The 72,089-nt window shown below is 32.5% G+C and overlaps 3 protein-coding genes, 2 long non-coding RNA genes and 1 pseudogene across 6 annotated transcripts; 3 read left to right on the top strand and 3 right to left on the bottom strand.

The window, feature by feature from the left end:
* Nucleotides 1–8,175: 8,175 nt before the first annotated feature.
* Nucleotides 8,176–9,264, bottom strand: LOC120092811 (uncharacterized). The gene is made up of 2 exons (XM_090307806.1): nucleotides 9,174–9,264; nucleotides 8,176–8,934 (listed from the first exon to the last, which is right to left on the bottom strand). The coding sequence occupies exon 2, from the start codon at nucleotides 8,843–8,845 to the stop codon at nucleotides 8,462–8,464; it is 384 nt and encodes a 127-aa protein (XP_090163932.1). The 5' UTR covers nucleotides 8,846–8,934; nucleotides 9,174–9,264; the 3' UTR covers nucleotides 8,176–8,461.
* A 5,228-nt stretch (nucleotides 9,265–14,492) lies between these two features.
* Nucleotides 14,493–20,744, bottom strand: LOC120092810 (uncharacterized). 2 transcript variants are annotated; one of them, XM_039051016.2, is made up of 2 exons: nucleotides 20,018–20,743; nucleotides 14,493–14,951 (listed from the first exon to the last, which is right to left on the bottom strand). In XM_039051016.2, exon 1 carries the CDS (start codon nucleotides 20,590–20,592, stop codon nucleotides 20,029–20,031), a length of 564 nt encoding a protein of 187 aa, XP_038906944.1. In that variant the 5' UTR covers nucleotides 20,593–20,743; the 3' UTR covers nucleotides 14,493–14,951; nucleotides 20,018–20,028. The 2 variants fall into 2 exon arrangements, with proteins under 2 accessions (XP_038906944.1, XP_090163931.1); XM_090307805.1 differs by lacking the exon at nucleotides 14,493–14,951 and adding an exon at nucleotides 18,681–18,760 and having other exon boundaries at nucleotides 20,018–20,744.
* Nucleotides 20,745–36,420: 15,676 nt separating this feature from the next.
* Nucleotides 36,421–42,763, bottom strand: LOC120068527 (glutamine synthetase cytosolic isozyme-like). The gene is made up of 12 exons (XM_039020331.2): nucleotides 42,488–42,763; nucleotides 42,357–42,396; nucleotides 42,149–42,252; nucleotides 42,005–42,053; nucleotides 41,805–41,911; nucleotides 41,641–41,728; nucleotides 40,680–40,808; nucleotides 38,597–38,671; nucleotides 38,457–38,510; nucleotides 38,299–38,336; nucleotides 36,923–37,082; nucleotides 36,421–36,807 (listed from the first exon to the last, which is right to left on the bottom strand). Exons 1-12 carry the CDS (start codon nucleotides 42,559–42,561, stop codon nucleotides 36,655–36,657), a joined length of 1,071 nt encoding a protein of 356 aa, XP_038876259.1. The 5' UTR covers nucleotides 42,562–42,763; the 3' UTR covers nucleotides 36,421–36,654.
* Nucleotides 42,764–45,639: 2,876 nt separating this feature from the next.
* Nucleotides 45,640–51,932, top strand: LOC150031999 (uncharacterized). Its single transcript, XR_016525434.1, has 3 exons — nucleotides 45,640–45,871; nucleotides 45,975–46,030; nucleotides 51,808–51,932. It is a non-coding gene; the product is annotated as an uncharacterized LOC150031999 (long non-coding RNA).
* LOC150032000 (RING-H2 finger protein ATL2-like) lies at nucleotides 46,051–51,164 on the top strand (annotated as a pseudogene).
* Nucleotides 51,933–67,863: 15,931 nt separating the features above from the next.
* LOC150031998 (uncharacterized) lies at nucleotides 67,864–69,198 on the top strand. The gene is made up of 3 exons (XR_016524966.1): nucleotides 67,864–68,272; nucleotides 68,378–68,606; nucleotides 68,916–69,198. It is a non-coding gene; the product is annotated as an uncharacterized LOC150031998 (long non-coding RNA).
* Nucleotides 69,199–72,089: the final 2,891 nt, after the last annotated feature.

Genomic DNA, 72,089 nt, shown 5'->3' with positions numbered 1-72,089 from the left:
CACTCGCTTAATTCTTCCTCTTTGCCCAGGGGATTAAGAACATATCATGGAGAAAATGGATGATAAATGTATGGAAAGAGACAGAGAGATGATAATGATGACGATAATGGCATTTAATTCTAAAGATCAGCGTTTGATACATGATTTGTGAATGAAAGATTTAAGAAGATGAACACAGAAGATGAATTAAAGAATGAAAACAAATACGAAAAGAGTGTCAACGTCTTGGCATAGATCCCGATCGGAGACTTGTGCTTGCCGGCATATGGATGAAGTGGAGAGGAAAGCTTCCCTCTCAGGCTTGCTTCCCCGGTAGAAGTTGACCTTTCGCACAAAGCTTCAGCTTCGAGAATCAGAAGAATTCCTTGCTCGGAGACTCACTTTTCAGACTTGTCTCGTCGATCTCCCGGATCTTCTCTGTAAATTCTCTTCAGACTAGCCTCCTTTGCAATGAATTCAAGCAAGCTATTTATAGACAAGACCTTGGCTCTTTGAATTGGTGATCCCACTGTATAATTCTGATAATTCCTGCCATGACGTAATGGGAAATTCCTTTCTGCTCCACGATCAATCTGTCAAAATCGTACAACAGAAAGCTGTACATTTGTCAGAATCATTCGCGAATGCGTTGCTTTTCACATCTTCGATTGATCGCCGCATACAGTGTTGTTGTTTTGATTATCACATGCGGTTGAAATGCATTAATCGCTAGAGTCCATGATGGATCGTTGCATGCGCCATCATTGCGTTGATCATTTCTTCGTTCTTGATCGATTGGCGCATGCGATGTAGATGCATTGTATATTTTATCTTCGAGCCATTAACGCATGCGGTGACCTATTTCCTTCAAAACAGAGACTAGAACATTCTATTTCGCCATCGCAATGGGGTTAGTGGATGCGTTTACGACATTTTATAATTTTCGTATTTCTCAGCCAATTTTTATACTATCAACACAACTTTCCCTTCTTTTTGCCGCAATATCTAAATAAAACAGCATAAATAACTGGTATTTCTACAAGTTATCAACTTACTCCTCTAAATATAGCAAGGGAAGTCTAGAGTGAATCCACAAAGAGCCGATTTGGATTTCTCAAATTGAAACTTATAGGATGTAACCGAGTGAGGGTGTTGTAAAAATCGTAAGTTGTGCGAAAATTAAAATGCACGGCGTCAATTGGGAGAATTTTGTGTAAAAGTATCGATTGAAACAAAACACTTAGCTTGAGTTGTTATAGTTTATACCATTCCTTTTCATTTCGATCATAGAATTATTCAAAGATTAATGCGAGAATATTCCAATTAAAACTTAGCCTACTCGTTTAGAATCCTAACCGTTAGTCCATAAAATCAAGTTAAAATAAAAAAAAGCAAGAATCCTTCACTAATCTATAAATCAACAAGCATTAAAATTAAGGGAAAAGCTAACCCGAACAATTGATTTCAATCATCTAATCAATTATTTAAGCGAGAGTTACCTAGGTTATAAAGTAATGCTTATTAAATGGAATCCCAATTTAACTTCACAAACTTTATTTAACTCTTTTTAGGTGATTACTACCTAACGATTACAAATTAGGGCCAATCAAAGCAATCAATCATACGAACATAGCTAATTTATCAGATTATCCCATGTAGGACAATTGAAGATAAATTCAAGATAAATCTCATAAAATTCAGAATAATCTCAACCAATTACAACAAAAGTCTCAAGAATGAAACGGAATGGAGATAAACTACGAAAGTCAAGCTATGTACTTAACTTTTAGCCACAAATCATCTTCTAAATTTGATCCTCAATTTCAATGGTGCTCAAAAGGGCAAGAAAAATCAATAATTTGGTCAAATGAGCAGAAGAAATCGAGTAAAAACAGAGTGGCGACTGACTGCTTTGGTGTGTGTGACCTAAACTCGGACTGACGGGGTATTTATAGAATTTTTCGTAGTGGTGCAACGATACAAGTAGCGTTGCAACACTGCTTTACTTTCGCGCGTCCGCCTCCATGTTAGTAGCTTTGCAACACTACATGTAGCATTGCAAGGCTACCCACGAATGGGTAGCTACTACCTTATAGCATTGTGCAATGCTCAAATCGAGCGTTGTAGTGCTCTGGCTGGAAGAATTCTTCAATTTCTTAGCCTTATTTCTCCATTTATGCAATTTAGCTCCTACCTTGGCCATTTTAAACCAATCAAAGAAAATCTTAAGATAGCCCGAGACAGGCAAAAGAGTTATATTGGCAAACGAAGAAGAAAATTAGAGTTTGAAGTTATCTCCATGGAGGAATCCTTAGATTTGGCAAGAAAGGGAAGTTGAGTCCGAGGTATATTAAACCTTATGAGATAGTGGAGCGAGTTGGGCTAGCAGCTTACAAGTTAGATTTACCTCCGAAACTATCTTGCACACATGATGTTTTCCATGTATCAATGTTAAGGAAGTATGTTCCAGATCCCGCACATATGTTACTAGAGCAACCAGTGTAGTTAAAGGAAAATCCGACTTATGAAGAGGAACCAGTAGGAATTCTTGACAAGAAAAAGCAGGTGTTAAGAAACAAGACAATACCTTTAGTAAAGATGCTATGGAGGAATAATAGAATTGAAGAAGCCACTTAAGAGATTGAAGAGCAAATAAGGAGTATATATCATCAATTATTCAGTTGATGGACTTGAAGAAAATTTCGAGGACGAAATTTCACTAGGTAGAGGTAATCCTGAACCCTATATTCCCTACTTAGGTAAGTTAATTAACATGTTAATCAAGATTAAGTATAAGTTAATAATATTTTTGTAGAGAAAATCTTGAAGAAGAAGAAGAAGGAAAAATTTTCTAAGTGTTGAGCATTAAGGCACTCGGGTAATAAGACAATGAGGCACTTTGTAAGGAAAATTTTGGCTAAGTGTAGTAGTCTTGCATTGGAAGCCCTGATGTGTTGCTTAGGTGTACGACAGCCATGTTTCATTGATTGGGCACGTGATGGATGTGAGGCCATGCTATATGGCTAAGTGATGGCCATATGAGATACCATGCGTTGAGCAAGGGCATGCGTTGGTCAAGCCCATGGGAGGTTAGATGGGCAAGGATGCACGCATAAGAGCATGGAGGCCTTCGGCGATGGGGGTTGTGCATGTGCATTGGTATAGGACGCATGAAGCATACATTACCTAGTTGAGGTATGCGTCGAGGCTGGGCATACGTGTGATGACCAGATGCGTGGTATAGGCAGGCAAGTCCATGCGATTGCATTAAGCAAGGTGATGGACGTAAGAAGCGTCAAAGTATACACTGGCTGGTGGGCTATGCAATGAGGTATTTTGATGTGTTAGTAAGGTGATGTTGAACCATGCATTGGTTTAAGGGATGGTTGAGTCTATGTGATGCATAAAGCAAAGGCCATGATAAGGGAAGTCAGACGCTGGCACTAGACCAAGTGATGGGCTAGATGCGTTGAGGCTATACGTGGGCCAAGGGTTATGCGTTGATTGTGGCATGCGATGGTGAGTTGATGGTGAAACTTTGTATTGATCAAATGGTGATTACAGCTTAGTCGCCCACTCTACTGGGCCAGCTGTCGAAATTAAGGCAACTAATCCCACTTAGTAGGCTTGCTAGCTGGTAAGACTGTCCTCCCTATAAAAGGAATACCTTAGTTCAGAGAGTTGGTTTAAGCATTTTACTCGTGCTAATGAAGTGTTTTCAAAGCCATTCAAAATTTTGATGAGTGTAGTTGAAGTTCTATGGCTGCTGGAAGGAATCTCCAAGGAATTCAAGTCAAAAACTGAAGAATATTGCAAGAAGGTCAAGCTCTCGAATGAATCTGGGCCAGTGATGAATATTTTAAGGTTTTCAGAAAAATCAAGCTCAAATTTTATGGTAAGCAAGTTAAGATATTTTTAAACAAGTCTGTAGAAGGAAATTTTCCAAAAAAAGGTCTGGAAAATTAGTTATTTAAGCTCAAAGATGAATCTAGAATTTTGGTTTGAATAAGTAGACAATTGCTTAGGTTGAGCAAGCAAATAGCTGGAAGGCTGGATGGTGGCACTGTTGAAATGCGCACGCGCAGGACAAGGTCGCGTGTAACGGATGCGCTATGGGATGCATTGGGTTGTGCGACGCATACTGAAGCCATGAGTGCGAGGGTTGTTTAGAAGGCGCTGGGTTGTGCGGAGAGGCGCGTGAAGCGCTTGGTGCAGGGTAGTGCTGGAGCATGCGTTGACGCATGGCTGGATGAGCACATAAGGAATGCGATGGGTGCATGAGTTGTCTTGTTGGTCGTATAGCTAAAGCTTAGTTACACAAAATTTTCTTAAATGTTGGACGCATAAGAAGGTATTCGTTGAAAGGGAAATTGATGTTTTAAGCTGAATGCTAAGTTCATTTAGGTGAGTTAGTCTCAGAAGAAGATTAAAGGCACTAGCTAAACATGATTATTCATTTCCACAAGCTTAACGCCAATAGGAAGGACTTATCAACCCTAGGAGGAACGCCCAAGGCAATGAGTGACAAGTTGATGTTTTTCAAATATTTTAGTAACACATGCTTTACTTAAATGTTTATGCTTATGCATGTTTATGTTAAAAGAATGTTTAAGATGATTTCCAAGCAAACTATATTTCATAAAATCGTCAACGCATGCTAGTTTAAAGAAGTTTATAAAGCATGACTTAAGTATTCCTATACTTATTTTACATGAAGCATGCATTGGAAGTTGATGCTTTATAGTAAAGATGTTTAAGCAGATGATTTATGATGCTATGATTTCAAAGTATGTTTTATTTCAAAGTATGAGTTTTATGATGACTATTACAACCCGATGCTAAAGGACAATGAGAAGGTATCTAGGTAATAGTACCTAAGGTACAACGGTACATAGTTATAACCACGTACACGTAGGTAGAATCGATGTTGGTTGTGTTGAGAATACTCCAAACCAACTAAGGTTTGTGTTGAGGGATTGAGAAAAGGGATTCTCTCTCAACTAAGGATTATGTAAGCTATGTTTTAAGCTATGCTATATTTGAAAGTTTTAAATATGAGTTTGCTTGGCAGTTTTCCACTTTAAAAGAATGAAGTTTATGATTTATTAGTCACTCACTAGACTAGTAGCTCACTTGTTTTAAATGTTTTCTTCCTCAGGTAGTGGTCAATTCCCCAAAAGTTAACTACACTGCTGCTCTACCACTCAAAGATCCAATTTTCAGAAAAGTTTAGGTGTCTACTTGTAAATGCTTGTACATATGTGTTGAACATGTTAGGGACATGGGCTAGCTATCGAAATCCACTGAACTTTGTATTTGCTAACAATGTAATTATGTTGTATGTTTGGTTGAGTTATCTAAGATTAAGTTTCTTAAACTGTAATATTCCAGGGTCTTCTGAGCAGGCTTAGGATAATGGTTAGACACTGAGTGTAGGGTTCGCAATAGGGTCGAGGTCAGCGTGGGGCGGGGCAGACTCCTCATCCTCATCCCCACGGGGGGTATTTCCTCCCATCCCCACTGGGGAAACAGGTCCCTGCGGGAACCCATGCCCGTTTATATATATATAATTATATAAATATTTCTAATTAATTAATATATATAATTATATATAATTATATATAAATATATTTATTTGTAATATATATATATATATATATAGATATATTAAAAAATAAAAAGTTAATCAGGGATAGGGACGAGGAGAGGGATGGGGTGGGGATACCCTCCCCGTCCCCAACCACGGACCTGGTAATCCCCGGTTTGATCCCCATCCCCGATCAAACTGAGGATTCCTCGCCCCGGTCGGGGTGAGGACCCGTGGGGGCTTGACCCCACAGGAATTTTTGTCAACCCTAAATAAGTGCAACAAAAGGGTTAGTAACTATTGTCGTCACATTCTCTTCTAGTTTAAGATGGTAATTTTGGAGGGGGTGTGATAGTAGACCTCTCTCTGACGATCAAATAACATTTATAATACCAATCTCTCCTACTATTACTACTAAAGCGTATCATTAGTGGTAAGACCAAGTCGATCTGCGGGGAAGCACGAGATGAGTTTCGTTAAAGTCAATTTCCTAGTTCTAGCGATAAATAAGGGGTTTTAAGTGAAACTGAGGTAAAATAAGATTAATACATTCGCATTAAGATTAAGGATTCCATTGTTTGGTTAAGTCGACTATGTAGCCTAATTAACTAACCAAATTATCCTTGAACCTAGGAGCATGCAATTAAGGTGTATAGATAGCATATTTTCCTTGGCATACATGGAGTCCACCTTTACTACTTGTTTATTTAAGCTAGACAAACTAGAAGAAAAACGTACAAGGCTTAATCTGTAGCTAAAATATACATTCATGGGTAAGAGAGCCAATCCATTCATAAATATAAATCTAGATAAAAACAAGACTCAAAGAAGATGAAATCAAATTGTTCATTCAATAAAAAATATTCTCACAAAATAAAGATTTCATACTCTAAGAAAAACTAGAAAATTACTGACCTTGATTACCCATAGAAATGTACAAGAAGTTAAGAATCATCCAAATTAAGTTTACCACCCAAAATAAAATGAATCTAAGCTAAAGAAAATGAAAGGTAGAAAGAAAATAGGTTAGGCGGTTGATCTCTCTCGCTTCTCCGTTATTTTAAGCATAATTTTACCCTAAAATCGAAGGTAGCTATTTATGGAATCGTTGAAGCATTGTAACACTACAGGATAGAGTCGCGGTGCTGTAACCTCTCTCACGCTGTGTTGTGTTGCAATGTCTTGAAGGACTGCCGCACCGATGCTTCTATCGCGTGCACTTGACGTTGAGGGCTACAATGCCACAGGACAGCGCCACAGTGCTTGACTTGTGATGATGTTTTTGTGAATGGCGTCGTGCCTCCTTTGTGCATTTTTGGCCCTCGTTGATTTCTAAGTGCTCCATTTTGGTTCATTTTGCACTCAAAATGTCCTAATGGCTTCATTTGCTCAATTACTTGTCTAAGAACTCAATTAAACATTAAATTCCTAAGAACTAGCATGATTTAGGCTAAGAAAGATAGCTCTTTTATGGAACTATCAATTGTGGTTTACCTTGCGAAGAATTGAGACAGTGTCGCGACGCTACTGCTATTTTAGAAAGAAAAAAAATCTGCCAAATTTGGAAATTTTCTCCCTATTTATCCTAGACTTTTTGGAAACCGAAGGAAGGTTGCACACCATGAAATTAAAGAGACTTAGAGAGTGTTTTAGCCTAAAAATAGAGGGAAGGATTTAGAGATTTGATTGGAGGCTATTCGAGATCCTGAAGTGCAAATTAAGATTTTTTTCGACATATTCTATGGACAAGAGTCATCAGATAGTAGTGTTTCCCTCTTTTATTTATTCTCTTCACTATTTTCATGGTTGTAATGTATGAGAGTGCCTTTACATCATTAGCTAAACATTATAGTTCTAAGGTATTGATGAACTTCTTTATGGATTTTAGTTAATGTGTACTCTTTATGAATGTTGTATTCTCAAATATTTTTCAATATTGTTGTGCTTATTGCATTGATTGATCTTCAATACATGTTAAATTAAATATTCAATTGTACATTTAATTGGACGTATAATATTGAATCATTATCTAATCTGTTATAAAAATAATTAGGTTGATAATAAAAGTTGATCATGACTATTTTTAATATCATGCTTCTTAATTTGGTTTCAAGCAATTAGAAATCAATTACATTTATATGAAAAAAGATTGTTACTGAAAGATAATGAATCGAATAATAGTTTCTAGACCTAAACATATTATTAACACTGAAATAAAATATATCATTTAACACAATAATCCATAGAACCTTTATGTGACTGAATGAAAAAATAAATAATCCATAGATCCTTTGCATGACTGCAGAATGAAAAAATAATATTTGAGGAATCTAAAACTTTTTGACATCTGTGTCTCTTGAATTTCAAATCTTGCCTTTACTTTCTTTTCTTTAAATTAAGAATCACAACATTCATCATAAGTCTAATCCTTAGATAAAATCAACACAATTCTAGAATGGCTATGCATGATCTGAAAAGACGATACTCAATCTCTTAGACCATTTTACTATACTAACTTAATACGTACGTTTATATTACACCAAGTATTTAATATCAGAGAATAACCTACAAATGCGTCAATACAAATTTACTTTTTGAGAGAAAGTATTAAAGGATCAAATATCAAACATTGTACATACTATACTTAATTCAATACAAATACAAGTTCATTCAACGAATTAAATTTCTCTAAAAATCTCGTTGAAAAGAGTCTTAACTCAAAAGTGTCAAATTTTGTATTTTCTTAATAAAAGCCTCTCTCTTCTTTTTTTTTCAATCTCTTCAACACTCCTGAAGATTGAAAAAACCTTTATATTATAGCAAACATACATATCAAACGAAATTCAACATAATTTTCACTTAACCCTTGGAGAAAAAGAAGGCCATATTTTACAACTAGTTGTTTGACAAACGACGATTATGTGCTTGATCCCAATTTCTACCATCAAACTTTTTAATCTCAACATGGGTCAACGTGCCAGGATCAACACATCTGAAACTAACTGAAACCCCATCTGGGGTTGAGCGTGAATGGTAAAAGGAAGTGATCCCACAAACTTTGCAAAAGGTGTGCTTTGCAGTATGAGTCCCAAAAGTGTATGTTGATATAAACTTGTCTGAATTTCCCAAAAGCTTAAAATGCTGAGAAGGCACAGTGAAATGCGTATTGCCTCTCATGGAGCAGTTTGAACAATTGCAATCCCAAGCTGTGACACTGCTTGCTGCTTCCACTTCCCATCTTATTCTCTTGCAATGGCACCCACCACTGTGCACTACCATCTTATAATGAGAACCTATTCTTGCACAAGACCAATAATGATCTCCTCGGTTCCCTCTCTTCAACCCTCTTAGCTTGGTGGAATGAATATCTTGAATTTAAGAAAAACAAACAAACAATTCATACAAAATAATGCATCACTGGAGATGTATACAAACTTTCAATGGTATAAGTTGAATCTCAAACTTAAACAATGGTTAAAATTGGTTAATTTGCAAACAGTGACATATATTTATACAAACAAACCCATTGATTAATTTGCAAGTAAGAATGAGGTCATTAAATTCCATGATTTATAAGAAGAAACTCTTCCAGAAAAGTTGAACTTACCAGCAAATTTGGAATGGAAGAAAATAGAGCTGAGAAAATTTGTGTGGTTTTCTTGAAATTAATTGTAAAGGAGATAAGGAATTGAACAATAGAAGTGTAAGGTGATGACTGTGATGGGATAATTAAGTGAGGTGGCATTCAACGGTGGAAGAAGACAAATTTGAAATTACTACGAAGAGGTGTTCTTTTTGAAGTCTTTGGTCTTATCTTTTTTTTAAAAAAAAAATAATGATAAATAAATAAGTAAAATTATTTAAATAAAGTAGTAAAATTTTAATATTCTTTGATAGAGACTATCAGAAGTCTATTAATATCTATTAATAGAAACCAATAGAAATTTATCATTAATAGATACAGATAGAAGTCTATCAATTTCTATCAATATTTTTTTATTAATAGTTTACATTTTTTCTATCTATGAAAATTTTCCAAAGAAATATTAAAAACTTTAACTCTTCGCTAAAAGCGAAAACAACTTGAAATGTTTGATAAGTCAAACTCTCAATTTTATATCGATTAGATTCATTTTATTTTCAATTCACATAGATTTTTGGTACATTCGAAAATGGTAAAATTAAATGAGTTATTAGTTATAAAAGTGAATATGATTTATAATAAATAAGACGTTAAATAGCTTTCAATGTTGTGTTGACAATGTTCGTAAATTTTATAAAATATTGAACAAATTAAGAACATATTAGAGACAAAATTAAGAATTCAAGATATATTGAAAAAAAAAAAATTGAAATGTTAAAAATTTGACATTAGCCCTTTTTTATAGTTGAATGAGATATTTGACAATTCTACAAATAAAGTGACTAAAAAAAACACTAATCTAAAAGATTTAAGATATTTAAGATAACTTGTAAGCTACTACATTTATAATTTAATGTATAAAAAAAAATCTTAAGACTTTAATTCATGAAACTATACTTCATATTCACACCAATTGTATTTCTAACCGTCATTGCAACAATTTGAATTTTATTTTCATGTATAATTGAATAATTTTTAGACCTTAACATCAAATAATTTGTTTCTAACTAATCTAAACCATTGGGGGTTTAATTATACATTCAATAACATACCTATAAATTATTGTGCTTTGAGCTCTTGGTATACATGATGTGTATGTACTCAGCCTCCCTATAGAATCATATTCATGAACTACAGTAATGTGAGAAAAAAAATTAGGGAAAAATATCTTTTTAGTCTTTGAATTTTGAAGAATAGTTACATTTACTCCCTAATAATTCAAATTAGCCAATTTGATTCTTGAGTTCTTAAGAATAGGTTTAAAAAGTTCTAAATTAAACCTTTAAATTTAATATAAAAAATTTATAGATGCTTACTAGGATTGACAATGGATCCGGGGCGGGGCGTGGAGACTCCCCATCTCCGTCTCCATGAGGGTATTTTTCCCATCCCGTCAATTGAAGGCGGGAACGGCGATTCCCCACAGGGATCCATCCCCTTTTTGTTTATATATATATAAATATATTTATTTGTAATATATATATACACACATATATATTAAAAAAAATTAAAAATTAATCGGGGACGGGGCGGGGATACCCTCTTTGTCCACGCCCTATCTTCGATCGAGATCCTATTAGAATTCACGATTTGATCTCATCCCCGATCAAATCGGAAATTCCTCGTCCCAATCGAGATAAGGACTCGTGGGACCCGAATATTATCCATTATATCAAATAAAAATAAAAGAATTTGAGACAATAAAAGGAATGGAAAATATTAAAAGAATTTTTTTTTTTTTCATGTCATCTTGCGGTGTAAGTATTTATAAATTTTTTTAATATTAAATTTAAAGATTTCATTTAGAGAGGATGTTTTAAACCTATTCTTGAAAACCTAGATCAAATAGACCAATTTAAAATCGGGATCGATAAGGTATTTTTTTAAAAAAAAAAAAAATTATATAATAGGGAATAAATTCCATTATATGAAATAAAAACAAAGGAATTTGAGACAATAATTACAAATAGTAGACACATGTATAAAAAAACAAAAGTGCATTTCCTTGTAATGATTCAATATAGGAGGAGGAGCTGTACCTTTCCTTGGATTCCTTAAATTTCAGAAAGTAGAGAAAATAATTGTGGAACTCTTAAATTTGGAAACATTGCCTACTACTTTTTCTGTTCCATCTAATTTTGGCCATTTCATTATTTGTTATGATTTTCAACATATGGACCCACCTCTACTTGCTATAATGAGTTTTATATCATTTTTAAGACTTCTTTGCAAAATTAACTTAAAATTAAATTCTTTCAAAAAATTAAAATTAAATTAAACTAAAATTTATGTTTGAGGAGATTCAATGCAATTTCACTTTTTTTAATTCAAAATAACTAAAATTTTCTTCAAATTATATTTTTTTTAAAAAAAAAGCACATGCATTTCAATTTCTATTTAATAAAAAGAAAAATAATTAAAAGAGAAACAGAAACGAAATAAAGAATTTTTTCTTAAATAATGTTATTTTAATATATATTGACAAAAATAGGGTAGGATTGAAAGTATTGTCAAAAATAGGTTTTTAGTATCTAGTACACGAGTGCCTGTTGATCTGGCACTCGCAGTCTACCATGGCAGTCATGCAACATTGATTGAGGTAATCGTGTACCCGGTACACGATTACCTTAAGTCGTATATCGGGTACACGACTCCCTTCTCCATTAAATCGTCACTATCCTTCTTCTTCCTCCATCCGAAAGCCTTCTGCCTCCTCTTTTCTTCCGTCTTCCTCGTCCGAAAATCTCCTCTGTTCGTCCATCCGAACAAATTGTCCGAAAATCTCCTACCTTAAGTTGTGTGCCTCCATTTAACCATTCATCCAACCGTTCGTCCAAAAGCTTCTCCTCTCTTTGATTGTGGTAAAAAAATTTCCCTACATTGTTTTCGAATGTATAATTTTCATAAATATATATATATATATATATTATGGTACTTATATTGTTTGCATTTGGGTTGAACTTAATGTGTAGTTTATGGATCCATGATTTATTTGTTGGGTTAAATCTAGGAATATATATATATATATATATATATATATATATATATGTTTGACTATTTGTTGAGCTGATTTTGTCTAATGTAGTTTATGAACTTAGAAATTAGATTTTGGTTGGGCTGATTTTGTTGTGCTATTTTTTTGATTTTATATAATGTAGTTTATGAACTTAATGTGTAGTTCTAATGTAGTTTATGAACTTAGAAATTAGATTATGTTTATTAACTTAAAAATGAAGATTAGTTCATATATATATTATTTTGTTTGCATTTAGGCTGAATTAAATGTATGATTCATGGATATATTATTTTGTTTTTATTTGGGCTGATTTAAATGTATAGTTTATGGATCTTAGATTTGGGCTGATTTAAATGTATTGTTTATAAATCTTAGATTTTATAGTTTAAGGATCTTAGATTTTGGCTGATTTAAATGTATAGTTTATAAATCTTAGATTTTGGCTGATTTAAATATATAATATTTAGATCTTATATGTCGAACATGATCTTGAGTTGTACTGTCGGATATGTTCACCCAAATAGGTGGGAAAAACGAGCATCTGCGCATACGGTGACATCTATTGACAGGGAAAGTCAAACTTTTGAAGTACAAACTGGCATAAGTATAATTTCTCCCTATAAAGGACAACACACCCATGTTTTGAGCTTGAAAGAAGGAACATGTTCTTGTAATAAGTGGCAGTCATTCAAGATTCCATGCTCTCATATAATTGCAGTTTGTAATTATTGTGTATGACATACATACCACTTATTGATGAATGCTACAAATTGTCCAATTTCAAGCGATGTTATGAAGGTCGCTTCCATCCAATAGAACACCCAGATTATTGGCGAGAATTATCATTTACAGAAGTTCGTCCAAATGCGGACTTACTAAGAGAACAGGGTCGGCCAAAAAGTATGCGCATTCATAATAAAATGGATTGGAGAGAGGCAAGCCAAAAAGTGTGATGTACAATTTGTAAGAGAGAAGGACATAACAAACGTACTTGTCCACAACGTACATTAGGTGTTTCGTCTTCGGGTCATTAGGTGTATCTTTTTTGTACTTATATTTTTCATGTAATTGTATCTTTTATGTACTTATATTTTTTATGTAATTGTTTCACGTTATGTAATTGTACTTTTTATGTAATGAATTTATTTTTTTATGTATTTGTAATGTAATTGTACTTATATTTTTTATGTAATTATTTCATTTTATGTAATTGTTTCATTTTATGTAATTGTATCTTTTTATGTACTTTTTATGTAACTTCTATGTAATGAATTTTATTATGTAATGTAATTTGAACTTCTTAGGTAATGGAGCCTGGTCCTTCTAATATTATACAATTATACCAACTAAATACACATCGTTCACAATCAGTATGTGATAGTTCTTCCACAGTAGTGTTGAGTTGTCGGAGAAAGGAGGCGTCTGCACAACATACTATCCCATTTGATCACCACATTATTTCCTACGTTGAGCAGGCAGGTTTTCTTAGGGTTGTACAAATCGGTTTTATCCAGCTTGATTGGCACCTTATTACTACTCTAGTTGAGCGTTGGAGACCAGAAACCCACACATTTCACCTGCCTTGTGGGGAATGTATAATCATGTTGCAGGATGTTGCCATACAGTTTGGGTTATAAGTGGACGAGCAACCATTGACAGGTTCACTACAGTATGACTGGAAGAACGTTTGTGAAGAGCTCTTAGGCATTCTACCAAATGATCTGAAAGGATTGAGTATCCCCTAATTGGCATCCCAGTTTCTAGAATTACCTCCCAATGCCAACGACATCAGTGTACGTAGGTATGCACGAGCATACATCATGCAGCTTATTAGAGGATTTTTGTTTGCTAACAAGTCAAATACTCTAGTGCATCTCATGTTCCTCCCGCTACTGTCTGATTTCGAGCACGCTGGTACGCACTCGTGGAGTGGTGCATGTCTTGCATGGTTGTATAAAGAACTTTGTCGGCTACCAATGCACAACGTTGGAAATAGCGGGGCCACTAATACTACTACAAGTATGGGCTTATGACAGATTTCTAATTATAGCACCACAAGTCTAGTTACAGGCCCTAGATCATCGTCCACTTAGTGCCAGAGTATTATTTCATTTATATATTTATTCTGTTACCATTTTATGTAAGAATATAAATTAATTGTATTTTTTATAATTTTAGATGGAGTGGTGTATTAGCTGCCTCTGAACATTAAGCAAATATGTTGTTCGTGTACCGAAAAATATTTGACAGACTGATGCACAATTGGGTAACAAATGTATATATAAATGAATATTTAAAACATTTTAGATATATATATATATATATATTTGTCAAATTATTTTGATGGCATACACACAACAAATCTGGTCATCCTTACCTGATTATTGTCGTGATGGTGAAGACATCTGATTGACCATTAGCCCTCTTATATGCTTTCATATAGTAGAGTGGCATCATCCAGATCGTGTGTTGAGATAGTTCGATCTGCCTCAAATGATACCTTCGTTGTTCAATACACTCCCAGTAATACACCAGATCGATTTGAGAGGTAAGTACGACCAAGACTGGCGTCGAATCCATGCGGAATATATATCCTACTGGCATGGATGACATGATCGTTGTGCATAGGGAGAATTAACAAATGGGCCAGCTGTATCAGATGACTACTTTTCCTGGTACAATTCAATCACGAGGCGATTTATCACACCTGACGGCACTTACTATTACTGCATGGTAAGAGATTTAAAATTAGACATTTTTCATATATATGATATGAATATTATTTAATATTTTTTTTTATTGTACAGAATAATTTTATCGGAGATGTACAATAATATTCAGTGCAAAACAACTTATGGGCTCAATGTGTCAGCAAACATTGGTCAACATAGAAGGTATTATTCAACAAACATGATGACTCAATGTTGCTGGCACCGATCAAAGGCGTATTCGTCGTAGACGACAACGAAAACAGGGTAAACCTAATTTAGAGGGACACGAAGACAACCCCATAAGGGGTAAGGGCCAGGGAAGTCATTTTTAAATTTTAAACTTTCATTTTCAAATTGTAAATTAAAAAACTAATTGTAAATCTTCTTTAATATCATGACATTTTTTTTAATATGAGTGCAAGATAATTATATTTTCATTGTAGATTAATTATATAATTAATTTTAATAATGAGGAATTTGTGGACTCGTTTCTAAAGTGTTAATATTGTTGTACATCTCCAATTAAAAAAAAAGTAATGAATCAATCTATTTTTAAAAAAAAAAAAAGAAAAAAAATAAATCGTGGACCGGGTCCACGAGTTTTCATGCAACCGGTCAACTAGTCAGCCAACGTGATGCTGACTAGATTAAACGGTAATCGTGTATCCCGTACACGATTTTGCCACATGGCAATCGTGTACCCTGTACACGATTTCACTAACCTAGTTTTGTCAATGGTTTCAGCAAACACCTATTTTTAAAAATACTTTCAATCCTACCCTATTTTTGTCAATATATATTAAAATAATATTATTTTTAAAAAAATCCAAAATAAATAAATGATAAATGGTGTTGACAAATTAAAATTTTTATTTTCTACATTTTTGTTGCTATTTAGATAAACTCAAATTTATCCAAGAAAATATTGTCAAAAACTAATTTCATAAGAATTATATATATATATATTTGAAAAAGGAAACTTTATATTTATTTAGAAAAATGAACTAACACTCTCTTAAAAGTAAATAAAAAATGAAAAGCTAACCGCAGTATCTACTCCCTTTGTTTACACTACGACGTTTTGCTTCATAAAAAATTATTTAATGCTTCTAGAGTTACATAATTATTATAAAAGGTTGACATTACTACAATTAAGGGAATTAGTATTCATACTGGTACATTATAAAATTAAAAAATTCCTAGATGAGAAAAATTCTAGTTAAATGATTGGTAATGTTGGATAGCTCAAATAAATAAGATATTAATTATCATCTCAAATGTTGATAGTTCGATCTAAAAAAAAGCCGCATCAGATGACCTTACACTAGAAACAAATGTTTGACTTTACGTCTCACATTTGTAATACTAAAACAATGTTGAGGTATTTAGGCCTTAATTTATGTATTATGCATATATTTAGGCTATAATTAGGAAGTTTTGTTATCGTCCTTTTTATAAATTCCCTATGTGAATCTCAAGTTAATACAAAGAACTTATTCAGACAAATATTGTTTCCACATGGTATCAAAGCCGCTGTCATTTTTTTGGATTTCATCTCATTGAATTCTAGCCGCTGCCACTTGACCTCTGCCTCTGTCAATTGGTTGTTGACAGAGGTAGATCCACGAGATTCGCTCGTTACCATAAGTCGCAATTCGCCAGCACTCGCTCAGACATACCATGGGTTCAGATAGGTTTTTCTCTACCCAGATTTATCGTCATGGTTCTGTCCGAGATCCGTCAAAATACGTGCAACGAGACCCCTATTTGTTCGCATGCACCCAACCTTTTCCCATTTGCGCCTCATCCCCAGCCTAGATTCATCATCATTGTCGCCGCTCAACTTCATTTCACCTTTACTATTCAAATCTGTCACAGATCTGCCTTTTTCCTCTATCTCATTAAGCATCCACCATCAATTTCGTCTTATAACCAGTTTGCATAGCCCTGCCTATCTGTGTGTTCGTAACCCCCAAATCTGATCTAGACCTTCCCCTCAGATGTTGTAGATCCACCCCTCAGATTGCCACACATCGCCACCTCCACTTCCTTTGTCGTGCATTTCGTTGTTCAGTTCAGACTCATATTTAATCCGCTTTGTTACCCATTGCCGTCGAAGATCTGCCCAGACCTGTTGTAGCCCAGCCGTTTCCAGCCAACTCGATGCTCAATGTTTGCCCAAACCCGTCCACTACACCCTCGATGCTCGCCCAGATCTGCTGCAAAACAAACCCTCACCCCACTTAATGCTCGCCCAGGTTTGCCGCAAAGCAAAACCCTCTCCCCCACTCGATGCTCGCCCATCCAAGCCATGCCGCCTCACTCAGATTTGCCACTATCCCTGCCTCGATCTGTGTCATCCCGCCCAGACCCGTCCACTATACCCTCTAGTGTCCTCCATCATGAGCCTCATACGAGGAAGAAGAAGGAAACCACGCCTAGATTTTGTATGGCTAAACCAAACCTGTTCGGTTTAATGTAAGCGGATCAATGTTGGTTCAGTTTAGTTCCTTAGTTTACTTGGGTTCATTTGATTTGGTTTGGTTCAGTCAAGTCAGATTTGGTTTTGGTTCTTTTCATGGGTTCCAACCTCTGTCTTTTAGTTTTTCATCCCTATTTTAGGAAGCTCTATTTCGTTTTAGTTTCTAATATTTACGTAGATCTCTGTTTTCAGTTAAGAAATTCGTAGGTTTTGTTTTAGATCTTTATGAAGGTCTCTGTTTCCAACCTAGAAGTTCATGAGTTCTTGTTTCCAGCCTAGAAGTTCTTTGTGTTTTAGTTCTTCATGGGTTTATGCTTCCCACCCAAATCTACCGTGTTTTGATTCAAAATTGCTTCTTCAGTTTCTGCCATCCAATTGTTTCAGTTTATCCACTTACAAACTCAAGTTGTTTCTATCACCTTGAGTTTGAGGGAGGGTGTTGAGATACTTAGGCCTTAATTAATGTATTATGCATATATTTAGGCTATTAGGAAGTTTGGTTATCGTACTTTCTATAAATTCCCTATATAAATCTCAAACTAATACAAAGAAATTATTTAGTCAAATATCATTTCCACGAACAAAATTATATTTTCTTTCATTAGGAAAAAGTAACTTAAGAAAAAAAACATGAATTTTTTTATAATTGTAAAAAACAAAGTTTGCGCTATGATGACGTAGAGTTCACACAACTAATTAGAAAAATATAAACTTGGATTACAACATTAAATATTATTTTGATTATTATTGTTGTTGTTATTGTTATTATTATTATTATTTTTAAAAAAAGTTTTGATTAGTTTTATTTAAATGATAAGTCATCAATTACAATTACATTTAAATTTTTTTAAAAAAAACATATACTATATTATATCAATTTAAAAGTAGAAATTAGAAGCTCACAATTTGTTCTTTGTTTTGCAATCAATAATGACCACGAAAATTTCTAAAGCTCAACTTAATTATGGCCACAAATAACTTGTGAACTTTGTTATTCATCATATTAAATGTAATGTTTGGCCACGTATTAACTTTTCTATGACCAATACATGTGAAAGGCAAAAAATTTTACAACTTATTTATAACCAAAATAATTCACTTTTTAAATATAATTCAACTTAAATTTGTACTATCAACTTCAAAATTAATACGTAAGTCTGATTTTTTATTCCATATATTATTAAAAAATATAAATAAATAAATACTTATTTTTTATTAGAGAAATAATATTCATAATTACATTGCATATTATGTGGTAAAATTATTAAATACAAAATTGAATGGCTATACCAACTTCTCCTTACGCCCATTAACTCCCTTGGCACCACAGCCTCTCCTCTCCCTTCCGCCCAAAAAAAAAAAAAAAAGAAAAAGATGCAAAGTTTTTCACAAAACAAAGCCCAACAAAATTTTAGGATAACTATTAATTTTTTTATTAAATATAATAAATATGTAAATGTGTCGTTAAACTTTCAGTTTTATATCTAGTCAATTTTTTTTATAGATATAACAAATGTGAGGTAGAAAAATGAAGCTCCATCCTTAATGGCTAAGTTATGCTCATGTCGGTATTTAGATATCTAAATTTTTAATGTTAGTATCTAATAAATTTTTCGACCATTTTAGTCACTCTACCTAATTACAATCTTTTTGTTCATTTTCATTTCATTCTCTCCCTTTTAAAAAGTAATTAATTTTGGTCCATTTTTTTCCAGTTTTATTTATTCTTTTCTCTTAAAATTTTAGCGTGACATTTCATTTATATTTATGTTTATAAATTTTGTTTTACAAATTCTGCAAAATATAATTATAGAAAAAATATCAAAATAGTATTTAATATCAATAAAATTGTATTTTTTTTTACAGATAACCCTTTTACGGGCATCTTTATAATGAATGACCCGCCCCCACAAACGTGTGAAATGTAATCTTATGCTTACGCTAGAGAGCACTAACAATGTTTTATAGCATATCGCGTTAAGAATGACCATATTTATCTTAGCTTTAATGTGATGTTCATGTTTATCACAATCTTCATTTTTCTCACACTTTGTTGTATTTTCATTATGAATATTGCGGTGGAGTGGAGAAAAATGAAGATCGTAATATACATGATCATTACGTCATGGCTACAATAAACATTACCATTTCTAACGTGATACACTATAAAATGGTGTGTTTTGATGTAAGTATAAGGTTAGATTTTATTTTTCTATGAAGGGCAGGTCATTAGTCATTTAGGATTTAAGAAAAGGTCATCCGTACAAAAGTGTCAATAAAATTTAAGGACATGCAGTTACAAATATAGCACAATATAAAATAATTTACAAATATAACAAAATTTATATCCAACTCTCAAAATCTATTAGTGATAAATTATACAGAGAGTTTATTAATAGGTCTATCAGAGATATATTTGCTATATTTATAATTCTTTTAAAATATTTTTATACATCCATTACAATAATCCTTTAAAATATAAGGATTAGGACTAAAGTATTAGGATAATGCAAGAGAATTTAAAATTTATATCTAACTCGCAACTATTGAAGTCGCAAATTTTAACGTGAACTCAAGTACGGATGAGTGAAGAACTAACCTTAAGGCGGCCTAGGTCCGCCGTGGCATGGGGCGGCGGGGTTGTTTTTGGAGTGGGGAGACGAGAGTGCCAAGAACCACATCGTCCGTTTTACCGCACATCAGCGACGGTTTTCGCCTCCGCCACCGCCATAGGGCTGTGAATTTGTTGGGCTTCGTGGTCTTCCCCTCAATTTGTCGTCCTAGATCCATAATTTCAGATTCGAAGCTACTGAATCTAAAATTATTGATATCACTGGGATCTAAAAGGTCAGATAAGCGTCTAGAAATGCTCGCAATTTCGTAGCTATCGAGGAGAGAGTTATTATGCAGCTTAGGTGTTTGTGAATTGTCCTCAATCAATAAACTTTGACTTCGGCTGGCTTCGAGCTTGTAGCGAGACGGCTTGGGGACAGTGATGGGTCTTGTCAGCCCGAATTCCCGCACCGGCTTCGATTCCGACCCAGACCCATGCTGGTACCAGGCCCATGCCGCCGCCTTCACCGCCGCTAATCCGTCGTCCGTGGCGGTGGATTCCGTCGGGGTTGGCTTTTTCCGGTCCGGGAAACGGTTGAGGGAGAATGATGAAAATGGCATGGGAAAAAACAAAGAATGGTGTGGGCTCTAGGGGAAATTGGTTGGAATTTATGGGAATATGATGTTCCACGCCATTGGCTTTCAATCTTTCTTTCTTTCTTTCTCTCACGTTTGACCCTTGAAAAATGAAAATTATTCCATCAACCTCTAATGAAATGGCCGATATAATGTCAATATTTTGATTGATATTTTTGCATTTCTATTAATACTTATATGTGTGATGAATCTATAGTTCTATTATTTTATAAAAAACTATAAAACATACCAAACCAACAACAAAATATTACTAATATAAATATAATATAAATAATAAACATATTAACTTATTTAAAAATGTGAAATGTTAATTTATTAATAACATTTTTTTATGCTTTTTATAATTTTATAAGAAATATTCACGTCCATCAAGATCATACGTTTTTATTCATATGTCAATCGATATTTTCAAAAAATTTAAACATTTTATCTTTATGTAGACATCGACATTTCAAACATTTGAGGGGCAATTTTTATTTGAGAAAAGTATTTCAAGTCCATATCAAGCACTATAGCACAATTTTGTCAAACAAATATTTAAATCTACTAGTGTTGGAAATCTATACTTAGATATAAATAAAATACAAAAAACTAAATTATATCTAAAAGTTCCACTTCCACAGTCTTCTATAATGAAGTTTTTGGATTCGGGATTCCAAGACTATTTGATAGAATATGGAATCGTTTTCCAACTCTCAGCGCCGGGTACACCTCAGCAAAATGGTGTAGCGGAGAGGAGAAATAGAACCTTGTTGGACATGGTTCATTCCACGATAAGTTACGCTTCCTTATCGGACTCGTTTTGGGGTTTCGCAGTGGAGACTGTTGTATACATACTCAACTGTGTTCTCTCCAAGAGTGTTGCAAGAACACCTCTGGAGTTGTGGAACGAGTGTAAAGCTAGTTTACGTCACTTTCGCATTTGGGGTTTCCCTACACACGTACTTCAGGAAAATCCTAAGAAGTTGGAACCACGGTCGAGGTTATGCCTCTTTATAGGCTACCCCAAAGGTACACGAGGGGGTTATTTTTATGATCCGTCGAAAAATAAGGTGTTTATTTCCACGAACACTACTTTCTTGGAGGAAAATCATATAAGGGAGCATAGTCCACAAAGTAAAGTCGTGTTGAGTGAGCATTCCAATGAAACTATTGAAACTTCAACAAGAATTGTTGAAGAGCCTGCTACATCAACGAGAGTTGTTGATGGGAGTTCATCTAGTAGGTTGGTTCCACCTCAAGGATTGAGGGAGGTTGCAAACCCACTCGTTCGCTATCTGGGTTTCACGGAAATCCTTACTATGGTAGCAGATGTCGACGTTGAGGATCCTTTGTCTTATCAAAAGGAAATGGAAGATGTTGACCGGGATGAATGGGTCAAGACCATGGATCTCGAGATGGAGTCGATGTACTTCAACTCAGTATGGGATCTTGTAGATCAGCCTGATGGGATAAGACCTATAGGTTGTAAATAGATCTACAAGCGCAAACAGGGTGCTGATGGGAATGTACAAACCTTCAAGGCTTGACTTGTGGCAAAGGGGTACACCCAGGTAGAAGGAGTCGACTATGAGGAGATTTTCTCGCCTGTTACCATACTAAAATTGATCTGCATCCTTCTATCCATTGCAGCTTATTATAATTATGAGATCTGGCAAATGGACGTCAAGACGGCCTTTCTGAATGGCAATCTTGAGGAGACTATTTATATGGTATAACCCAAGAGATTCATAGCCCAAGGTCAAGAGCAAAAGGTTTGCAAACTGAATCGGTCCATTTACAGGCTGAAACAAGCGTCTTTGGAACATACGGTTTGATACTGCGATCAAGTCGTATGGATTTGACCAGAACATTGATGAATCTTGTGTCTACAAGAAGATCAACAACTCTTCAGTAGTCTTCTTAGTGTTGTATGTAGACGATATACTGCTCATTGGGAATGATGTAGGTTTACTGACTGCAGTTAAGAATTGTCTAGCGATCCAATTCCAAATGAAAGATTTGGGAGAGGCTCAGTTTGTTCTGGGTATACAGATTTTTCGAGATCGTAAGAACAAAGTGCTAGTACTGTTTCAGGCATCATGCATTGACAAAATGTTCCTAAAGTACTCGATGCAGGACTCCAATAGGAGCCTACTGCCATTCAGGCATGGAGTCACTTTGTCTAAGGACATGTGACCTAAGACGCCTCAAGAGGTTGAGGAGATGAGACGGGTCCCATATGCGTCTGCTGTTGTTAGTTTGATGTACGCGATGCTCTGTACTCGTCCAGACATCTCCTACGTTGTGGGCATAGTCAGTAGGTATCAGTCTAACCTAAGTTAGGGTCACTGAACCGCAGTGAACATCCTCAAGTATCTTCGGAGAACAAGGGACTACATGCTCGTGTATGGATCTAGGGATTTGATCCTTACTGGATATATGGATTCTGACTTTCAGACTGATAAGGACTCTCGCAAGTCCACGTCAGGGTCAGTCTTTACTCTTAATGGAAGAGTTGTAGTGTGGCAAAGCACTAAGCAAGGTTGCATCACCAACTCCACTATGGAGGCGGAGTACGTAGCGGCTTGCGAAGTTGCTAAGGAAGTCGTCTGGCTCAATAAGTTCTTGACAGAGCTGGAAGTGTTCCAGATATGTCTAGACCCATTATCCTCTATTGTGATAATAGTGGGGTAGTGGCGAACTCCAAGAAGCCGAGGAGTCACAGGCGCGACAACCACATAGAGCGGAAGTAACATCTGATCCGCGAGATAGTGATCGTCACGAAGATCACTTCAGAGCACAATGTTGCTGACCCATTTACAAAGGCTCTCACAGCTATAGTGTTTGAGGGTCACCTTCGGAGCAAGAGTCTACAGGATCGCTCGCGGCTGAACTAAGGCAAGTGGGATATTTTCTTGTACTGGGCATTTATGCTCTAGTTTATTGTTTTGTACTAGTTTTATGTACACCCCACTTCGCTTTAAAATAAGTGGGAGATTGTTAGGATTGATGCCCTAAAATCTTGTGTCCTATATTTTGTAAACAGTTTGTACGAACGCTTTTGCTGTATAATATATGATATTTACTTCACATCTTGATTTTGCTCAGTTCTATATTTTATTTGCTTTACCACAAACCAATAAACATAAAATCTCTAGTTATCTGTATGTAACTTAAGCATGTATGTGGTGACATACAAGTGGATCATCACTTGAGTGATAACCAAAATGGTCTGTAGTATATGGATATAGGAGGGAAACCTTATCCTGGTAACGCTATGGATGCAGTCCCCTTTGTGGAATGATCACAAGTGTTGTGACTGAAAGATGGTCTGATCTTGTTCATTCGTGTAGGGGACATGAGAGCGGGGGCATCCTATACAAAGAGTTTGTATAAGACCTGACAACGAAGTGTTAACATCTCGTTATATAACACCGTTCATGACAGAGACTTCACTTCACTAGGATGACCGTAGGTAACATGACCTCAATCCTAAGTGAGTTGGGAACTCCTGCCATTGAGGGCAGTTCTTTGATGTATGGATGCGAGTGGCCAAATCGCCGATTCACACCTACCATTTTGGGGATTTGTCTAATTTGGGAGCTAGGAGCTCAGCTATACAAGATAGAATTCGCTCCTTCCCCGAAGCAAGGGCAAGTAGATAGATAGCTCCCTTAAGGGCTGATTCCAGGGCTTCAACGATGTGGTATCACACGCCTTCTCTTGGCCCGAGAGGTGTTCATACATAGTTCACTAGAAGAAATTCGGGCTTTAATGTCGGTTGACAACCGACATTAAAGATAGTGTTATTAAAGCCCTTTAATGTCGGTTGCCTTTAATGTTGGTTTTAAACCGACATTAAAGGGCTTCAATAACACAGCCTTCAATGTCGGTTGCAACTGACATTAAAGACCTTCAGTGAAATTTCCAACCGACATTAAAGACCTTCAATGAAATTTCCAACCGACATTAAAGCCTCTGTTTTTTTAATTATTAACCGACATTGAAGCCCGAATTTGTCCGTTTTTTTTTTAAATTTCGTTGTCGAATCCATTTTTTGTCAAAAAGTATAACATGACACATCATCATTAAATGTTGTGGCTATGACATATTATTCATGTATGAATTGTAAATCTATTACATTTAATCCACAAATTCTACTATAAAATTATAATTTAAAAGATTGTACAATAATTCGGGCCTTGAAAACACAAGTTACAAGTAATACAAACATTATGATTTTATAAACATTATGAGATTACTGTCTCTCTCCACTTGGTAAGTATGGATCCCTTCATTATTCTTCTTGAACAAACCCTCTAGCTTCAGCAATGTTTGGTTATAGGCATCTTTGTCTGACTACTGTTGTTCAAAGGATCACAAACAAAAAAGGTTTAAGACAAAGGATTGAAAGTGAAAATGTGATAAGAATTCATATTCAACTAACCGTGTTTATTGGGAATGTGCATAAATGGTATATTCAAGACAAAATTCTTGTAGTGAATATGTTGGATCTAAAGTTCCCCAAGAAAAAGCATAAAGAGGTTGCGATACCAAATATTTACTCCTTTGTTGCATCTGCAAAACAAGAAAATTAATAGTTGAATAAATGAGAGAATCTTATTTTTCAAGATCTTGAAGAAGAGAAGCTTGGTTATCTAGATATGAGATACGAAGACAATGAAAAATTTTTGGCAGCATAAGGATGCTACCACAACAAAACCAAAAATTTACCTTGAACCTGTTCAAAGAAACACACTCCCAAAAAGATTTCACAACCACTTATTCTCAACAGAACTATCAGAATTCCCAAAAAATGAATATTCAAGAACACATACATCAATAAGCAAATTTAGCTCACAATATACTTCAAACCTCAAAAGTTGTTACAAAGACTACCATAGTGCATGAATAACTCACAAACTACCATAGTGCGACCTACAAACTCAAGCACCTTGAATCAAATCTAAACTACAAATAAATAGTACCCATGAGTCATAAACGGGTGTTACATTCTAATCCAATATGGTCCAAAGAGAAATAAGCACACTATAACTTCTCAAACAGGAATTTTCATATCATTAGAGTCACTTGAAAACACTTAGAAACTGTGCTTAAAACTGCAAGCATTCAAAAATGCACTTACCAGGAACAATTTTCACCTGAATCCCTTGCTGTTGCAAGAAATCCATATCCTCCCCACCCCTTCCAAACACCTAAAAAATACACAAACAAAAAAGGTTTAAGACAAAGGATTGAAAGTGAAAATGTTATCAGAATTCATATTCAACTAACCGTGTTAAACAATTACAACGTTGTATATATAAAAGTCAAACAGTTACAACGTTGTACTTATTTGTAAATAATGCACACGTAGAGCCTAACTTAGCTAATCGCCTAGGCTCCCCCTAGATGTGAGACTCCATCACTCGAACTTAGGTTCCCCTAAGTATGTGAATACTAGTGATGCAACACTCGAGCTCTCCCTAAGTGTGTGATACTTCATCTCACTCAAATATATCTTTCCTCTTTCTTGTGAACTTTCTTCACATGAGAACTTAGGCTCCCCTAAGTCTTGAGAATTCCTTTTCGATGAATAACACCTTAGGATCCCCCTAAGATTGAGAATTCCTTCTTGATCAACTTTGTCTTAGGCTCTCCCTAAGACCAATTAAAGATTCACAAGGTTGATACGTTCGCAGCATGGACAGCTTGAAGAAAATGCCACCACAAGTTAAGAGTAATTATTTCTTCTTCGAATACAGAACACCACATAAAGTAATATGTAAAAACTCTATGAACGATCTCACAATAACACATGCGATAACCCTAGCAAAAATACTTATTGGGCTTAAATAGCACAGTGGAAAGATGTATAACATCCTCACTCAAAATCAGCAAATCACCAAAAAGGAAAACATTCTAGAGAAAATATTCTGCAGAATAATTTAAATAAGAAAAGAAATATTCTACAAAGTTAGCATCTTTGGACAAATGCATAAACATAATTAACAAAAAAAATAAAAAAATAACTTATAAACACCTAAACTTATAAAAAGAAATAAGCTTGGTTCGTTAAGGTACTATCATCTCAGTTTCGGTCAAATTCTCATAAATATTGAGAACTCCAACTTTTAACCTAATTTTCTTTTTCACCATGTATATTTTTTTTCCTTTGAAACTTGGTTAAGTTTTAATTAGTAAACAACAAAACAGGCATTAATCCAACACTGTGTAAAATAATTTTTAAAAAAATCTTAATCCCTCACTTATTCTTTAATCTGCAAGTGCTTTTTCCTCTGAAACCCTTTTCTTCGACGCTTGAATTGGTGCTTTTACAAGCTCTCCCTTCTCACCGTTCAACACTAAAGACTGAGATAATATTGACAAATATCATATTAGTACTAATTCCATTCACAAAGATCATGGTTAGATAAATTTACATTCATTCTAAGTTAGTATTTACATTCTATTGAGACAAAAAACAAGAATTACATCCTTACACAAATCGGCCAACAAATCTTGCCCATTGGGTCCGAATTACGTCGATCTCTCCTTGCATATATGCATCTTTTGTTATGAAGTTCTTTTTGAGTTTGGTGCATCTTCTCCACTTGTCAACCTTCTTAAAACATTTTCAATGCAATCTTCCTATCTTCCTTCCAAATCCTTAAGAATCAAAATTTAGCCTTACACATCAAACTTGAATCTAAAAAAATGAAAAACTTCATTCAGAGTCATTTCATTATTACTCAAATGAGTTAGCTACCAAATTCTAATTCAACTAATTTCCAAAAGAATCTTACTCTAAAATAGTTTCATATCCACTCGCACAGGCTAAGAAGAGACTATTTTGAAAAAAAAGAATCACCTTGTCAAAAGAGGAGAAGAAAAGAAGAAAAGAAAAAAAGAAAACAAGTAACCTATCTTCTATATGGTTCAATCACCATTATATTGTTCATTTCTCTTGTATATCATGTTCAAGTGAAAAAAAGTGTAACAACAATTAGTAACCTATCTACTCTCGAGATAATTTTGATCATAAACTGAATTGATCCTCATAGATTTAGCTAGTTTATTTAGTCACAGTTTAATACTCAAAGCATAAGAATATTATATTTTTCACAAAGGGACATGAGTAAACAACAAAATACCTTCTTGAGTTGGTTTTAGTAACTCACTTCTTTCCCAACCCCAAAAGAATAGAAATTGTAAGCATAACAAAGTACCTTCTTGAACTGAGATATTTGCATCCCATGTGTTGCAGCACACCGACTCTCTCATGATTGTATTCCATGCTTGATTATGACATCCCGTTCTTCCTCAAGTATATTGAAAAGTGTTAAAATAGTAACTATTTAAAGTGAAACTGACATTTTATCTTACTTTTATCTTTCAACAAAATTGTAAACATCCTATATATAAAAGACCCCCACATTCCACTCTTTTTAGTTATTAGTCATCAAAGATTAATGCAAACAATTACACTTAATCAAAACTACGATTATCATAACTTTAAGATAGTTATAGTACACAATCTAATCCTACAGTTCATAATAATATGATAAAAAGAAAATAAGCGGGTTCATTCTTTAGCAGGCAATGCTTCTCAAGTCATGTACTGCGTAACTGTTTTACCTTATTTTTTAAAAAGCATAAAGAAAACCAGGAGAACTAGTTCAACTGAGAGTGATCAATGCAGGGCACTAATAAGGAATTTATAGATTATGGATCAAATAAACAATATATGTTAAGGTACCACACTAACTTAGTTATATTTAAGGTGAAAGTTCAAATTAAATTTGCACGATGATGATATGTGATAAAAAAAAATACCTACTGTATTTGCCCAAAGCATACTTTACTTCAATTGATTTTTGACCATCTATAAACAAATTTATAAAGCAATCCATGTTGAGGTGGCAAATCAACAAACTACAAAACTTGGATATACCTGTTGCTCTAGACTAATAACATTGACTTTCAATTCATGATACCTTTTAGCTGCGTAAAGAAAGGCTCATCAACATCAAGTTCGAGGTTAAGAGATTTAAGCATCTGCTGAAATAAAAGAGTCTTTAAATGAAGGATAAAGTTGATCTTACAATGAACTAAATTAGGCATCAATTCATTTCAATCAAACAATACAATGAGGTAACCGATTCTCATGTTTCATCAAAGAGAAAATATATACTTGATTGAAGTCAAAATATCCTTTCAAACTTCCTTTGGACCATTTTCTCTCTTTGATATTGGATCTATGGTTAGGGATGAAAGGGCAGACAGTTTATTAGATCTTGTGAGAATAATATATCACAAGTTGGAAAAAATGGTATAAGAATAACATACAGATGCGATGGAGATCAACCACGGTAGAGACGACCGACGACTCACTAGCAGAGACGATCGACGACTGACGACCCACTGGCAGATTTGTACCCGCAGCTACAGATCTGAACACTAACGCGATGGAGATCGACGGATGAACGGACAGTGAAGGAGATCGATGGACGAACGGGCGGTGAAAGAGATCGATGGACGGTGAAGGAGATCAGTTAGGGTTTGGGTAAGAGAGAAATGGAGGCGGTGTGCGATAGGGTAAAAAGTGATAAGGTGAAAGGGTAAAATGGAAGTGGCGCGCAAGTGTGTACTGTTTAATTTTTTAATAAAATAAGAAAAAAAATAATTACACCTAAACCGACATTAAAGCCCATCTTCAATGTCGGTTTAAAACCGACATTAAAGATCCATTTTATTTTATTTTTTTTAAACCGACATTATACATCCGATTTCACTTTTTCCAACCGACATTAAAGCCCGAAATTCTTCTAGTGGTTGGACTATGTTGTATTGTTCATTAGAGGAATCAGTGGTACTTAAGGAGTGAAATGTAACTACAGGGGCAAAATGGTAAATTGGCCCAACTGTACTTACGAGCATCTATGAAGGGTCATCGTACTCATGATTGGTTATATCCAATGGACACATAAATGTATTTGTAGTAAAAAGAGTTCAGCTGTTAGTCTTTAGTGGAATATCTGACAGTTAACGGATGGTGGATCTCATGGCTAAAGAATTTAGTCAACTATTCACGTATCATGAAGCATCGAGCCACAGGTTTATAAGGTACCCTAGATAGCTTGATAAAGTCAAGAATTAGTTTTTGGATCAGTTTGAAATGTTCAAATTGACAAGAGGGAGTTCGATTATATATGATATAATTGAACTGGTTAATTATATATGATATAATTGACTAAATGTATGAGATATATTATTTTGGAGGAAATTAGATATAAATATGATTTATATCAAGTGGAGGAGAAATTACTATAGTAGATATATGATATCAAACTATAGGATAAGAATATAATATGATTATATTCGTTTATTAATTAAATATATTAATTATGTGATAATTGACCGAAATCTTCTCCTCAATCGTGCGTTAGTGGAAAACTTGGTATTTGATTATTGTAACTGAAGAATAAAATTTATTTCATTTTGCAAAGAATTTGAAAAAAATGCAAAAGGTATGAAAACATTTTGATCACTTAACTGAGAGCCTATACGATAGAGCCTCATCGCTTAAACAATCGCATGCTTTTCTGTAAATGATCGCTTAGCTTTGCTAAACGATCGCCTAGCGTGCCGTGTTTTCTAAACAATCGTTTACCTATTACTAGACAATCGCGTAGTAAAACCTACACAATCGTGTAGCTTTCTCTAAACGATAAGCATCCGTTATACGATAGCCTTCTCTCCCATTTGCTTATCGTTCTACACGATCAACCCGTTCCTCCTACCTCTATCAAATTCAACAAATACCACTCTTTGGATTCCCACTCTGAGAATACCAAGGGCTTTAAGTGGTGGTGTCGTCCTCGCTCCTGCTTGCTCGTGCTTGTTCGTTTGCTGCCGTTCGTGTAGACGATTGTGCTGCTGGTAGCCAACTCTTTGGTGGGCGATAAAGTTCATAGAGGTTTGCTTCCACTGGGTTGAGTTTGTTGTGAAGACAGTCTTCAACTAGTATGTGAACTCAATCTCTTGTATTTTATTTATCAAAGCATGTCGTTAATTAGTGTTAAATCACATAATTGTATATTATAATGTGTGTGTGGTAATTCGGTCACAATGAAATAGAAAAGATCCAAACACGCTCATGGATGCTCTTCATCAAGAGTTCCTTAAGGTTCAGGTTCTTCTGAGCCGGTTCGTAGCTGGTTCTAGTTGTTTCCAGTCCGGTTCAAGCGGTTCAAGTGTCGGTTCACTTTTTTCAAACTGATTTGGCTATTATTTGAAATAATTATATATTTTTTAATTAATTAAATTAATATAAGTGTTATATTAATTTAATTAATTTTTTAGGTGTCTAATCCCGGTCCAACAATTATGATTTAATTATGCATATGTTGTATGATTTAATTTTATTATTATATATCATAATGTATGCCATATAGTATAAATCTCACCATAGGTTATACATATTTCATGTATCATTTGTATTATAAATGTTATAATATATATTGCATGATTTTAATTTTATAGCATGCTCATGCACCATATAATGTAAGTGTTATAGTATATGGTTGTAAACATTAATAACATAGTCATGCATCATTTATATTATAAGTGTTATAATATATAATTGGGAGCTAGGAACATAGTGATAACGGTCAGAAATGCATGTTATTACAGTGCTAAGTTATTAAACAATAAAGGTTTGCGTTGATAAAATATGTTAGATTGCGTCCAAAAAGCATTAAGTTCGTGACATTGTAGTCGCATGCGTTCATCGCATAAAAACAGTTAACTTTTGTATTTTTATGCAAAATATGCGTTGACGCAAGGCGGAAAGTGCGATCACAAGAAATCAACGATCGAGCGCAGTATTATCGCAAGGCTTTGCGGTGATTTGTGCTCGCAAACATCTGCTCAAAAAGGATTGCTGCATAGAGCCGACGCAACTTGGTAGGCGCATCTGGGTGAAAAGCATAATTAATCACGATGGGACAGAAAGCTGATGACGATCGAGTTCGAATTAATTTGACAAGCCGCTAATGATAACAAGTACACTCAACGTTTCGGTGACAAATATTCGGTGCATCAGTCAGAGAATTAAAGTCATCCCATCTGTGCAATCATAAGAGATAAGCCACCTTTCACCCCAAAGCTCTATAAATACCGAAGGCAACCTTCAGTAAAGAAGTTCGGACAGTTAGAGAATTTTCCTTTAGAGAGAACAGCCTTGTTCATAGTTTTCCTTTTTATTTAGAAGGCGGAGCGAGAAAAGGGAAGAGATACCGGAAGATCACTCAGGAAAACTCAAGAGAGAACCCAGAGGCATGGAAAAGCAGAGAGCAGGCCGACTCTCGTGAGAGCAAGACTATCTTTTGAACTGAGTAGAAAAGACATTGTAAAAGCCTTGGGAAGCAAGAGATTGCTACCAGGCTTTTTATTCTCATCTTGCATTGTTATTTTGTATTTCAACTCTATATCTATACAATGGAATTTCTTTATTTACATCTGTTCACTCTCTTGAAAGCACACATAGTTAAATTTACCGAATGGGTTGAGAAGAATTAAGCTAAAATGACCTAGGATCTTCATCGCATGCGATTATCTTGTTTTATGTTGTGCCCAACACCCCTTTAGAACTACTCAAGAGGGAGTCTAAAGAAAGAACCTAAGACTTGAGAGAGCTAGGTTATAATCTAGACTCGAGAGAGCAAGATTAGATCTACATAAGCAAGAGATAGGGATTTAGAGATAAGCTTTGTTTTCCAACCTGCATCGCATGCACCCTAGAGATAGGTTACGATATTATGTGGTCGTCTTATCCGTGTGTGCGCCATTTTGTCATCGCATAAATAAGAATAGAGGCTTATGTGTAGGTCCTATAGACTCATTGCATATATCGCGTGCATTCTAGTATTAGAAGCTGTAGCATTCACGTCGAGAGATAGTTTTCTATTGTATGTGTGTTGCATGATCGCATAACATGAACGCATCCTAGAAAGTGTTAGCCGAACCCTTTCTCAACCCGTTCACCGCATACTCATCGCATCTTCTGTATTATCAACTTTTTTCGTAACTCCGCCACATTCATTTATTTTATTACCGCAAACACAACTCAAAACAACTATTTGATTTCTTGGTTACCGCAAAGTCTTCTTGAAAATTACCACCGCATACCGTTTTTCCTAGTCCCTGAGTTCGACCCTAGACTTACCAGGAAACTCAGTGGAATTTATACTTGGAGTCCGCTGAGAAAACTTGTTGCTCAACGCATTTCCATCACCGCATTTCATTCCATTATTTCACCTCATAAAATAACGCATCACATAGCTACGCAAGATGAAATTCACTCCTTCTCCAATGTCGGGGTAAGTAGATAAATTGCTCCCTCAAGGGCTGATTCCAAGGCTTGAACAATGTGTCCCACACCCTCTCTTGGCTTGAGAAGGGTTTGGTCATAGTTGGACTATGACTTGTTATTCATTAGAGGGATCAATGGTACTTAAGGAGTTAGATGTAACTAGAGAGGCAAAACGATAATTTTGGCCTAGTTGTACTTACGAGCAATTTGTGAAGGGTCATCTCACTGTTGACTAGTTACATCCAATGAACACAAAAATATATCTGTAGTGCGAATAGTGCAACTGTCGGTATTTAGTGGAGTGCCCGACAGCTAAAGGATGTTGAATAATTTAATTAAAGAAGTTTAATTAATTATTCAAGTACCATTGAAGCTTCAATCTACAGGTCCATGAGGTCCTCTTTGTAACTCAACAGAGATTTGATGAGATTCAATTTTGGATTAATTTGAATTATTCAAAGTAAATGAGGGAATTAATTATATGTGATGTAATTAATTTGATTTAATTATATATGATATATTACTATAATGTATTTGATACATTATAATATAAAGTTTATTTGGGAGAAAATAAATATTTGAAAGTGATTCAAATATTAATTATGTGAACTAGATTCATATAATTGAATTTAATATAAATGAGATTTATATTAAATACCATTGATTAGAGAATTAAAACTATAGGTTATCTTTTACATGATACAATATTAAACCATAGATTATATATTATATATGATATAATATATAGTTATATATATATAATGGTTTTATTAAAATTAATTTATTAATTTGAATTTAAATTTTAGGAAGGGAAATAACTTCCCTCCCCTGATCTCTCTCAACTTATATAATGAGTGAGAGGTTACTTGAGTTTTGTGGTAGTGCTTTTTCTTTTTATAGAGAAGATTACAAAAAGAGTAGAAGAAGAAGTTTTCTCTGGAAAAATCTCATTGACTCTCTCCTTCTCCTCTTCATTTACTCTCCCTCTCTTCCAATCTTCCCAAGAGCCCACACCTCCTTGGATTCTCATCCCAAAGAATATAGAAGCTTCCAATTGATGGTGGCTATTTGGATCGTTCAAGGGTTTCGATTTCGTGACAGTACGTGACCAATTTTGGAGAAGAGAAAATTTGTGAAGAAGATCGAATCTTCAAAGGTAAGGGTTTCTAAGCCCTAATTAATTTCTCCTGTTCTAAATTTATTAAGCATTGATATGTTTGAAAGAAACTATAGTTTAGTACTCAAATTCCTTAATTTTATGCTATTAATTTGCTCTATATGTCAATTTTGTAGAAAAAATTCAATCTCAACACATTTAGGGTCCTTGGATGAAATTTGGAGCTAAAAGGAGTTAAAATGAGCAAAGAATCAATTAAGGAGAAGAAACCCTAACAAATTACCATTTTGCCCCTCACTTTGAAGTCGGAGCATCGCAATGCTCACCCGAAGCCTACGTCCAACGCTACCTTGATGTGAACGACAATGGCTAAGAAACAGGGCAGCGTCACAATGCTTTCCTTTAGCATCGCGACGCTACGGATATTGACAGAAAAATAAAAGTTTGCGCGCGTTCACCTTTGTGCAAGTGATCGTTGAACCAACGTCGTCCCAAGGTCGCAACACTACGACCTGCAGCCATTAAAAGCCAGTTTTCCACGAAATTTATTGGAGAACAAGAGAGAGACCCAATTTCACGATTTTGAGAGCAATTTCAGTAATTTCTTCAATTCTTGTATCAATTTAATGATTCACTTCATGGCTATGTAATCTTCTTTATTGGAAAAATTGTTAGGTTAGTAAATTCTTGAGGCTTTTTCTTGTATTTTCATCTTATGTAATTGATTGTTCTTGAATGTTCTTGTTTTTAATTTCAATAAAATCTGATAGAAATGAGTTGACACCTCAAATTTGTTAGATTTTTGTATGCAAAATTACATGGCTCTATAGCATAATTGTGATGAAATTGCAAGAACTAGAAATCTTGAATGAAAATTTGGACTTTTTCCTATTTTCTTGAAAGTATGACTATTTTAGAACATTCAAATAAATCATTCTTGAATTGACTCTATAGTATTTCAAACATGTCATAACCTAGAAAACCCTAGAATTAATGCAATTTAGGAATTTGACGTGCAATGTCTTTATGAAGCATCTTAGAAGTAAATTAGGGTTAATTGACATTTTTAGTTAATTGACTAATTGGGACATTAGGGCATGTCTCTAATGGGTTATGGAATAATTAAATTGCATGAGTACAATTAAGCCAATGATTGAATTAGGCTAACCAACATAATTCCCCAAGATCTTTTACATTGAAATCTTAGCAAGAATTCTTTTATGCTCTCTACTGTTAGTCTCTTACAAAATTCATACCAATCCTAATTTTAGTTTTACTTTGTTTCTAAAATTCATCCCCCTCCCCCCCCAAAAAAAAGGAATTCAAGAGTCAAGTTTGCTAGTTAAAAGACGTTCCCTAAGGATCGACCTTGTGCTTTCACTATTACTACATGTTAGTATTAGTAGTTGTACGTGTTTTACAAATTTTATTTGTTTAGGGCTAAGCTTGAAACTAACGACATCATTTTTGGGTCAAACAAATTGAAAGCATGCTGTAAATTTTGTGTTACTGCATAATTTTGTTTCTATAATTTTATATTCTGTGAAAAACAAAAAAATTGGAACGATCCGTGTTTCTGCTCAAGGGCCTTCACTGGTTCTACAACAATAACCTTAAAAATAAAAGGCAATACCAAATCTCCAGCTCTCTTAATTAAGAATATGTAATTAAATGAGTGTAGCAGTACCAAACTACAAGAGATGGAACGAAAGAAGAAATTGACAACTACTAAACACAGTTTCATACCATTAAAGACAGGTCACATGTTTGCTCACTATCAAGATCTCTAATTGGACAAAATGTCTCTCTCTTTATTATAGAGTTCTTTTTTTTCTTTTTTTTTTTTCTTCTTCTTTTTTTCTTTTTTTTTTTTTTTTTTGTCTCACTTGGCTGAAAGGAAAACTTGAAAGTATTTGAAAGTGATGTTTTTTAAAATACTTTTAGTTATAAATCATTCCTTTTACTTCAATAAATAATGAAATAAAATATTTTTAATACTTTACATTAGAAAATATGTGAAGAACTATGTACTAAAGTTAAAGTTTAAAAATTTTAGTTTATCAAATTAAAACGACAAATTTAATTAAATGGTAAATTGATTTTTCTTTAAAAGACATATACTTGTTGCTAGCCGACACTATTTTTGTAGTTAGTGATCCTTATCATTTGTGTATTGGCTAACTTTTTAGTTAAATTTTCATATTAAGTGTTGAGTTTGGATACTTTTTGTGGTTAGTTAAGTTGAAATTAGGCAAAATATAATGATTTATTATAAAATTAAAAATTAGAATATTGAAATAGAGAAGAAAAAAAGAGCTAAAAATCAACCCACAACTGTTTTTATTGGTACAAAATTCCACAACCCCCTTTTCCTAATCCTAACTTTATTATTTAAATTTCAATTACATTTTAACTTAAAGTGAAAGTTTCCCCTTTTGCAACTGAATTAAGAAAAAAAAGAAGAATAAAAAGAAGAACCAATTTCTCTTGTGGGTAAAAACTCTTGGAAATTATGAAACCCAATGAACAAAGATTTAGGTAAGATCAAAATTCATGGCTTCCAAAGGATGGTAGTTTCTGCAATCATGGAAGTGACTGTGTAAGGATCCATGTTAGAGGCAGGCCTTCTGTCCTCAAAGTACCCTTTGCCCGATTTCTCCGTGTCTCGCCCGACTCGGATCGAAGCTCCTCGGTTCGCAACGCCCTATGCCAAACAAGAGTTTCGATCAAATCTATACTATAGATTCATGTTTATTTTAGTTGAAAGGAGTATGTATTATGATAGTACTAAAGTTTTAGTTAAATGATTGTTTGTTTACCCATAAGAAAGTGTTGATATCAGCTGTTTCGTGTCGACCAGTTAGACGACGCTCGTTGCCTTCTCCGTATGCCGCGATGTGTTCTTTGTGCCTTAGCCCCAATTTCTCAATTGCTTTCTTGATCACCTCATAACCTCCCTCTTTTCTCATGGACTTGGTACTACAAAGTTTATTACAAAAAGTATCATAAATTAGAAGTATTTCAACACAATGATTTAGTGTGTGTTTTGTGAGTGATAGTTGGACTTATTGTTTTAGAAAAAGAGATTTGAGTACAATTGTTTTTGTGAAATTGATTTTTGAGACTCTGTTTGGTAACCATTTGGTTTTTTGTTTTTATTTTCTAAAATTAAACATTTTTCATCCACATTTCTTAGAATGAATTGCATTTTTCTTAAGTAAAATGGTTGAATAATTAGCTAAATTCTAAAAACAAAAACAACTTTTCGAAAGTTACTTTGTTAATTCTCAAATTTTGGCTTGGTTTTTTACACCATTGGTGAAAAGTAGATAATAAAAAACGAAATTTGAAGGTGGAAGTAGTGTTTATAGACTTAATTTTCATAAACAAAAACGAAAAACAAAAGTGGTTATCAAACGAGGCTTAAACAATCAAATTTATGTTTGGTACTAAACTCTTAAAAGTGATTTTCATTTATTTAGAATTAATTTTAAATTATTATGTTTGGTTTCAAAAGTAAATTTAGAGTTACCCAATTACTCAAAACTGTATTTTCTATTTGAGAAATTATTATTTAATTAAATAATTATGATACATATTTATTTCTATTTATTTTATTGTTAAATTCTTATATATATGATTGATATTTTGAGTAAGATGAATTTTTATATTAGATATTGAAAAAAAAAATTCAAGACATATATAATTGTTTATCTTATTATCAATAATGACAAATAATATCTGTCATCTTTTGTTCTAGCATTTAAAATTAAAAAAATACTTTCAGAAATAGCTAACCAACAATATTTTAACAAAAACTCAATTAGACAACTATTTTAGGATTGATTCCCAAACAATCACTTAACAAAACTCACCAATTAACTAATTTCTCCAAAATCAATTCGAAATTATTTTAGATTTTTCTAAAACAAATTTTAACTTTCTATGCCAAATAACATAATTTTAAGAAAAAGTGGTTTTGACATCTCAAAATCACTCCTAAATATACCCTTAGATTTTATGCAAAAAATTTAGAAACTAAAATAGAATAGCTATATTTTAGTCGATACTTTAATGAAGACATATTTTTTACTTTATGTTAAAAAAGCAAATCAAATCTAAATTTTTTTTTTTAATAAATAATGCTTTATTCAAAAAATTAAAAAAAAAAACAAAAAAAAGTTAAATTTATTACCTGTAGTTTGTATGGGCGCCAGCTCCATTCCAATCACCCTATTGTGTAGATTAAACAGAAAATATTAATTTGAAATTGGTAAAATAATAATAATAAATTAAATTAAATTAAAAATTAAAAATTAAAAAAATAATAAGAAAAAAGGTGAAATTTGTAACCTGAATTGGTTTGGGGTCGAAAGAAAGAACCACACCCGCAATTTCCGTAATCCTCTGTTTAATCAGAGTGAAAAGTAAAAAAGAGGTGGGGCCACTGCCTTAATTGCTGTAAAATTTGTTGGTGGTAATTTTGAAGTTACCTCTAAAATGTACCGAGCAACCCACAGTTCATCTGCTGCTGATATTCCCACCGAAGGACCAACTTGGAATTCCCACTGCAAAAGCAACTCCATTGTTATTGTATTTAGGGGTGATAGCGATTTGATTTAAACGCATCCATCACTTTATAAAATAAAAAACTAAATCGTTGTCCAATAAAGAATAAAATCGATTGTTAGATTTTATTTTATGATTCCGTTCTATGTTGTTTTGCTTCTTTTGGTTTTATTAAAATTTTGCCTTTATTTTTATTGAAATTGAGCATTTTTGTTTCAATAAAAAATCTAATCAAATAAGTAATTTATTTTATCGTTAGTTCCGTTCAATTTTGGCTAGTTTTTTAATTAAAGATCAAATCAAATGAGTAATTTTTGTTGTCTCCAAATCCAAACAAAAACCTTCCATCTTATACTATCAACCAAACAAAACAAGTGGATCTATTTGCCATTTGATTCAAATTTTTTTTTCAATTTTTGTTACACTCTTAATTAAGATTACAAATTCATGTAAATTTTGATAGATTCTTATTCTCAATGAATATTGTCTCATGTGATTCTTTAATTTTAAAAAAGTTCAAATTTTGTTAGTACAAAAATAAAATATTCTTTAGAAAGCCCAACTATATTGTTGTTTTTTTTTTTTTTTTTTGAGATAAGATAGTGAAAGAAACTACAAAACAACGTTACAATACATAAGTAAAGAAAACCACTACAAAACAACAATAATTCATCGGAGTTAGCCAGCAACGATCGCTGGAGATGGCAATCAAGGTTGGCCGATGGCAATCAGAGTTTGCCCAAAGTTGGTGGCCAGAAGTTCACCAACAAGGTCACCAGAATTGGCAACCGGAGGTGGTTGGTGGCGATCGTCGAAGGTAGTGGTTGAAGTTTACCGACAGCAACTACCCGATGTGGTGCCCGAAAGTTGGTCGACAAACTTCCTATATTAAATTATAAAAAAAAAATGTAACCCATAGGTTTAAACAGTGTTTACTATTCAAACCCATGAGAAAGTGTGTGTCTTCCTAAACCTTTGTCCCAAACAAGGATTTGGCTTAGGATACCTAACTCATCCCATGCCCATTCCTTGAAACAAACAGATAACGGGAAAACAAAATAATAGAAATTTGTCAATAGGGGTGTTCATGGGTTGGGTTGGATTGAGTTGAAAGACTTTTTAGACCCAATCCAATTATTCGGTTTGTAAATTTATTCAACCCAAGTAACCCTTACTAAAAAATAAACTCAACCCAATCCAACCATGAAATATTTGGTTAGGTTGGTTCGGGTTAATCGGGTCATTTATTTAAAATTTTGTTCTAAAAAGAAGCAAAACGTAAATATGTAAGAATCTAATTTAATTATTTCCATATATTGAATTAAGATTAACAACTCAATTTCAATTTATATAGTGAAAATTTTTTTTCTAAAGTGCAAAGAAATTAGTTGTTGAAGAATAAATTATTAAAAAATATATTGGAATTAAATAAAATTAAAATCAATATGTATAAATATTTGTGCTATAAGTAACAAAAATATATATTTTAAAGTTAATAATAAATTCGGGTTGGTTTGGGTTATATTAGGTGAACCCATGAACCAACCCAACCCATAAAATTTTCATTTATTTGAACCCAACCCAACTCAAATGAGTTGATAACCCAGTTTGGGTTGGGTTGATCGATTTTTTTGAGTCATCGGGTTTTTTGAACACCCCTAATTATCAAGTAGTAGGCTCTGCCTATCTTAAATTTATTCTCATATATTTTTAGAGTACAATACAATAGAAAGATTTAAACCTCCATCTTCAAAAGAATGCATATTTGTCAATGGTTATTTAGTTATATAATGTTAGTTTCTAATTATCTCATTTATTGATACGTCACAACTTCATATCGATATTTATAGGACAATAACTACAAATTCATCATATCAATACTTATACTATAATATTATAAGTACAAGTTTATAAAAATTGGGGTGGAAAGTTAAATTTGAGTTAAAAAAAAAAAAACAAAAAAACATATATGTAAGATTAATAATAAGATTGATTTAATTTGGGTACCTGACCAGGCATGACTTCACCGTTGATGCCGCTAATGTTGACACCGGCATATAGACAAGCCTTGTAGTGAGCATCAACGATGTCACGCCCAAATGATTTGTCAGCGCCAGCACTACAGTAATATGGCCCCTGCACTCGCCACGTGTCATAACCTTTAATAATCTTGTCATTAACATATGCTAATCCTCATTTAACTCTTAAATCAATTATAACTAAACCATAGTTTGAAATACCCATATGAGCATATAATGCATCAATTGGTTGACTTTGAATCATAGATGTTATATATTTGAAAAAATGTATCCTTGTGGCACCATATATTGTATTGTGTCATATTCATGTCTTGTATATCTATATGGTTCTCACACAAACAACATTAAATATATAATAAAAAGAGAAAATTACTTAATACATTTCAGGTAGTACTTATCTTTGTTCATTTCACCAACTTATCAAATCGTAGTTTATCACATAACAAATTCTTCTCTTTTTTTTTTTGAATTATTTTAATTCCTTTAATAATGTAATGCTTTGGTCAAAGTGGTGATTTTTATTCTTTTTTTAGTACAAAAAATAATATCAATTATCAAGAGTTGAAGTGGTAATTAATCATTTTAAAAGTACGGAATAGTTGCAATATAATAATCGAACCCAAAATATTTCTAAATACTATGGAAAAGAATTTGCACATACAACAAAATTTAAATTCAACTTTCGAAGTTTATTAACAATAGACCTAACAGTAAAGTCTATTACTAATAGGATTCTGTAACTGGTAGAACCTATCATTGATAGGTTTTGTTATATTTGTAAATTTTTTTTAAATAACAAATAAAAATTGTTATACAGTTGATTATTAGCTCCAAACGTACAATGTATTGCAATTACCTAAAAATAATTTAATCGAAAAGGTAGATTTAGGTGGAGTGGGCCGAAATGGAGGGAAGAAATTGGTGTTTACCTGAGGCCCAGGAAACCCCCCAATGGGCCATCCAATGGGCCATTTAACATCCTTCTGCAATAGCGTATACTCCTGCTCAATTCCATACCTGTTGTTTTTCTCCAAATTTTTAAATTAAAATTAAAGAAAAAAAATCAAAAATCAAATCAAACTAAACTAGATACCAGGGCTCTTCAGCCACTACATCAGGATGGCTGAAGATCTTCGCCGCCGCATGTCTCTTGTTCGTCGGAATCGGCTCTCCAGCCGGAGTGTAAGAATCACAAATCACCTAAATAAAAACATTTCCTTAATTATTATAACAAATGCAAAATGTCAAAACCAACATAGCTCTAAAAAAAATGCAACTTAAAAGTGAACTTACAAGAATATTGTTTCCTCTTCTGAAAGGATCCCTGAAAATAGCTTGTGGGCTGTTGAAAAAAACAAGTGAAAATTCAGCAAAAGATCAGCTGCTAGCTTATTATATAACCAAATAAAATAGATATATAGGGATGTAATTGATTACTATAAGATGACTTCACTGTCTTGTCCAGGGGCTTGGCCAGTGCTAGAACCGTCATAATTCCACTTGGGAAGCTTAGAGGGATCGGTAACAGGCCCTGAAATAGTCTTCACAAACACAAAAACAACCATATTTTAAGTTACCAAAACAGAGAACACACATAATAATGACAGAGGAAAAAACAACACAAAAGAATTGTGTGTTTTTGTACCCTGGCTTTGCTTCGGACGTCTTTACCAGATCCACCGACCCTGTTGAAATAAGGCAGAAACGAGAATTTTGGTATCGGAAAACATAAAGAGAAATATTGAAGAAAATTATAGAGAGAAGGTATGGACTCACCAAATGTACTCTGCAATCACCTTGTCGGTGAAGTCGCAGAGATTGAGGTTGATGAGATCGGAAAGGCAAGACATTTTTGCTCTTCAACAAGATCAACAACAAGGTCTTACAATTCGGTTTTGTTTTTGCTCTTCAACTCAAACATGAACAGAGCTGCTTCAGAGCTATGGTCCGATTTATAGCTGATAGAAAGAATGTTTTTTCTTTTCTTTTTTTTTTATTTATTTTTGGACTTACATTACCAGTTTAGTTCGTGCACTTTTTATGTTTGTGTTTATCTAATTGTTCAACTTTTAACGGTGTCTATAAAACTAATAAACTTTCGAGTTTGTGTCTGTGTTTGACTTTAAACTTAAAAAAAATGTTTAATACGTCATTTAGTCGAATTTGATGATCATTTTGTTTTTGTTTTTTACTTTTTAAAAATTGAGTATTTTCTCTTCATTTTCTACAATGATTTGCATATCTCTTAAGTACAATGTTGAATTTTTAGTCAAATTTAAAAAACAAAAACAACTTTTTAAACTTACTTTTTTTAGTTTTCAAATTTTGGTTTCGTTTTTTAAATTATTGGTAAAAAGTAGATAATAAATAAAAAAATTTAGAGATGAAAGTACTGTTTATATATTTAATTTTTAAAAACAAAAATAAAAAGCAGAATAGTTATCAAACTAGACCTTAACTTTTCGATTTGTTGTTTTATTAAAAAAAAAAAAAAGAAAAAAGAAACTTTCAATTTTGTATTTAATAATTTTTCAGGTCGAGATTAATCTTTTGATTTATTCAATACTTTTTTTTTTCAATTAATGAATTCAATAAACAGTCCATTGGAATTTTATAGTGGTATTTGACATAAATTTTAATTTTATGTTAATTTTTAATTATTCTTTTAAATATATCAAGAATTTAATAGATATAAAATCGAAAGTGTATAGCTATATTAGATAAATATTTTTAAATTTTAAGGATTTTTAAATACAAATTTAAAAGTTCACCAAAAATCTTATTTTGATACTTCTGAAGTTTTGAAACGTTTACATGTAAAAAAAAATTAAAACTTCCAAAAGTGCAAACAAAATCTCACATTAATTGGAAATTGAAAAATCTTAAAGTAAATGCAAGGATTACTATTTCATTGGTATTGAAATTTATTAGTGAAATCAAAAACAAAACTAAGTGATCTTAAATTTAAATAAAATAATATCATAATATCATAGGTATATATAGAAATTGTATTGAGTTTTTCTCTTTTTTTTTCATAACAAAAATTGTTACTGTTTTTTTTTTTCTTTTCATTTTGGAGTTGGATTACAAGTTTAGTTAACCTTCAAGGTTTATCAATTTAATAATTGAACTTAAAGATATCAATGGCCTATTAAACATTAATGTTCTATTAGATATTCGATTTAGATTTATGTAAATTATTTTGAATGTTTTATGAATTTCTTAGATACAACATTAAAATGTTATAGAATTATTAGACATTTTAAAGTTCAAAAGTCTTTTAAACATAAATTAGATAATTTTAAAATTAAACGTTTTAAATACAAACTTCAAGGATTAATATGTTAGAAGTGCAAGCAAAGATTCACTTTAGTTAGAAAAGAGATCTATGAAATATAAGTGAGGACAATTATAATTAGGAAAATATTTACGCGTTGTCTGAAATTTTTTTTTAAAGGAAAGATTGAATTTATTTAATTTTCTTTTTTAGTGTAAAGGAATGAGGGCATGAGATTAAGTGTAGCCTAGACTGCACATAATTCTTACTCTTATATTTATTGTTATTGAGAGACTTTTTGACTCAAACAAACAAAAAGTTAAACTATGAGGACTTTTAATCCAAAGTAGACAATAATATCATATTATTGTATTTATAAAGAATGGAGATATATAGACGGTCTATTCCAATTAACTTGTAAATTATGCTCATGTCAATAAGTGATGACCATTTAGTTTTTGCTTTCTAATTTTTTATAATTTAATTTATAAACACTTTGTGTTTTGACTTTATATTTAAAAATTCAAACAAAATTAAAAAAAAAAAACATTTTAAAAAAATGTAATAAAACAAAACCATTTTTAAAAATTTGTTTTTGACTATAAATTTACATAACTTAACAAACAAGAAAATCATTGGGAAAAAAATGGAAAAAAACAAACACAATTTTATTAAAAAACCAAAAAAAAATAATTAAAGCATTCTTAAAACTTTTTTTTATATATATTCTAAATATTTTTAGAATTTTTTTATTTATAAGAATTTTCGTTATACAGTTGGAACTAAAACTTTGATTATTATTATTTTTTTCGCACAGGGAGCATTCAATGAATCTAATTGTTGGGAAAAGAATTTTACTTGATGGGTTAATTAATTTTGTCTGTAATTTAAAATGAAAAAGAAAAAGAAAAGAATGGTGAGCGGTGACGGAGGTGACTTTCCCGAAAAGAAAATCCGTGTGGTTCAGAAATCAGAATCGGATTTTATTCCTTATTATTATTATTATTATTATTTTTAAATAATAAATAAAATATCATGATATTGTAAGTACAATATCTTTCTCTAACCATTTAAAAAATGGCTTCTTGCAGATTTAATAAATTAAATTTTAAAAATTAAGCCTATTTTTAAATTTTAATATTTTTACAAAAATGGTAAAAGAACAAGACCAACCCACAAAATGTTAAAAAAAGTACGGATATACCTTATATACTTAATATACACTTGATTCACACTTGTACATTTGATACACCTGATATAGTTGATATCCTTAATACCTTGATATACTACTGATGTATCCTTTATACACTCACACTTATACCCTTGATATTATTGGGCCGAGAAAATCTAATGTCATTTCTTAGACCCCTAGCCTAAACAAATAATATATTTATATATCACCGAACTACTACCTATAGGGGTGGATAGTGAAACCGCATAAATCGAATCGATTTGCAAAGCTGAACCGAATAGAATAAAAAAAAATTGATTCGATGTGGTTCGATGTAATTCCAAAACCGAATTAAAACGGTTTGGTTCGGTTCCAATTTTAAAAATCGCTTCTAAAATCGAACTAAACCATTTTTAATATATATATATATCACAAACACATATTTTTAGGGTTTTTAGTTCAATTCTGCTACCACTCTCTTCATATTCTCCTATCACTCTGCCCCTTCTTCCTCCATGTCTAATATCTCCATCTGCAGCACTAGCACCTCCTTTTGGCTCTCAAGTCTCAAGTTAGTAGCGACTCCATCTTTCCATCTCTCTCGATCTTCTCTCCCTCCATCTCTCTTGATGTTCTCAATCTTTTCCATTTTGCTGCCACTCCACCTTCTCCAACACCTAGTGGCTGCCGACTGTCGCAGTCTGCACCGCAAGTAAGTTTTTTGTTTCTCCTTCTCTCAGTTTATTTTCTCTCTGTTTTTATTTGGATGTGATTTTTAATCTTTCCTTTTTCCTTCATCTTTGATCTCAATTAAGGCACAAAACCATAATCTTTGTTTCTCAATCGAACATCTCTCTGATCTATTATTCAGGTTCATTCCTATCTCTATCATTTATTTTCTGATCTAGATATGCTCATTTTGATTTTCCATAAGTTCTTTTCCTTGGTGATTCTACCATGACAAAATTACTTTAGTTTTGATACTTAGCTTTTAATTGGTTTGTGACTGAGAACCATTTTTCTTTTCAAGTTTCATGTTTGATACTTAGCTTTTACTTGGTGTTATTTCTTATCCAAATTAGATAGCTCTTCAAGTTTCATTCAAAATTTTCCTCTAGTTGCCCAATTATTCCCTATCCAAACAAGAGTTTTATTTGTCTAAAAAAAGAATATTGTTTTTCTAGCCTAAAATATTTGAAACCGAACCGAATCGAATATATGCAATTCGGTTCGGTTTCATATATAAAAGAAATCGATTCAGTTCAATTTGACCCGTAAACCGAATTGAATCGAATCGATTCTACCCCTAACTACTTATACTACTAGGTAGCACAAGTGGCAAGTACATGGTCAAACTACAAAGAGACCAAAAATTAAATCTCTCTAAGTTAAATTTGATTGTGGAAAGTAGTAAAAATGGGGTTTAGATTTTATGAAATAAAATAACATGCATGAAATTGAAATGCAAAGGGTAAATGTAATCAAGGATTGGAGTTTATCTAATTTCTCGAGTAAGAGGGAGAATTCTATGTAATTTCTATCATGGAGTTCATTAATTAAACAAACATTTCATTCTATGCATGTAAACTATTAAATCAATTTGATTTAACTAGTCTCTATAAAAGCCGACAATTAATTAAAACCAAATCAATCAAGCATCCTAAGCATTAATTAAGGTTGGAAATCCATTCCTAATTAAGCTATATACTCTAAATTCTATTGGGTTTGATAGCATCCATATAGAAATAAAATTCATATGCATGATGAATTGAGGATTCAATTGTGTTGACTAATTGATTAGACAGTCTAATTCAATTAACCAAATTATTTTTTGAACCTAGGTTGAACATGCATTACAAAGATTCTAGTCCAGTCTATAAATCAAAGCATTCACATTCAATCTTATGCTACCGGGGTAAATTCAAGCATAGACGAACACAAGGAAACGCGCGAGCTCGAAATTAACTAGTAATGACATGCAATTACAAGGGGGTCGTCAATCCAAAACATAAATACAAATCCAAATAAGATCAAGATTCAAAGAAATCATAGAATTGAAGAACATGAAATTCAATTAAAGAAATCTCAAGAAATTAAGCATCGAACCTCTCTCTCAAAGAAATTAGATAGGAATTCCCTAAAAATTATAGACAAATTCGAGATAAAGATCTGATCTATCGATTACAACTCAAAATAAAATAAAAATCTAAACTAAAGATGCTGAAAAGATAAAGGAAAATGAAGAACTAGGACTCCATCAAAATCGGCATTCCCCCTTTGACTTAAACTGGAAAAAAAAAATATAGGAATCTGGTACAACGTTGCAACGCTCTCTTGTCGACGCAGCCCCCTAGTGTTGGAGTAGCATTGAGGCGCTTGGCGCGACACTGGCTTGCGCGCGCACAATGGAGGCATTCCGTCAAAACTCGAAGAGTTTCTATGCTCATGGGTAGTGTTGCAACGCTTACTTAGATCCATGCATTCTATCTTTTGAGCATTGCATGGAAGCATGAGCAAGATTTGCAACGCTCCAATCGTTGGCAGACTTGTAATTTTTGGGCCTTTTTCCTATTTTGTGCATCCAACCTCCAAATTAGCTCGTTTTTCTTTTAATTGGTTTCCTTGCTTACCGGGATGAATTCATCTACAAAATAGGATAATTTACATTAAAAATCTATTTACGAGCCTAAATTAAGCAAAGAGTTATAGCTCTTTTTTAGAGCTATCAGATACACTTGGTCCACTACTAATATACATCTGATACACTTGATACACTACTGATATACATCTGATATACTAGATATCTTGATACAATACTAGTATACATCTGATACACAGTTGATGCACTATTGATAGACATTGACATATTATTAATACACAGTTGAAAATGACTAGTTATTTTTCTAAAAAAAAAAAACTCATAAAACAGAACATACGAGTAGACGGTAAGTTCGTAATCGTGGATAATGTTTACAAAAACCAAATTCGGTAGATTTATTAAATAGAGTGCCTTTCACGATTCATTATCTAATTGGAGAATGACAATACAACAATGTGATCTAATTTCTCATCGAATTCAAACAGGAAAAAATTACGTAGGGAATCAGATCCATGGCTCTATGATAGAAGCGAAAGAGAGGGAGAGCTTGGGAAATTTGGCGAGCATGCGAAAGCTTGGTTCCTTTAACTTGCCTATCAGCAACTTTAGCACACAATGAGAAATTTAAGGATTTGGCCCAACAAGCAAGAAAAAGAGCCATAAATTAAACAAATCAAAAGAAACAGGAACATATACTATCCAAACCCTCAGCCACGTATCAATACATTTCATCTCAACTCTTCTTCTACCTTCTTCTGCCAACAACAACAACCACCACTTCTTTTCTATTTCCACCACTAACGATGATGTCCAATTCCACTTCACTTGTTGATTTTTCCAATAGTATTTTCTCCTATAATAGAAACATGCTTGTCACTCTCATTTCTCTTCTCTTAGTCATTCTCTTCGTCCTTTTCCTCCACACCTACGTCAATTGCTTCTTCTCTCACCCTCGCCATTTCTACCACACCTCTTTCACTGTCTCCTACATCCTTGCTCCTCCTTGTCTCCTTCGTTTCGATTTGTCCATTCCGTTTGATTTAGTTTCTGCTCTATCTAAAGGCCTTGATCCGTCTGTAATCTTTGATTCATCTGTTCGTTACGAATCTGAGGAGAAGAAGTGTGCAACGACGATGGAGTGCGTGATTTTCCTTAGTGAATCTGATGAACGAGAAATTTGACAACGGTTGTCGAAATGTAGCCATGGATTTCATCTGGAATGTATTGATATGTGGATTTGAGGGATTTTGGCATATTTGCAAAATTGAAAAGTTGGAGTTATGTGTTGGCATTTACTAATATCCAATAAACAAAGCTCCATGGTTATCTTATGTGAACTTAAGCATGTATATGTGATATACAAGTGGATCATGCCTTTAGTGATAACCTAAATAGGTTTGTAGTATGAGGATTAAGGTGGGATACTTGATCCTGATGACACTACGGATACGGCCCACTTTGTAGAGATTTGCAAGTGTTGTAAACTACTATAGATGGTAGATCCTGACCATTCATGTGGAGATGTGCGAGGGGGGTATCCTATACAAAGAGTTTGTATAAGACTCGGACCATGAGATGTCTATATTTTGTATATAACGCCGTTGATACTAGAGACTTACATCTTACCTAAATGACCATAGGTGACACAACCTCAATCCTGAGTATTTTGGGAATTCCTGCCTTTGAGGGCGATCCTTTGATTAGTATGGGTGAGAGTGGTCAGATTGCCAACTCAGCATGCCTACCTTTTTGGGGACTTGTCTGATCTGGGAGCTGGGAACTCAATCCACAAAATGGAATTCACTTCTTTTCCGAAGCAGAGATAAATAAAGAGATTGCTCCCTTAAGGGTTGATTCCGAGACTTGAACATAGTGGCCACAACTTCTCTTTGAAAAAGAGGACTCAGTCATGGTAGGATCATGACTTATGTTTATTAGAGGGATCGGTAGTACTTAAGGTGTTAGATGTAACTACAGGGGCATAACGGTTATTGGTCGAGTTGTACTTACGAGCGATTTGTGAAGGATTGTCGCACTTCTAATTGGTTAAGATGGACACATAATATATCTGTGGTAAGGAGAGTTCAGCTGTTGGTCTTTAGTGGAGTGTCTGGCAGTTAACAGATGGTGGATCCCGTGACTAAAGAGTTTAGTCAGTTATTCACGTATCGTTGGAGCTTTAAGCTACAGGTCTATAAGGTCCTCTTGGTAGCTCAATGGATTCAGTTGAGGATCGGTTCTTGGTGTTGATTTGAAATGTTTAAATTGACAAGAGGTAATTTGGTTATATATGATATGATCAGTATGGTGTATGAGATACATCTAGTGGAAGATTAATGTAAATGAGATTTACATTAAGTGCCATGGAATAGAAAAAGAACTAAGATTTGTTTCATAAGATGAAATATTAAAACTATAGGTTATAAATATGTTATGGTAAGTTGGTTATCATTTATATTTATAATAATATTAATTATTGGATAATTAAGTCTTTTTCTCTAATTACCAATTGAGTGGGAGGTTATTGGTGGTTCATGGTAACCATGAGATAAAAAGGAAAATAGTTTTCTTAATTTTAGTAAGTTTTAGTAATGTTGAATTTGTGATTTTGCTCTCGGAAAAGAAGTTTTCAAGTAAATACGATTTACTAAGCGATAGCTTGACAAAGGTAAATGATCGTGTAGTATTTTGTAAGCGACAGACACGGAACTAAAAGATGAGCTAAACGATCACTTAGCTTTTGCTAAACGATTGACATCGATCTATATGATAGGTTTCAGCCATCTCCCACTTGCTCAATCGTTTACATGATTTTGAATCCTCATTCGTCTGCCTCAAACCAAGTCCACGCAGAGCCGACCCTCTGGATTCTCACACCGAGAATACTAAGGTACCCTTCTTGGTGGTGTCATACTCAACTCGACGTCGTCGAGGTTCTGTGGAGGTTGTTTGTGCTGTTGGGGTGTTCGTGACCAAGGCAATCGCTAAGGACGAGTGCGCGGTATTCGTGCTGTGTTGCGGTTGTGTTATTCGAGCGTTCGAAGTTGTTGTGTTCGAGTGTTCGTGATTAAGGAGTGTGGAGACGAGTCTACAAATATGTGTAGAGTTTCTCTTTGATCATTTGTAGTTTTATGCTATAATTTTTTTAATGATTGCATAACCATTTGATTCTGTTTTATGACTATAATTTGTAATGTTCATATATGATTGTAATTTGGAATGATCTATTCCGCTGCTCATGGAAATCCTCGTGATCAATTTCCTTCATTATGTTTGTTAAACCCTAAACTTAATTTTCCTCAAATACAATTCCGTTTAAAAAATGTTTGGTATGCAACTTGGATTTTATTGTATACTTTTTTAATGTACTAAGTTTAGTATGAATTTTCATATATGTTTTTGAAAACTTTCTTCAAATTTTGTACTCCAAATTTTAAATTTTAAATTTTATAATATAGAATGATAATGACACAAGTAAAATAAAATATATATGATATTAGTATTGTTACAGTTAATTTTGGATCAGTAAAAGATCAAGGTAAAAGTAAAATTGAGAGAGTGACCTAGTCTAAAAAACGAACTCGAGACTAGCATGAAACAAGATTCGAGAAAGTTCTTACGAATAGGGAAAAAGGCAATTGGGTTGGAAAGGTCTGGTTGACCTATAGGCCGAGGCCGAGGCCAACAAAGGCCTACAAGGCCCATTTTTTCATGAGCCTGCCTTGGCCTCGGAGGTTGAGACTGAGACTAGTAAACCCCTTGAGAGAGGTCAATCTAGATTGGCCCTCCAATGTGGAACATCCCTAGAGGCCCAATCCAGTCCTTGAGCGTCCAAGTTTTCCAATATTGGAAGAGAAAATAGATTCCTAAGGACAAAGAAGACCCCTAAACTATATTATAAATAGAGCATCACGTCCCAACAGAAGGTAAGCTCAACTCCTTCCTAAAAACTATTTGCTTTGACTTTTGTGCTAAGATCCGACTTAATTAACTATCAGAATGTCTATGGCAAGCACCATACTGATGTGTTATTTTTTATTGTTTTGCAGGTAACCTCTTCTCCAAATTATAAATTCATCGTTGGAGGCACGTGGCAATCGAATAAGTTCATTTGACCAAAATTTACCATCAACATGTACTATGAACTATATGACATTGTAAAATAAATAATTAACAAAATATTTAACATAAAACATAAGAGTTAATTAATAATAATTTATATTCAATCTAATATTTATCAAGACATAACTATAATTCATGGTTATGCTAACATATTTTAAACCATTATTTAAAGTAGATTTGAGATCAAACTTTTAAATACACTAGTAAATAAATATTTGAAATATACTGTATTTTCATTGAATATCTTATCAAACAAACATTTCTAAATTGGAAAAAAATTCAATTGGATTTCTTGGGAAAGGTACCAATTCGGCAATTTTCCTTAGCCCAAAATACATAAAAAAAAAAAAAAAAGAAGCGAAAAATAGTAACATGGGCACGTGGAAGTGAATAATTATTAATTAAATTATGATAAAGAAAGGGACAGACAAATGTGAGAGTCGATAATTGAAGAAAAGAGAAGACCAAGACGGCAAGATAAGATGATAAAAAGAGTGGAGCGCAAATACAAAATATTCCAACCTAATTTACTGCTTTTTTTTCCCACGTGCTCCCACGTGGCTCTTCCATAGTGCACAAACATTCCAATTTATTATTTTTTCATTATTTTTAAATATAGTTTGGTGTAAATTTAAAAAATTTATATTTATGTTAACAAATTTCAACAAAGGAAGGAGTAAATTTAAAAAATTTATATTTATATTGACAAATTTATAGTGCCAACGAACTCGTAATACTAAATTTTTTTTCATACTTTTTCAAGTTTAGTCGAATTTATAATTTTATCGAATAAAATCTTATTTTATGCAATGGAATACACCAACAAACAAAAGTACGTAAAAGGAAAGTTTGTATGATTTAAGATCTAGTTGAACCTAATTTACAATTCATATAAACATAGTTTACATTAACTGTACATTCCCTCAAAATTAAAGTGATAGAGTGACAACCAACTTGAATTTGTGAAGTAAATGAGTGAAGTGTATGGGTGGTACTCTTTTTGTCATAAAGATATCAATTGGTTGTTTTGTAGTTGAGATAGATCATAAGAGGAGAGTGTTACTCAGAAGATGATGACAACACAAAGTCACAGTTAGTTTCAATGTGTTTGGATGGAATATATCGTTGTGAGCAATCTGTATAGTATTGTAATTGTTATAATGAAGTATAGTAGCAGACGACTATTAAGGAACATTGATATCAATAAAAAACCAATGAAGCATAAACAGAAATAGTTTCAATAAATGCACGATATTCAAATTGTGTACTAGAAAGTGAAACAAGAGTTTGGTTCTTATGTGGATATATAAAAAATACATTAGGGAATCAATAGGTTTTACTCTTTAAGTCTCGAGTATAGTTTTCATTTGATTCCTAAATCTATAAATTGTACACTTTTATCTTTAAGCTTTGAGTTTAATTTTCATTGGGTCCCTAAATTTCATAATGTTACATTTGTACTATTGAATTTTGAGCTTATTTTCACATTGGTCACTAAACTTCTAAATTCTACATTTTATTTGTCTAAGTAACTAATTATCGCTTGCTTTTAGTCTTTGGTGTGGGGATTTTTCCATTAATGTTAATAGTGACTAAAAAGTTAATCAACACTAATTTAATTACAATTTATTTACTTGTTTAAACTTAATTAATATTGTTAATACAAAATAACTAAAACTAGGAAATATGGAAACTCAAGTGTAAAAAATGTTAAATGTTACGAAATCTAAACTCAAAATTTAAAACTAAAAATGTAATATTTTGAAATTTAGAGGCCAAATAGAAACTAAGCTGAAAGCTTAGTATTAAAATATAACATTTTAAAATTAAAGGATGGATGAAAATCATACTAAAAAAATCAAAAAAATTTTTTTTTTTTACCCAATGCATAATGAATATAAGTAGTAATAATAATATTAAAAATAACAAAACTTGTACATATCTCCACATTAGTATGATATCTTTTCTACTTTGAACACAAATCAAATGATTTTTACCTTTGATTTCATACCCAAAAGACATCGAATCAATATTGGTACTTTTTAACTAATAAGGGCTTTGTTTGCACTCAAACAAGTAAGAATTGAAATTAAAACTAAAGATATGATGAAAATATAATAATTTGTAAATTTATGTGGTCTTTTAAGCAAGCTATACAACTCTCCAATTATGTAGGAATAATTAAGGTCAAACTCTATATATTAAAATAACTTAAAAGATATTATGGATATAAAGTTTGTAAATTTAATTATATGTCTTATTAACTTTTGAAATAAGTTTGTTATAAATTTGCTAAATTATATTTTGATCCAAACGTAGAGTGATATATCATAGGTATTAGCAATTAAGAGATCTATCCTTCGAATTTCTACTATTTTTATTGAATTCAATATATAGATTTATAAAAGTATAAGAATTGATTTTCTTTTTTTAAATATGTATCTATATGTAGGTAAAGTATGATTAATTCCACTATGGGAACACAAATAAGTGGCCTATGACTTTCTGAGTCATATTGGGCCCCAATCATATAAATTCTCAAATCAGTTCACTTCTTATCATCTCTTCTGGTATTTGGTACAATTATTTTATTATACTCGTACTTGTTTCTGTCCCTATGTTAGAGTTTTCAATTTCAAAGGGAACAGATCGACTATTACTCTTAATTCTTACATTAAACTTTCATTTTCTTCTAATTCTACAATTATATACATTAGGAATGAATTTGAACCAGACAAAATGTGACGTTCCAAATTTTTCAGGTAATTTTTATTAAATTATCTTGAAATATTTTAGCATTATTTTGATAAATTGGGGCTGAAAATTTAATTTGGAAGACAAGATAGTTAACTTAAAAGATATTTATAAAGAATTGGAATTTTAATTCAATTTAAGGGAAAGTTAGATTAATTTACTTGAGGAAGTGTGATTTTAAATTGATTAAATATTTGGAAGAATGTAATTTATCTCAATTATTGGATTGTATGTTCTCTTTAATTTTCGGTTTGGAGCAAAAAATTAAGTTTATTAGAAAAGTTAATTGGTTTGGGATTAATTTGATAAGAGATTTGGAATTTTTGAATTATTTTGGATAAAGATTTGAAAATAAAGAAAAGAAAAAAAAAAAGATTTAGAAATTAAAAGAAATTTGAAATTTAAGAAGGAAAAGGTGAAATTGTGATTTTAAATTTTGTCTTCTTTAATTTTGGGGTTAGGATCCAAATTAGACAAGATAATTAATTTAAATTAAGTTGATAAGAGAAATTTGGATTTAGTTTAAATTAATTAGGTGATGGAATTTCTAATTTAGTTAGATTGTGAAATTTTGAATTCAATTAGAATATTGATTCTCAAATTAATTAGATTATGGATTTTCTAGTTAACTAAAATATGGATTTCCTAATTAGAGAAAATGTTATATTCAGAAAGAAAAACTAATTTATCTACTACTTTAATTATTAATTTTTAAAAAAATAGATTTCTTAATTAGATAATGTGTCATGTTCAAAAAGAAAATCTAGTCTATCTACTATTTTAATTAATTTACTTTTCAAGTTAAGGAATCCCAAATAATTTAGGATTAGGATTAGTTTTCCTCTATAATTACAATCATGCACTTCCTTCCAAACCATTCACTTCATTTCAAAGAAAGGTCAATTAGAGAGAAAAATTCTGGTTACTTTCACATTTTTCTAGCCGTCTTGCTCTCATTTTCATGGTGAAGAAATTCCTTTTAAATGCTTCGAAAGATATTTAGTTATTTGAGAAAGATAACTTCTTTTTTTTCAACAAGCATTTCAAGAAGTTAGGTAAGGGAGGTAGATTGCTTACAGAGTTTTATCTAGCTAAAGTTCAAGGTAAATAATCTTATTATTGGAACCGCTTTCGTGCTGAGCAATAAAATTAAGGATAATTTTGATGGTTCTAAGACTGTATGAAACATGATGCCTGATTAGAAAGGAAATATGAACATATGATTGTCTTGTTTGAATTATGTGATAAGTATGAGCATGATCTTATTTTATAAGGTATTTTACAAGAATGTATAAGCATGAACTAGATCTTATTTGACATGTATGAGGATGTATGAGTTTTATGTTATGACTCATATGTGAGACTCTGTTTTATGATACATGACATTTATGTTAGTGATAGTTGCCCTTATCTGTAGTTATGTACCCACTAGAGATTTGTGATCTCCTTCGGGATTTCACCATAGGTTCGTGTTTCCTTTGGGATTCACCAAAGGCTAATGATCTCCTTTGGGATTTCACTAGAGGTTAGTGATCTCTTTCGCAATTTCACTAGAAGTTTGTGTTTTCTACGAGATTTCACAAGAGGTTAGTGTCTCCTTCGGGATTCACTAGAGGTTAGTGATCTTCTTTGGGACTTCACTAGAAATTAGTGATCTCCTTCGAGATTTCACCAGAGGTTTGTGGGTACACCTCACCGACGGTAGCTGGGTTAAATTATTCACTAGATGGGCATCCATGATAAGTAGAGATTTTTGCATGTCCCACTAGAATGTTGCATTTATTGGACATACATGCTTAGCCTAACCCCAATATTGGGGTTACTTATTGAGTATTTTATATTCATCCTTTTTTATGTTATGTTTTGAGGTAAGAGCAAGGACATACCGGCGAATGACAGAAGAAATTCGTGACCGTGCCATTAGGACCAGAGAGATGCTTGCACTCATGTTTTCATGTTTTAATGTTTTAAGTTCCAGTTTTGAGTTTGAACTTAGAGTTCCATTGTTTGAAATTTTTATTTATAAAGATTCATAAATTTTATTTTGAACTTATATTTCAAGGAGACCCGATTAAATATTTTTCAGTTATTTAGATTTTATAAAAACTATTTATTTAATAAAATTCTTTTGATTTGAGTTAAAATTTATGAGAGAGTCGTTTTGAGATTTATGCTTGCATGTACTAACGGCCTAGTATAAGTCCTAGGAAGTCGGGTTGTTATAGTTGGTATCAGAGCCTATGTTTTGGGTTCTGTAGACTGACTTACAATGTAAGTCCAGTAACGGATCCTCCGTCATCACAGGCATGTCTTATCAATTAAAAGTTTTATGATAGTTGTGCATTAAAATATTTGTTTGACTTAAATGCACTAGTTATGTTCTAATGCTAGGTCAGTGACTCGATAGAATTTATTATAAGCTGATTATTCAGGTAAGACGCTACAAAAAGAAAAAAATTTTTGAGGTCATTTGGTGCCAGTTTATCTCATGGAAGAACTATTAGAAAAGAACAAATATAAACTTCAGTTCAGAGATCTTAAAGGTTGATAAAACTATATAGAGTTATGACAATTTAGGAATAAAAGTATGTATATGTTTAAGTCAATGAATAAAATTATCTTAACAAGATTCATTAAGGATTAATGTTATGTTTTATGATGGGTAATAAAATTGTTGGTAGTATAAATAAATTCCTTCACAAGGCACGTACTCAAGTATAAAGTTAAAAGTTGTTTTGTGGATAAGAAAGAGAAGAAGAAGAGACTATAGATTTAAAAAAAAAGGTTCTGGGATATTAAAACCAAATGTTTTAAGAGAAATTTCTAAAGGATTAATATGACATGATCGCTTTGGTAATTCTAGTAAATTGATGGACTAGGTAAAGTACTGTGTTTCGGATTTCTCAGGTACATGCTTGGAAGGGGAGACAAGTTACTAGCGAAAGTATGTGTAATGATATGAAGAATTTTTTTGGAATATCTAGCTAAGTTGATGTCATTAAAGGGAGCCAAAATAGTTAGACATGAGCTTGGACTTAAAGGGGATAAAGCAAAATGTTATTTGTTTAGGTTGGAGGATTATTTTAGAGTACCTAGATTAAATCCATAGCCTTATTGCTATGAGGAGATCCAAGTTGGGCTGAGCAAACTTGAACAAACAAAAGTTTTTTGGAGTTTAAATGCATGAAAATTCTACAGAATAGAAATTCTTAGTGAGAGAGATAAGATTTATTGAGAAGTTAAGTAAATTATATTTTAATAAAGAGATTATGTTCCACTTGGAAAGTGAAAAAAAAAAAAGCGTCTCAAATTTAATGGTTTTATCAAAGATAAGTGTGAAGGAGAGAAAAGTGTCCAAGAAAGGTTACTATTTTGGAAAGAGAAAGGAATTTAATGTGTTCAAAACTCCTAGTTAAGTATGGTTTGAAGGCATGGTATGAAGAGTTACTGAAGGGAATTGAATTCCCGCGGAAGTGTGAGATCGCCTTGCATTTAGTTTTTCCATTAAATAGAAAAAAATTATAATAGTCCACATAAGAACAATAGAGGATAAACATCATATTCAACATGCTATAGAAGATGGAGAAAAGGAAAAACGGAGCTCACCTTTGTTGAATCCCAATTAATTGACACACTAATTAAATAACCATATATAAAATCCTATTTAACATATAGTTAATTAATTAACATATAAACATTACATATTTATATGTATCCACGTCTCTAACATTATAATTAGTTTAATTCTTCATGAATCTAATTTACATGAACTTAATGTTTGAATCTCATTCAAATATTTCTTGTAGGATTGTATCATCAACCGCAGAAACACAAGGATCATCTAAGCACTCAAATTCACTAATTTTGGCAAAATATAAATCATGCTTTTGCAGAAACAAGTGAGTTTCAAGACATACCTCTTATAAAACTTCTTCAAAGCTCCTTCACCAGCTGCTATCTTCTCTGAATCTTGTTGCAGACCACCTCAAGATCTTCCCCACTATTCTCTTGGTGCTCTAGATTGAGTTGTGGGACTCAAGACAAGCTTTAATCAAAGGATGAAGGAGAAATACTCACTGCAGTAATCTTGTTGAAGAACCCTTTCTTCAACCCGAATTTTCTCTAAAATTCTCTATAGATTGCATGCCTGATTTTCACTCCAATCTTTTCATTTTATTGCAAATCAACATGTAAAGAAAAGAGTTGTATGAGTTGCAGCTCATGCTTGTATTGGGTTTTATGTCCTAAAAACTCGCAGTTTGTAAAATGATAAACATTTTCTATTATCAATATACTTGTTATTGATCTTATAAATTGTATGAAAGTCTAAATCCAATAAACTAAGACCCATGACTATTGTATGAGTACTTGAACTTTATGTGGAGACATAAGAGTAGATCGGGTTCGAGTAAATAGTCAAAATGATCTATGGTACATGAATGAGGTTGGGTACCTTATTATGGTAACACCATTGGATGCGACCTACTTTGTAGTTGTTACAAAGAGTTGTAAAGTGCTACATACGATGTGATCTTAATTCGTACATGTTATGACATGAGAAGTGGGGGCGTCCTATGCAATGAGTTTGCATAAGATCCGGACCAAGAAATAAGCCACTCTTACTTTATAACGCTGTTTACTATTTTAAGACTGACTATTTCACCTAGATGACCTAGGTAACTCGATCTTAATCCTGAGCTAACTATAAACTCCTGTTTATTCGAGATTACCCTTAGATTTGCATAGTTGAGGGTTGGCTTAACAGCGCCGGCTCAATAAGACTCCCATTTCAAGAGTAAGACCGAATAGATAGCTGGGGACATAGTGTGCAAGACAAAGTTCACACCTACCCGATTTAGAGATAGGAGAAAGGTTGTTCTCTCAAATATTGAATCTAGGTCTTGAACAAGGGGCCCCACCCTCTCATTGGGCTGAGAGAGTTTGGTTTGGTGATTGGATCATAAATTAGTTGTTCATTAGAGGATCAGTAGGGACTTGAGGAATAAGACGTAATCTCGGGGGTAAAACAGATATTTGACCCAGCCGTTATTACGAACAGCCTTTAAAGAGTCGACTTGCTGATTATGGTTAAATCATGTCGACATAATATATCTACAGTGAGAGGAGTGCAACTATTGAGCTTTAGTGGAATGACCCATTAGTTAACGAATGGAGATTAATCTGGTCTAATGAGTTTAGCCAATTAATCTTGGATCGTTGGAGCCCATGATCTATAGGTCCGCGAGGTCCCCCTACTAGTTCGTAACGGACTAGTTCTAGAATAGCGTGATAAGTTAATTTGAAATGTTCAAATTAGAATTAAGAGAATTAGTAATTATATGAGATATAATTATGTTTAACTTTAGAAATAAACGGTATAGGAGAATTTATATATTATTTAAATATATAAAGATGGATATGTGTTAAAATTAATTTAATATTTGATATTAAATTAATTAAGTTTTATTTAATAATTAATTTTTCATTTTTAAAATCAAATAGATTTTTAAATCAAAATTTTATTTTTGAATAAAATTGAAAAAAGAAAAGAAAACAAAAACACAAATGGAAAAATGGGTTTTTCCATTATCCATCACTTAACTAGCTCACACATATAGCAACCATTTGACCTTGTCTTCTCCATGCATGAGCTGCAACACATGCAGCTCTTCTCTTTGCATGTTGATCTGCAATATAATGAGAAGATTGGAGTGAAAGTCGGGCATGCAATCAAAAGGTTTTTAAGAGAAAAACTGGTTTGAAAAAAGGTTCTTCAACCTTGTTGCAGCAGTGAACTTTTCTTCTTCATCCCTTGATTCAAGCTTGTTTTGAGTCCCACAACTCAATCTAGAGTACCAAGAGAATAGTGGAGAAGATCTTGAGGTGGTCTACGACAAGATATAGAGAAGATTGCAGCTGGAGATGGAGCTTTGAAGAAGTTTTTCAAGGGGTATGTCTTGAAACCAATTTTTCTGCAAAAGCATGCTTTATATTATGCCAAAATTAGTGAATTTGAATGCTTAGATGATCCTTGTTCTTCCGCTGCATTTGATACAATCCTACAGCTTGGAGAAGACAAGGCAATGATAATGCCATTTGAGTGAGTTATTTGGTGATGGATAATGGAAAAACCTCTTTTTCCATTTTATGTGTTTTGTTTGTATTATTTTTTTTTCCAATTTTATCATAAAATCAAAATTTTGATTTAAAAAATCTATTTGATTTTTAAAATGAAAAATTTAATTAATTTCATAAATTAATTATTAAATAAAACTTAATTAATTTAATATCAAATATTAAATTAATTTTAACACATATCTATCTTTATATATTTAAATCATATTTAAATATATATAAATTCTCCTATTCCGTTTAATACTCAAATTAAACATGTAATTATATCTCATATAATTATTAATTCCCTTAATTCTAATTTGAACGATTCAAATTAACTTATCACACTGTTCTAGAGCTAGTTCATTACGAGCTAGTAGGGGGATCTCGCGGACTTACAGATCATGGACTCCAATGATTCGAGATTAATTGGCTAAACTCATTAGACCAAATTAATCTCCATTCGTTAACTAATGGGTCACTCCACTAAATCCTATAGTTGCACTCCCTTCACTGTAGATATATTATGTCCACATGATTTAACCATAGTCAGCAAGTCGACCCTTCACAGGTTGTTCATAATAACAGTTGAGTCAAATATCTGTTTTACCCCCGAGATTACATCTTATTCCTCAAGTCCCTATTGATCCTCTAATGACAACTGATTTGTGATCCAATCACTAAACCATACTCTCTCAGCCCAGTGAGAGGGTGGGACCCCTAGTTCAAGACCTGGATTCAGTACTTGAGAGAACAACCTTTCTTCTATCCTTAAATTGGGTAGGCGTGAACTTCGTCTTGCACCCTATGTCCCTAGCTATCTATCCGGTCTTACCCCTGAAATGGGAGTCTTATTGAGCCGGCGCTATTGAGCTAACCTTCAACTATGCAAATCTAAAGACAATCCCAAATAAACAGGAGTTCATAGGTAGCTCAGGATTAAGATCGAGTTACCTAGGTCATCTAGGTGAAATAGCCAGTCTTAAACAGTAAACAACGTTATAAAGTAAGAGTGATTTATTTCTTGGTCTTGATCTTATGCAAACTCATTACATTGGACGCCCCCACTCCTCATATCATAACATGTACGAATTAGGATCACATCGTATGTAGCACTTTACAACTCTTTGTAACAACTACAGAGTTGGCCACATTCAATGGTGTTACCAGAATAAGGTACCCAACCTCATTCATGTACCATAGATCATTTTGACTATTTACTCTAACCCGATCTGCTCTTATGTCTCCACATAAAGTTCAAGTACTCATACAATAATCATGGGTATTATTTTAATAGATTTAGACTTTCATACAATTTATGAGATCAATAACAAGTATATTGATAATAGAAGATGTTTATTAATTACAAATTGCGAGTTTTTAGGACATAAAACCCAATATTTCTCTCTTACATAATTTAGATTATAGATTACATCTATAATTAACCATTATATATTAATCTCATTAATATAAAATTCTCTCAATTCAATTCAAATCATTCCTCATTACTATCCTTTAGTAAGCTAATAAGGGGACCTTATGGACCTACATATTAGAAGCTCTAATGATATGACATTAATTAATTAAACTATTTGCACGACAGATATATTTCTGTATCCATGGATATAACCAATCAACAGTGGGTCGACCCTTCATAAATCGCTTATAACTACAATTGGGTCAAATTACCGTTTTACCTCTATAGTTACATCTAATTCCTTATGTGTCACCGATTCTTCTAATGAACAAACAACTTATAGTTCAACTATGAATTGACGCCTCTCGAGCTGTGAGAGGTTGAAACCTCATTATTCTAGGCTCGAAATCAGTTATTAAGGGAGCAATTTATCTACTTTTTCTAAGGTCGGGAAGGGGTGAATTCCATCTTATGTAATTGTGTTCCCAGTTCCTTACTCAGACAAATCCCTAAAATGGTAGACTTGTTGAGTCGGTTAACATTGCCACTCTTACCCATATAAATCAAAGGATTGCTTTCATAAACAGGAGTTCACAACTTCCTCAGAATTAAGGTTAAGTCACCTATGGTCATCCTAGTGAGATGTAAATCTCTTCTAGTAATGGTGTTATATAGAGAGACTATTCATTTCGTAGTCCGGTCTTATACAAACTCTTTGTATAGAATACCTCCGCTCATATGTCTCCACATAAGCGATCAGGATCATATCATTTGTATCACTTTACAATAATGTAACAATTACAAAGCGGATTGTATTCATAGTATTACCAGGATAAGGTATTCAACCTTATCACTCTATTACAGACCATTTAGGTTATTACTTAAACATGATCCACTTGTATGTCAACCACAAACATGTTTTATGTTACATGAAATACCCTTGGATCTTAGTTTATTGGATTGAATTAATGCAATCTAAATGTTAATAAAATACCTCTTATTTTATTAAATATGTTATTTGTATTTATAAACTACAAGATACATGAGATTTAGGACACCAAATCCAACAGTTACAAGGTATTTGTTTTGGTGTAAAAGAAGAATATCTCATTATCATGTGGAACTTTGGGACCATAGATATTGGATGGAAAGATAGCTCATAGAGGTGATTGGGTATGGATCTTTGTTTAAATATACAAATCTGTTTCCAAAATAAAAGGTTGAGAAGAGATAAGCTAAAATGAGGTTGTTAGTAGTAATGGTTGTTTTGAAATTTTTGACATGGAATATTAAGACTTTAATAGTCAAAAGGTACATCATTGAAGGTCTTAACGAAAGTTAAGGGATTGTGACTCTGGAAATAAGATATAACTAGAGACTAGCGATCAATCGTTTTAATTTAAATGTGAAAGTAATCTAACTCCAAGTAAAGATCCAGTTGTATGAGGGTCAGGTTAAGTAATCAATCTAGATCTTCAAGGATGACCACTAAAACAAAAGATGAGCTTGAGAATAGAACATTTCCATTCCTAAGGCTACCTACAGAGTAGTCCTAGCAGAGTTAAATAGCAGGTCGCAGATACATGAGCTATTTATGGAAGTTTTCTAGACGTCTTAATGTTTTTCCTCTGAGCACACTAGTTTCGTATGTTAAGAAGAGAGTTGAAATCCATATGCGTATGTAACAACCTTGTTAAGAGTTGATTATGGTAGCATAGCCAAGTTGCAGGAGAATGCTACAGCCATTAGGTGCCGAATCTAGATTCCGAATCCTGAACTTGGAACACCATAGATGGACAATAATAAAAAAAGGACATGACTCTCGATGCCTATTTCCCGACTATTCTCCCGACAAGATCATGGACATCGAGAGATGATCTCCTGATGTGGTTTTAGCTATATTCTTGTGATTCTTGGTATTGTGAAAAGATTATAGTCTTGTAGTGTAGACACTGATAGACGTCAGTGCTTGTGATAGTCCTATCAATGTCTATCAAGTCTATTACTGATAGATAATCACATTTTACTATATTTGTAAATAAGTTGATTTTTTTTTCATATTTAAAAATAATCCAAAGATAAAACTTTCATTTCCCCATTAAACTTATTATAGGTGTATAAGCAGTTTTTGTTTATACAAGAATATGATTATTAATTAGGTCCACGTAAGCGATAATGAATCGTGATTGAATTACTCTGTCCTAGTTCAGATGGAAATGCTACGACTGTCGACTTTTACTTCAACCAAGAGAGGTCAACTCAATCATATAATTTATACTTCAATTTAAAATTAAATATATATGGATCTGTTTTCAAATTCTTGCATCGTCTGTTTTAGTTCATAAAAGTTTGTTATGATTTCAAAAAACATTTTTTAAAAGTAGAATGAAATAGGGTTACCTTTAAATAAAAAAGAAATAGACCAACTTATTTATAAATATAATAAAACGTCACTATTTATGAGTGATGGACCGCAATAGACATCTATTGCAATTTATTGATATCTATTAGTGTTAGTGATAGATATTTATCACGAAATATCATTGGTAAATAGTAATATTTTTATATTTGAAAATATTTTCGACAAGTTTACCATTTAAAATAATTATCCAATGATTCGATAAACGGTTCATTGGGATAGATGTAAATTAACAATACCCCAGAACCGTAAGAGAATATAAATAAAATGGTTCTTTCCTTTTCTTCCCCCAAAAAAAGTCCTCATCAAATGATGATTTTTCTTGGTAAATTCTAATCTACTAATTATAATTGGTCAGTGGAAGCTTCATCTCAAATACTTGCTAGTGATTCAAAGAATAATATTTAGAATTTACTATCTATGCAACAAAAAGTGATATGGTACTTCTTTCCAAGGGATGGCTCAAATATTATCCAATGTGTTTGATGACAAATTTTGATCGAGGAAAAATACATTTGATTTCATGTGATAACAACGAAAAATTTGTAATTTGAGAAAGAGAAGATCTACAAAATAAAGGGGAAAAAAAAGGTTTCAATGCCAAAGTTAGAAGTCAAAATTAAAGAATAGAAAAGAAGTCCATTACCTCATATATATGGTGCTTTAATGGTATACTTTTATAGGATTTCATCTAAAATTTATCTTAAATCTACTAGGATTAGAATATGAAAATTTTCTAATACTAAATAAGATCAAATGTTATTTTATCTTATTTATTTTACTTTATCTTGAATTTTGACTTTATTCTGTGAAATCAAAAATCAAAATTCACCTAGAATACTATAAAACAACAAAGGTGATAATATTTGTGATAATATATGATATTTCTTTCCAAAAGGATGACCTAAAATTCACTATTTGATGAATATATTCTCAAATTCTTTTGAATAAACTTTAAATAATGGTTGCAATACTGTTTTTGCAAGTGCACGTGGTTCTCTAGAAAATAGGGACAATCAAACTAGGAAATCCATCTACTTGGAAATTTCCCAATCCCTATAAAAGTAAAATTTAGGTAATTTCATGAATTTATTAAAGTAAACCTTAGTAATGTATTTTCTAAAAGTAACTACTAAAAAAATATTTTACTTTCAAAATAGATAATTCCATCCTTTAAAATTAAAAATTCGATCTTCTATTCCTCTATGTCATTGTTATTTTACCATAACACTATACTCTTATTTTTAGGTATTTCTTTTCAAACATATTTTAATTCTTTTTTTTAGGATTTTAAAATTATTGTTCGAGTTGAATTCCTTTTTGTCCTTAAAAATTCTATTTTAGTTATTAAAAAACTTCTTTTTCTTTTTTTAATTTATAAACTTTATATAAAAAAAATATTTTTAGGCTGTCACTATTTTTTTTTAACAAATTAGGTCTATCTGACATGGACTTTCTAATACCTGGTCAAATTTTTATACTTGAAAAATTATTGGTAAAAATATAACTTATTAATTAATAGTTAAAAAAAATTTTAGTCCTTAAACTTTCATAGAAGTAACAATTTAATCCTTAAACTTTTAATTTTGTAACAATTTAGTCTCTAAAATTTTGCTATGTAACGATTTAGTCTCCATCATAAAAAATAATGTTAAGATCTAATAAGATTTTTTGTATAAATAAACCGGTAAACTAATTAAAGACTCAATAATTTTACAAATAAAAAAGTTTACATCATAAAATAATAAAAATTGACATCTAATTTTGATAAATTTTATTACAATATGATTATTATAAATTTAAAAGTACAATGATTAAATCGTTACATACTAAAGTTCAAGGACTAAGTTGTTACAAAATTGAAATCAAAGACTGACTCATTACAAACCAGTATTTAGGAACTAAATTGTTACTTACATGAAAGATGAGAGACCAAAAGTATTTTTTTAACCTAATCAATAAATCAACGTCAAATAATCATTACTATTAATTTAATTAATTATAACTCTCCATGCGTTAACATGCAAGTCAGACGGGAAGTGATGTTTCTAATGGCGGACGGATGAGTAATGCGCAAGAACCTGTCCTGGAAAGGGGAACAACAACCGAAAACAGCTACTAATATCTTGAACGCTGAAGAGCAAAAGGATGAATCTGCTCGAGGAGGGGCTCGGATCTGATTAACTCCCAGAATTCTGATTCAGACAGCCCTAGGTTTTAGCAAGTCTTCTAAGTTGCTCCAATAAATTTTCAACAATTAATCCTGATTGTGGCCCAAGTGGGTGTGGCATCTATTTTTATTTGCATTATTGGTTGGTGAATGTTACGAGAAGAAAAGGTTAAGATTTATCTGACTTGGGATTCCAAAGAATTTGTTCTTGGATTGGAGCTGTACTTTATGTATGTAAGCCATTAATTCAGAAAGGACAAAAGAAAGAAAAAAAGGTGTGAAGAGAGTTAAAGAGAAGGACACTATTGAATTTAAATCCAGAAGCCTTTTAATTTTGGGATATATTCTTTAGGCCATGTTCTTGCAATTATTGTTTGGGTGTTGAATAATAGGAACCATCGCTTTTATTGTGTAATGGAAATTGGAATTTATATATATATGTTTTGTGTTCATCATAAAATGCCCAAATCAAGTTGGAACCTGCACTCAGTTGGGGGTAGTGCACTCTTATAAAGCAAAGTTACTAATATTTGACAAGACTTAAAAATGGTTCCTTATATTCATGTATATACATGGAGATACATATAAACAAACTTATTAATGTCGGTATTTCGGTGTATATGTAAGATAATGTCATAAATATTGGTATTTCGGTGTACATGTAAGAACCCTAACTAACATAGAATGTACCATACGTGTGGGGAAGTGTTGAACAACTTAAAATAATGATAAGTTGAATGAAAGCTTGATGCAACTATATATAATTTCGTAAAACACAAAATCCTTAACTATTAGACATTTAGCATTGAGGAAAAATGTAGAGAGAATAACCCTAAACTTCAAAATAACCAAAACTAACTTTGCATAATTACATGCAACCATTAAATATAAATAAGTATTTGCAACCATTACATGAAGATTTTTGAAAATTTTCTTTTTATCTTTGTGCGCCTCTATGTCTCCCTCAATTATTGCATTCGATACTCTTTTGTCTACATCTCCTTTTTGGTCTACATACTACCTAAAGTTTGTCTTTATCTTCACCTACATCTTCAACTAGAATCATAAAATGGAAGTATATAATCATCTTCATGATAGTTTGATTGAGGGGTGTGGTTTATCAACGACCTAGAAGTTATGACTAAGTTTTGGATGAATTTGAATTATGGAAATTGGGGTTTGAAAACAATAACTTTTTTCTTAGGTAAACTACAATTTCAAAAAGAAATGTTTTGTATTTAAATTCGTGACTCCCACTAATATTTTAGGGATTTTGTTGAAGGTTCAAACTAAAATTAAAAAATATTGAAAAAATCGTGTAATGCAACTAAAGTATAGAAATAACTTTTAGATCTAAATATCATTAAATGTATTTACAAGTAAATGTAAGCAATCTATTAAAAAAAACAATAATCTAAAAATCCATTATGTTTGGGTCATAGATTCAGGTGGTAGCGGAGTTTGAAGATTGGAAGCATGTTGTGCGGGGTTGCAAGGTTTTGACTTTGGCAAATTTTGGTAACTTTTAGTAACTTGTTATTAAACTTTGGTTTGATGTATATTCAGACTTGACAAATAAATTAGTGTATGAGCGTTCTTGTTCCTCTTTTGTTTTCTTTTCAGGAAAGTTGGTCGAGGCTCGAGTGAAGCATCGATTTGAGCAAACACTTCGGGTAAGTGTTTTGGATGTATTTGAATAAATTTGTGATTTGGGTTTTAATGTAGCATCTTCTGTAATGATTTGTTTATTTGAATGTTTGATGATGAGATTGATTTTGAAGTGTTGGAAGGAGTTGAGTTGCTGTCCAATAGGTTTGAGACCGATCTTGGCAAGGTTTTGGTAAGTTTGGAGGTTAGTATTAATAGTTCTTTGTTACCCGTTGAAGTATTGGTCTAATAATTGAGTTATTTTCAATTTTTGATATTCAATTCAAAGATTTCAAGGGATTTGAGCCACTGTCCAACAAAGTTAACGATGTTTGGACATTTTGATAGGTATTAAGGCCTTGAAACTCTTTTCGAATTGTTACATAGTTGCTGGAATTTGCGTTTTGTAACCATTATTATTGAACTTTTCGTAGGTTGGATTACGTTGTTGTATTTTAACACTTATTTATATATTTTGAAATTTGATATTATCGCCCTTTATTCTATTTTGCAGGTTGACTTGCTTAAACATGACTTACCTGACCCTTAGTTCTCGATCTTTAGACTTCAAAGCTCAATGTATAGATTAAATAATGTACTTTGTTGAGGGGTTATTTATTAAACAATTTGTCACTTTTATATTTGTTGAAAGTTGAGTCTTGTATACAAAAGCAATAGTTGAGATTTTATTTTGTGCATGTACATGTGAAAGAGAAATATTATTGTAATTTGTGAGGAGTGTTCATAGTTGAACATATGGATTTTTAGTGAATATATTGAGTCGATAGATCTTAACTGTATAATGTTTATTTATTTGATGTAATTGTATTGTTGGAATACAAGGCAGAAAATGAGAATATTGATTGGGGCATTTAATTTGAAAACAAAAAAGACATATACTTGACACATAAAAAACGTCAAAGAGTATCACACTATACTTGACACTCGAATAAACTTGACATACCACCAATGTCAAGTGTATTATCTTTCTTGACATGAAAATTATATCAAGAAACATATTACTTGACGTTTTTTCAGAGTCAAGTTATCACACTATACTTGATATTTGAATAGTTGACGCTTTTATAAGTGTCAAGTATACCATTTACTTGACATTGGAAAAACGTTAAGTAATCTAATTTCTGTAGTAGTGTAAATGCTATCTTAGGATTAAAATTCATTAAAAGAAGGTAAGTTATGGAAGATGACTTCTAAATTTAAAAATTATTAACTGTATTTACAAATAAATATGAGTGAAATTTTGCAAAAATCATAATCTTATGGTTATCTTAGGATTAGAAATCATTAAATTCAACTAAAATATATAAAAACGATGAAAAGTGAGAAAATATAAAATATATATTCATTTGTGATAAAAAAATCTCCAACTTCGGGATGACCTGAGAGTAATTACCCTTATATACTAAGGGTATAATTGGCAAAAAAAAAAAATCCTTCTCCCTCCTACTCAAAAATTGATAAGGTATATTTGCAATGTACTCAACAAACTCGGCATTTCTCAATAACGAGTATTTAAGGTGCTGTACATATATCTCGATGGTCCTTTCTCTTTTGAAATTATCTTGTATTTGTAGTTACGTCAACAACATCTTCAAACAAATCAAGAATTTCGAAATTTGCGGCCATGTACATATCACATGAGTTGCCATAATTCTTATTCCTAGACGGTTTTGCTATTTTTCCTAATGAACTCAAAAACTGCCATATACTCGAATTCCCCTTTTTTTAATCACTGTATCCAAATAATCAAAGACCAAGCTTGATCAAGCGTAAGCCCTACAAAAGCCTAAAGCATTAATTGGGTCGGATTTGGGTCAATCCAATCACTTAAATATAGGTCCATAGCCCAATCCATAGACCTTGCTCGATGGATCAAAATTGAATGGACTAGCCCATTGGATTGGTCTTGCATAAATCATGAATAAATTATTAATTTTTATTTTAAATTTAAATTTTAAAAATAATTGAAAATTTATTTATAGAATATACAACTTTTTCTTCAATACAAAAAAAAAATTCTTTTTCATAATTGAAGGGATCTAACAATTTGATCCTGCAGCGAAAGTGATTAAATGGCGTGCTTTGGTTCTAGATGGAATTAAAAACAACGGTAATTAATACAAGAAAAGGGTTAGGCATATTATAAATTTACCTCGGATGAAAGCCTTTTTAAGGAAATTCTTCTTGGAATTGGGTTTCTTCTCCACACGATCTTCTTAGCTATGTCTCTTGGTAGGGATCTGGCTTGTGGAAGCCACCTTGAAAGAACTTGGGAAATTTTTCTCTGTTTTTGGGAGAATACGTGAAGGATAGGAGCACAATTCCAACAGCGCCGGCGATGACAGTGGATGACGATGCTCAACTCCTTCTCCTGCAAGATTAAAAGCAGCGACGATACCTAACATTTCGACAACAAGTTGCACCAATGACTTTGATGGATATGAGCGATACCACTTATGCGTTCTTCAGCGACCGATGTTTCATTAACATCCAATGAATACAAAACAATGGGAAGAAGAAAATTGGGTGGTGTTATCTCACTAAGTGATGGCCTCGTTACTCTCAGCCTACACCATGCATAAGCAACATCAACCCACTGTTTGCCAATTTTCGGTGAAAACAAAGATTTCCGACTAAGTGCTCCTCCAACGGTGAACTATTCCAACTCATCCTTTGATGACTTTATCATTAACCACAACCCACGCTACAAGAAAGTCGACTATTTTCTAAGCTTACAACCTTCGAAAAAAAAACCTTTAATAAACCCACGATGCACTTGTTTTCAAAGATTCTCTCAACTTTTAAAAAATGTTAAAATAGATCCATCTAAGAAAATCTTTTTCAAAGATTTACTATTCTTCAAAAATTATTATTTTTCTAAATCTTCAATAATTATTTATTGTCAAATGGTCTTTTTTTAAGGTTTTCATTATTTTTAAGGGCTTATAATGTTATTTTCAAAGATTTTAAAATTTTCATAAAAACTTCTTTATCAACAATTGTATATTTTTTAAAAATTCTCTTGCAAAACCTTTCAGCACATTTCGATTATTAGGAAAAATTTTGGAAGATTATTTTTACTAATTCATCTACCTATAGTACTTTGAATTACGAAGCATAAGAATTGAATAGAAAAAAAAAAAGTAGATAATGATATAGATGAAAGTAAACTTATATGTCATAAAAGTACACAAAAAGATTATCGAAAATTCTATAACATCAAACTACATCACTTACACCTATTGTTTGTAAACCATCAAAAGTTGCCATTGAATGAGCTCTCAAGATTGCAAACTTTGACTCTCAAAGAACAATAAGAAAATTATCTTGGAATTAGTTTGGTACCATTTGTGTTAACTATTTATATAATTAAATTTACTGTAACCTTTTATTAGCTTAAGCTTTTGAACTAAGTTCATGAAATGTTACAAACAAAAGGCAAGCATCACCACCACCATAAGCAAAAAGCTACTTCTAACAGATCCTTGCATCTCAAATTAGAACTTAACAATAGCAACGCAGAAGGGAGACTGCAAATTACTTGAAAACTTGCTGAGTTATCAACTCGGTGCTATCATATAAAATCCATTTTTTTATCAACTTGGTGCCGTCTCTCAGTGAGTTTCGGTACGGAGTCAGATAGTTCACTATAATAAAGTTGACTATT

The sequence above is a fragment of the Benincasa hispida genome, chromosome 12 (genome assembly GCF_027475165.1).
Source record: "Benincasa hispida cultivar pf3 chromosome 12, pf3_genome.v1.1, whole genome shotgun sequence".
NCBI classification, from domain to species: domain Eukaryota; kingdom Viridiplantae; phylum Streptophyta; class Magnoliopsida; order Cucurbitales; family Cucurbitaceae; genus Benincasa; species Benincasa hispida.
This window is presented reverse-complemented; position numbering and strand designations above follow the sequence as displayed.

Coding starts and splice junctions, on each gene's coding strand:
- LOC120092811 (XM_090307806.1), bottom strand. CDS start 8,845: ATGGTAGTGCACAGTGGTGGGTGCCATTGCAAGAGAATAAGATGGGAA.
- LOC120068527 (XM_039020331.2), bottom strand. CDS start 42,561: ATGTCTTGCCTTTCCGATCTCATCAACCTCAATCTCTGCGACTTCACC. Junction 42,397..42,487: donor GTGATTGCAGAGTACATTTG/GTGAGTCCATAC, acceptor TTATTTCAACAG/GGTCGGTGGATCTGGTAAAG. Junction 41,912..42,004: donor GAAGAGGAAACAATATTCTT/GTAAGTTCACTT, acceptor GTTTTTATTTAG/GTGATTTGTGATTCTTACAC.
- LOC120092810 (XM_090307805.1), bottom strand. CDS start 20,592: ATGCCATTTTCATCATTCTCCCTCAACCGTTTCCCGGACCGGAAAAAG.